This window comes from Quercus suber, unplaced genomic scaffold (assembly GCF_002906115.3).
Source record: "Quercus suber isolate HL8 unplaced genomic scaffold, Cork oak 2.0 scaffold_350, whole genome shotgun sequence".
In the NCBI taxonomy this organism is placed as follows: Eukaryota; Viridiplantae; Streptophyta; class Magnoliopsida; order Fagales; family Fagaceae; genus Quercus; species Quercus suber.
Window position 1 is genome coordinate 527090 of NW_027069802.1, and position 71624 is coordinate 598713.

A 71624-nucleotide genomic window follows, 5' to 3' on the forward strand; every position below is an offset into this window, starting at 1 on the left:
AAAAAAAACACTCACATCTATTTGGCCTTGGCACTTGAAGTTGTGGAAGATGCTACTAGAGTTAAACTCAAGTAATGTTTCACAATTCCATGCCAACTTTGATATCCCAAACACTGAGAATTATTATTATTATTGTTTTTTTACTAAAAGGGTATAATTTTTATTAAAGTAATGAAAAAAGGTACAAGAGTAAAAAGGGGGTCCTGAGACATTTTAGGGCTACTAACTAGCCTGACACTCAAGACAAAGATAGGTGCAAAAACATCAAATCATCTAACCTTTTAAACACATATTTTGCCCATTGGTATCCCACTAAACCTCTTGGTAACTCCATGCAGAGAAAAAACTTTTATGTAAGATAGCTCCAAGACTCACTTGAAAGCCAAAAAAAAGAAAAAAAAAAAGTCATATTGCAAGTCCTTCCTATTGCTCATGTCTAACATGTGAGCTTGCATCTTACAGGCCTATATCGTCCTTTGTTGAGCCACCAACTCCTAATATTCATGCAGGAAGGATAGCGCACCGCAAAGGATAGTTTCAAGCTGAGTTTGAAAGTTCTCGAAGCAGATTCCATATGGCCCATGCGATGACGGACCAACGCTCCATTTCCTCTTTTGGCAGTCTTTCCAACATATTTCGTGTCAAAACAAGGAAGTCCAAGGCTTGGGTTGCACTCTTCTGAATTTTCCCCTTGACCAGGGCCTACACATTATGTGCTAGGGGGCACTCCTACAAAGTATGACACGCTGACTCTCTAGGCTGATGACAGATTGCACAGTAAGGCTCTACCTGCAGGTTTTCCTACGCAAGTTATCTCAGGTTGGTAGGATATTAGAATATGTCATCCATAAGAAGAGTCTCACCTTAGGCAGAGTATTGAGTGTCTATATTGACTTCCAAACCCTCCTAAATACCCCAGCCATAGAATGATCCCCCTTAGTCGGGTTTAAGAGTCTCTACGCCACCCCATAAGCTGACTTGATAGTAAAGCTATTTGACTTGTTTTCTTTCCATATTAGCACGTCCCTGGCTGTCGTATTGGTCAAGTGTACATGTAGTATACCTTCACACGTGTGTCTTTCAAACCAAAATGATAATTTGGTTCTATCCCATTGCCTCGTGTCTATATCCACTAATTCCCTTACCTTTTTTGGCCAAGGCCCTTCCCTTCGAAAACATGGTGGTCGAGGCAGCCACTTGTGAGTAGCAATGTCTATCGATGAACCACTTCCAACCTTCCACATTAACCCTTCTAAGAGTACATCCCAAGCTTGAAGTAAGCTTCTCTACACGTATGACAAATTACTTCCTAGCTCAGCTTCCAAATAAGAGACTTTAGGGAAATACCTAGCTTTGTGTACTCTGAAAAACAGGGAGTTCTATTGGTGGACCAGTCTCCATGCTTGTTTGGCTAGCATGGCTAAGTTGAAGGCACTGATGTCCCTAAAGCCCATTTCCACCATTCTTCTTTGTCTTGCATTGCCGCCTCCAATTTATCCATTGTATCTTTTTCTTATTGCCCCTTTGACCCCACCAATATCTAGTGATTATGGGGTTGATATCATTACATAATCCTTTCAAAAGCTTGAACAGGCTCATAGAATGTGTTGGTATAGCTTGTGCGATCGTTTTAATCAGCACCTCTCTGCCCGCCTTGGAAATGAATTTTTCTTTCCACCCCGTGACTTGCTTTGCTATTTTTTTTCCCGAAGGTCCTTGAAGGTATTCATCTTATTCTTCCCCCCCACTATAGGCAAACCTAGGTATTTCTCAAATTCCATCACTATCGAGCATTCAGCATGCTACGTATGCTTTCCCTTATTGTCACGTCCGTGTTGGGGCTGAAGAATAGAGCTATTTTTTTGTTGGTTAATAACTTGGCCTGATGCTCGCTCATATGTATTCAATATCTGGATGAAGCTGCTGCATTCTGCTGGGGTGGTGGGACAAAACAAGAGGCTATCGTCCACGAAAAGTAGATGAGATATGCTTACCCCCCCCCCCCCAACGGCAAGACTTTAACCCCTGAATTTGCTGTGATTCAGTTGCTCTATGGATCAAGGCTGATAGTCCCTCAATGTAAAACAAGAATAAGTATGGCGATAGCGGGTCTCCCTGTCTTATGCCTCGTGATGGGGAGATGAAGCCCCTTGGTTCCCCATTGAGAAGGACTATATAACTAGCTAATGCCACACACTGCATGGCCAGGTTAACCCAATTCTTAGCGAGCCCCAACTTTAACATTATTTTACGTAGATACTCTCATTCCACTCGATCATATGCTTTACTGATGTCAAGTTTCATCGCCATATGACTAGTTTTTCCTTTTCTTCTATTACGCATTCTATGCAACATCTCATATGCGACCGTTGTATTATCGGAGATTAGCCTACTGGGTACAAAGGTGCTCTGCGAGTCAGATATGATGTTCGGTAGAAGAGGTTTAACTCTATTTGCCAGGACTTTAGGCACTATACGACTCACCACATTGCTTAGGCTGATAAGGCGGTAATCTGCCATTGTTTGCAGTTCCTTCATCTTTGGGATAAGTAAAATGTATGTGAAGTTCCTCTTATTCAGTTCATGGCCCGAGTTAAGGACTGAAAGCATTGTTTTTTTGACGTCGCCGCCGACTATGTGCCAATACTTCTGAAAGAAAAATGGCAACATTTTGTTTGGTCCCGGAGATTTTGATGGGTGCATTTGGAAGCAAGCTTTTCTCACCTCTTCCCCACTGAAGGGTCTTAACAGCTCCTGGTTCATCTCCTTTGAAACTGCTCTATCCACCGTGGTAAGTACCTCATCTACATTGGTCGAGTAGGACGTAGAGAAAATCCTTTGAAAGTACTCCTTTGCAATCCTACCCATCTGCTGCTCTTCGGTCCTTCAAACCCGATTCTCATCCATTAGACCATCAATTTGATTTTTTCAACGTCTTTGGCTTGCTCAATTATAGAAAAACTTGGTGTTTTTGTCCCCTGCAGGAAGCCAAATAGCCCTTGATCACTGCCTCCAAAAAACCTCCTCCGGGTGGAGTAACTCATTTATCTCGCTACGCACTGTATTAATCTATTCTATGTTTGCCCCATAACCCATGCTTGCCATCTCTTCAAGTACCTTTTACTCTTCTTCCAAACGATGTCTAGTGTTACCAAAAGCTTCCCGACTCCAAGCCATTAGCTTCATTCGGCAGAATTTGATTTTCTCAAATAGCCGAGACATAAGGCTACCATTAGGGGGTTGCTAGGACCATGCTTCCTTAATTTTTCCCTCACAGTCTTCGTGGATTGCCCACCTTTCTTCAAACCTTTGTTACCACTTTCACCGTGGTTGACCCTGTTGGTTAGCAAGCTGAATATGTAATAATATAGGGTCATGGTCCGAGTAGGATACCTGCTGGTGGATTACTTTGGCCGTGGGGAATATCTCTTGCCACTTAGTGTTGGCACATCCTTGGTTTATCCTCTCTTCAACAAAAGCTTCCCTTTGTCATCCATTCCGCCACGTAAATGGGTACCCTCAGTAGCCTAGGTCTCTCAACGCACACTGCAGTAGTGTTTCTTAAAAGCTAGCATAGGCACCAATGGTTTAGGAAGTCCACCTCACTTATCTGTGGAATGAAGTAATTCATTAAAGTCACCTACGCAGACCTATGGAAGCGAGGATCTTGCATGCAAGTGTCAAAGGAAGAACCACGATTCATGCTTTCGGTGTCCCTCCAGTCTGCCATAAAAGCCAATTAAATGCCATGGTTGCTGATTATCAGATAGAATACGTGCATCAATGTGGTTTAGGGAGAATGTCTGAATGTGCAGGTTACAATCTGCCTTCCAAAACAAACCGAACCCTCCTTTACACCCTTAACATGGAACGGCCAGGACAGATTAAAAGTTAAGATCATGACATAGGTTACGCATTTTTGCTATAGATCGCTTTGTTTTCATAAGAAATAAAACGGTGTGTCCTTTACTTCTCACTAGTTCAGTGAGTACTTCCACTGCACATTGGTTCCCAAGCCCCCAACAGTTCCAACTTATAATGATCATTATGCTCGGTGGGGCTGCACCGCAGCAGCTCCTTCCTAGTTTTCAGTCGTTTCCCATTTTTTGTGTCTTCGGTTTTGCTCTTTATAGACCTATGCACATGCCCTCTCTTTGAGCCTACTATCTCGGTCTCCCCGTCTTCATTTGTCCTCCCTTCTGTACTGTTCCCCACGTCCTTGTCCATCTCGGTGCATTTTGTTGAGGGTGAGGTAGGCTTTGATGGTTTACACTACATGGATCTTTAGTTGCCCCACTTTTAGGTTCCACGTGCATGGCCTTGTGTCCATTGTCCTCCTTAGTGTTACCTAGGTGTGGGCACATGGCTTTGTCTCCAAAATCCCTCTCTTCACTATTTTGTTAGGTTGTGGTCCCCGTTTTGTCGCCAAAAAATCCATTTGTTTGCTTTACAGTGCTATCAGAATCAGAGTTGTATGTTAAGTCTACTCCCATTAATTATGTACTGGGCCCACACGTACCTTCAGCCCCCTCCTGCGCAGAAAGTAGCATAATTTTCTCTGCCAAAATCGTTTCATGTGCCGAGTTGCCAAACTCCGCCACACTCTTATGGCTTACATGGAAAGGTGGCTTCCTAGTAGGCTCATCGTTGCCTTTTTCTTTTCGCAACTATGAGGTGTTTCTTCCTTGGTCTCTTGGCCCATCCATGCCTTGTCATCCCCTTGCCTTCAGTCATTCGCCATAAGGGTTATCAGTATGCTCACCCGTATTCGTGGACAAGCACCGGTGAGGGCACAACTTTATATCATGCCCTAGTCACCACAGGAATAGCATAATCCCACAATCCTTTCATACCTGAACGCAACCTATGATCTATCCCCTTCTAGGTTGACCACCAGCGCTCCCCTCCGTAGAGGTTTGTCTAGTGGTATGTCAATCCTTACCCGGAGGAAGCGTGCTTGCTCTGCTGCAATGGCTTTGCCATCCACTTCCACAACCTTACCCAATGCACTTCCAATCTCCTTCCCGGCTTCTTCATTCATTAGGTCGAATGACAGACCCAACATCTGAACCCATAAATGCATACTGGGGAAGGATATAATGAGTGCAGACATCCCTTTTTCCTACCTTTAGAGGACTAGGAGATGATTATCGAAGCACCACAGTCCGTTGTCATCCACCTACTTCAGTTGACTCTCCAATAAAAACTTAAACTGAAGAAGGCTTGCACCAACCTCCACAATCTTAAGGTCACTCCCCATGCGCCAGATTGATCGTAGCAAGCTCTTTGCTGCTCTAAGATTGAGAGGTTTTTCATAGAGGAAACAACCTATCATACTGAGGGAATATTCCTCTAGAGTTTCCCTATGGTGGTTCACTGTTACTGATATATCCATCTCTTCCTCTTCGATGAGGGAGATCTTCTGTAGTCTTTCAACAAAATCCGAGTCCATGGTCACCATTGCCGCTGAAAGAGGTGTAAGGAAGTCTCTCCCTCAGTGAGAAGGAATGCTCCTATCGAGAGGAGAAGAAAAAACGACCCAGAGGATTATTAACAATAGGTAAGGTTGTTATGGAACATTTACATCAATTCCCTTTTTTTTTTTTCCTTTTTGAGAAACGTTTAATCAATACTTATATGCTAATGAAAAGCAAGATAGCCTCTTTAAGTTCTAAAGATAGCTTCTTTAGTTTGGAAAGAGATTTACTCACGGTAACACGAAACCTTTTAATGTCAAATGAGCTGAGTTCTAAAATTGGTCGCATTATTGGCTAAACGTATCTAGGAATTGTTTATTTCTTTTTCTTTTTTTGGAGAGAAGGAATTGTTTATTTCTAGTAACTTAGTTGCATAGTGTTTATCAAAATATATAGTTTTTAGTAATTTTTATATGCACAAGTTTTGGTTTCAAATTTAGTTGAAGTCTAAGGCTACAACTATAAAAATTAACATGGTTACAAATTTTGAAAATCTAATTGTTGAATTGTATGTTCTTTATGTAATAAACACACATCAAATCTCGTCTCAATCGGATGTTATTTACTATTTAATTCATAAATTTATTTTTTAGGCAAAATTTTATACTATAAAAACTTGAAATTTAAACATTTGATTGATGACATTGTGGTAGTGGCTCCATAATTTCTTTTCAGGGGGTCATTAAGAAACTTAAATTAAACAAAATTTAATTAAAAAAAAGCTGAATATATTGAGTTATTGACCCAAAAAAAAAAAATCACACAAATACATGACATTTTATTATTTTTTTCTACAAGTTTAATATTTTTGACATCATTATGAGTTTTCATTATCTATTGTTAATGTGGGTAGATGTGACCATTTTATTTTGTAAAGTTTGTATAGAATTTTGTATTTTTATGCAATTTTCATTATCTATTAATTTTTCATTGTTTTATAAAAATATTTCCAACTGAATGACAAAATTCAAATCCCGTGCATTGTATTAATTATTGACCCAAAGAGCCAGACTCATCGGTAAATATATATATATATATATAATATAATATAATATGTGTTTATTTAACCAATAAAATGTTTGAAGAATCACTAACTTTACTATGTTTTTAATCACCAATTTTATAACAAAATGTTATTATAACATGATAATAATACACACACATGTGCCAAACCCTCTATATTTCTTAATTATTAAATAATATAAAGTTATATTATATTTATACTATATACACACACATTCACAAAAATAACATTATAAAAATAAATAAATAAATAAATAGCGCACAAAATTAGTATCAGACACACACTTATACAAATAATATATAAATTTATAATATATAAAAAGATACACTTATAATTCACAAACACTCACTATTTACTCTTTAAAGTTAGAGATATCAATAGCCAAATAGAGAAAAGAGATTCATGAGAGATAGATCTATGATTTATGTTATTGGTTTGTTTTGGGATATATTGATTTGTGTTGTTTAGTTTTGGGCTGAATTGATCTACGTCAAAGTTTGCAAGATTTAAGTCAGGGTGTGCAAAAATATTTTTAAAGGTAAATTAAATTAATAAAATAATATTTTAAATAATATTTTATACATATAATTTTTTTTTATCAAGTCAGGGGATTCATTTGAACCCTGGAAGCATTAGTAACGTCGCCCTTGTGACATAGTTATTGATATTTGATATTTTGGAAATTTTGCAATTATGGAGGATATAAAAAGAAAATGTGATCCAATAATAAATTTATTAAAATTTACATACCAAACCCTCTATATTTCTTAATTATTAAATAATATAAAGTTATATTATATTTATACTATATACACACACATTCACAAAAATAACATTATAAAAATAAATAAATAAATAAATAGCGCACAAAATTAGTATCAGACACACACTTATACAAATAATATATAAAAAGATACACTTATAATTCACAAACACTCACTATTTACTCTTTAAAGTTAGAGATATCAATAGCCAAATAGAGAAAAGAGATTCATGAGAGATAGATCTATGATTTATGTTATTGGTTTGTTTTGGGATATATTGATTTGTGTTGTTTAGTTTTGGGCTGAATTGATCTACGTCAAAGTTTGCAAGATTTAAGTCAGGGTGTGCAAAAATATTTTTAAAGGTAAATTAAATTAATAAAATAATATTTTAAATAATATTTTATACATATAATTTTTTTATCAAGTCAGGGGGTTCATTTGAACCCTGGAAGCATTAGTAACGTCGCCCTTGTGACATAGTTATTGATATTTGATATTTTGGAAATTTTGCAATTATGGAGGATATAAAAAGAAAATGTGATCCAATAATAAATTTATTAAAATTTACATATAATAAAAAGATATTGAGTGGTGGGATCCTATTAGTTCAACTGGTAAAATATTTGATGGTTAAATAAGAGATTTGAGGCTCAATCACCGCTTACATCAAAAATTGATTGGTGTCTTGGTATGATGATAAAGAGCTATCATTAACAGTGAACGTCATATGTTAAAAATTTCTAAAAAATAAAAACTAAAAATATATTGAGTGAAGTGGTAACTTTTAGGCTATAACCAAAATTTTAGCCAAACTTTGTCATTTTGTTAGTTTATTTTATTAAAAAAGAAGAAGCTAAAAGCTGCATTATTTGCATAAAAAAAAAAAATTAGACAAGTAACACATTTTTTTAACAATTCCCAAATGCATTTGTTTATCATTAAAATACTAGTATTTATTTTACTTTCAGCTAATGCACAATTTTTAAAAATATCTTTTTTTTTTTTTTAATAAAGATGATTGTATGATTACACCTCTTATTCTTTAAAACAAAACAAACCATTATAAAAATATAAGCACATCCTTTCCCTAAAAAAAAAAAGAAGCTTATCCAAAAAAAATAAGGAATTAGTGCATTTCCATTTTAGGTAACTCTGGGATAAAGTTTTTCCATTGTTTAGAAATTGCATGCTCTCAACAACTAGACAATATGTCAACATGTGGGTGAAAGAAAGTGCATGAATCCATGATCCCATTAATGTTGTTTCTTTGAGATCTAACAAAAACCAGTTACTAAAAATGTAAAATCCCTGTCATTTTTTTAAAATTTTCCTGTCCAAAAAAAAAAAAAAAAAATCGCAATCGCAATTAATGCTCATCAAACATACACACCATACCGTCGTAAAGACTAGGATCAATCGTAGCACCAACTCAATATGACAACTCAGTCCCTCCAAAAATCATGTCCACACCTAAGTTTTTGGATAATAAAGGAGGGCAAAACAGGGAAAACGAATTAGTTACACATACATAAAAATAAAAAAATTTGCAATGATCTTGGGTCTAAAATTTATTCTAATAAAGCACAAGAAGCAACAACAACGACAATAAACAGAGGTGAATGTATCATCGTCATCGTCATCAGCAACCCAACAAAAAAGCTTTAAGCGAGTCAAAGCCTCTCAAACCCCGATACTCTTCGACTCTTCTTCTCGCTTCTTCTTCTGTGTTTCTCTCTCTGAATCTATATCTTTCTCTCTCTCTCTCTCTACAAAGTTTGTGTTTTTTTCCTTCTTTCTTCCAATTCTCTCTCTCTCTCTCTTACTTCGATTCCCAAATCTCTCAGAGGTACGCCTATCCAATTCGCGATATTGTTTATTTTTATTTTATTTTTTTGTGTGTAATTTTTTTTTTTTTTGGTTTTTGTTTATTCCCATTCTGTCCCAAACATTTCCCCTCTTTTTACGATATTGCCATCAAAACCCTAGCTCTGCTATTTTCTCTCTCTACAAAGCCCCAATCTCCCCTTGTAGTTCACTACGCTTCGTGTTTCCCCAGAATAGGAATTGGAATTCTGTCAAAACCCTAGCTCTGGTTTCGCTGCTTCAAAATCATGGTGTGTTTTCTATTAGATTTGAATATTTTGTGCTGCGAACTTTAATTTTTTAATGGTTAATTTGATTAAGAAATTTAGATTGAGTTTGAAAAATTTTAGGGTATTTAGTAGATTGGTGTATTGTTGGGTTTTTATTTTTATTTTTTTGCAACGGTTATTAGTTGCTTTTTTTTTTGTGGGGGATTTTGAACTTGTTTGAGCTACTTGGGTGATTAGGTTTAGCTAGAAAAGTTCAAAATTCAAAGTAATTTTGTGGATGGGTGCTTAGATTTGATCTGTTAACGCAATTCTATTGCTGTGTTAGTATTGAGCTTGAAATTTGATTCACAGAAGCTCCAAACTCTAGGGCTGTGCTTAATTTTTAGTGCAAAGTTTTGAACTATAAAATTATGATTATTGACATTGGCAACTACTAGGACTGAATATTTTACTTGGTTTTATATGTTTTATCATTTTATTATTAGCAGCTCCAAACTATTATTAGTTAGCTTCTTGAAATTGTTGGGTGATGAAGGATTTTACATTTGGGCAGGACTGATTAGTTTCGAGAATGTTACTCTTTATAATTTGCTTGGGTTTCAAAATGTTCGTTCGTTTGCATGTTTGAAATCTTAAGTTTTGTCTACCCAAATATTGGGTTATGTTTTTCTTTTCTTATTTATTTGTTTTCCAGATGGGGGGTAAGGTGATCTAGAAGTTAGCAACTTTGACTGGTTAAGCCAGGAGTTCATTGTCTTTGTTGTTTATGGATAAAATTTTGAAGTGTTGCATCTCCAAAGGCAAAATTTCTGGTTCATGCTTATAAGAGAGTGCAATGCTTCATTTATATGTCTTTCCTGATATTTAAACCACCAGCCATATAGAGTTCAAAATTTTAAGTTTCCCTCCAAAACACCATTTGACATGCTATCTTAAATTTAGGCAACTTTAACAATAAACTGAAGTAACATATAGCAATCAAGAAAGTTCCTGCATTTATGGATATCTTGGTTATGCAACTATCTAGTTTTAGCTCAATGTTTTCTCATACATTCTTTTCCCCAGCTGTGTGATGTTTTACACACATATTCTAGCACTAATGCTAATAGGTCTGGTGGTACACATTCAATTTAACACATTTGTGTTACACAGACTGGGTTTCATAGATTCGGTGCTTAAGATCAATGCAGTTTTTGTGGTTGACTTGTATTCTGAAGCAGTTGATAAAGTTCATTATTCATTGATTATATGTTTGAGGTCATATGTTAGAACCCCTTTGTTTAGCATCTAATTTTATTCCCTAAATTGTTAATGATTTTGGTATATTATTTGACTATATGAATTATGTGGTAAATTCCTTTCGTTAGACATATTCTAGTGAACATGTTTTTGGAATGCAGTTTAGCTTTCACAACTTCTAATAGCGGCTTGATGCTGGGGGCAGTATGCCGGTGATAGTTGGGAGAAATGCAAAGGTATCATGCTGCCAGCTGCACTAGTGCAGTTAATAACAGTGCAATAGGTGGGCCATCAGCTAGGGAGACTGCCCGAGCTGATTCATCTTCATTGCCAACTAATTTTTCCCTGAATTCTAGGTAAATGGGTTCCATAAAAACCAGTCTTCTCATGCTCTTTTTTGCAGATAATGAACAACTGTACTGTCTACTTCCACCCCACTCATTGTTTATATTTAGTTTTCAATTTAGCATTATTATGACCATATCCTTTCTAGTGTATGCTATGATTAGATTCCAATTAAAAGCTTGCCGTTCAGATTCGGAGAGTAGGTTACTTAGTGTCCCATGCCTGCTCACTTTGTTATCATAATTAATTGTCTTTTGATACAATTTACCAATTGATTTTTCTAGAAATTATGGCATTCTTTATTGTTGTGCATTTCCATTTTTTTAATATCACATGGTAGTGGCAATTGCATGTATGCATTTCCTTTGTTTCTTACTGCACCATAAGTGATGAAGTATGGAAAGTAGTGGAATACTTTGAATCAGGAACTTGTTCTCTAATCTTTGTCTTTCTTTGCTATCAATACGTTGTATGACTATTTTTTTTTAGAAATCTTTGTGAGACTAGATTCTGCAAGTTAGAGCTTTGTTTGTTGATGGTGCTGCACTAGCTGTGTGGCAAATTTTGTACACTTGGTATCCTACTGTTCCTTTTGTAAGTGAGAAAATTAATTGAAAAGTGGAAATGAGAAAAGCTCTAATGGACTGGAAGTAAACAAGAGGAACCTATAGGACAAAACCAGAAAAAGAGGAAAAAAATAGAGGAAGAAAGGAATCAATTGCCTTATTTATCCCAAAAAAAGAAAAAAAGAAAAGAGAAAGGAATCAAGAGCCTTAGATGTAGCCATCATATCAAATAGCGGGTTCAAGAATAGAGGGTTTAATCCTATTAAGAGAAACTTGATACTATCAAAAGTTTGACTATTCCTGTCCTGCCATGGGTTCTCCATTAGGTATAATGACTCTGCACATCATATCCTATAAACTTTATGGTTTTCTAACCTTCCTTCCCGACTAGCCAAACAAGTAAAGAATTATCGAAAAGGTCTTTTATGTCTGACGCAATGCAGGGTCCTTTTTTCTCATCAGGAAAACCTTTCCCAATTGTTTTAATCATTCTTTACACTTTTGTAGAATATCTTTAATTCCTGATCTAACACAGACTAGATTATTCAAGTAGAGGTTTTTTTTTTTTTTTTTTTTGGTAATGGATTTATCGAATTATACTTTTAACAAATAGTTATGATATTATCATTTGACATTTTGTGTAGGCGGTCCTCTCAACTGACTGCATACAAGTTGAAGTGTGATAAAGAGCCTTTAAATTCTCGGTAATCTTTGCAACAGAATTGCATCTTCGTTTTGTTGTTTTTTCCTGTTTTTCCCTTTTCGTAAACTGTTTTGGATTGGAAAGTACACAGAGTAATGTTGTATTTCAATTTCTTATGCATTTTAGTCTCCTTTGTTTGCATTTCATTGAAACAGTGAACTAAAAAGTGTAGAACTTGCTGTTTGTTCTGATGTTTTGCATTTCGAGCTATTCTAATGGTGCTATAGTTCTTATCTCATGTTATAATTTTGTCACTCTTTTAATCTCAGACTTGGGCCTCCTGACTATCACCCTCAATTTCCAAATTGTCCCGAGGAGACTCTCACCAGAGAATATGTGCAAAATGGTTACAGGGAGACCATTGAGGGAATTGAGGTACATTATTATCTGATTAATACATTAAATTAATTCTCCAAGAGGGGGTATGTATACATGTGGAGGTTACTTCTATATGTTGAATTGTGAATGCATTACTTAAGTATCAATAGTTTGGTCATTATGAATTTAGAGTGTATGTGGATGAGTTTATTTTCATTACCCTTTTTCACTATTGAGTTTATTTTTATAAGCTGTGTAATATTATAGTTGTACTTGGTGAAAGTGAGGCTTTAAAAAAACTATACATAAGCTGGCAGTGAAAAAAAAGCTGGGATTTTAAGCTAAAAAAAACATTCCCTTAGAAAACCAACCAGCATTTATATTTTTGAATTTTTGGTTACATTATCAATGCAGTAGTCAGTTGACATATAATGATATAAGATTTTGAAATACTTATGGAGACATCCTGGGATCCCCTCCACTTCCAACTATTGAATTATTAAAATAAAAAAAGAATATAGAGATTATTTTAGTGATTAAAAAAAAAAATATTTTTGAAAATTTTTTGTAAGGTTAAAAGCCTTGGAATAGTATTGATAGGCAGGTATTGAGTGTTGAATAAACTTCCTTTAAGAAGTTTGCATTGAAGCATATCAGTGCAACAAACTCAACTCTTCTATATTCTCCTTTGGTGGTTATTATCTAACTTGGTTTAACTTGTTGAGTGTGTTAGGAAGCTAGAGAGATCTCATTGACTCAGGTTCAAGCTTTCTCTAAGCCTATTATCATCAAGTGCAAAGAGGTAGTAGTCTGTTTTGTTACTATTCTTCAAATTATCTCAAACTTCTTTTTCTTTATGTTTGTTTCCTTTCTCATACTTTCCCAAAAGTGGAAAAAAATAGAGATTCCTTTCTGGAAAAATGATCATGATGCTAAATGATTTGTGATTATTTGCTTTTCTTTGCAGGCAATCAGGAAACGCCTTAGGGCTATCAATGAATCTCGTGCACAAAAGCGGAAGGTGATGAACTATTTTCTCAACTATCATTGGCATTTAGTGAACAATAGATTTAAAACTTTTTGCTGTTTGTGTGCATTTAAACCCATGTGCATTTTTTAGTGGCTTCAGTCTTGCCTATTAGGGGTTTTCAGGTTTTGAAATCTTATTATGAAATTTGATGCTATATGTTTTTCTTACTACAACAGGCTGGTCAGGTTTATGACGTGCCTCTTTCTGGTTCACAATTAACTAAACCTGGTGTCTTTCCTGAACAAAGACCATGTGGTGAAGACTTCAAGAAGAAATGGATTGAGGTATGTCTTCTATTTTTCTTCAATACCATTGTGCCTGTACCATAATGATTGATGACATTTTAATTCCTTTTTTTCCCGGTTGATTAATTACATTTATTACCATTAGTTACCTACCCAAAAAAAAAGAAACATTTATTATCATTAGATGGAAAATGTATGTAAGATTTTTACTCCAATAGCCAAGAGAGACGCTAATAGTCCTTTGTTGTATTTACTAGCCTAGAAGCCTATGTGTTTTCCCAGTTGCCAACTTTTTGGTAAATAAGATACTTTTAGGGGAGCAGAAAAGGCTACCATATAGCACTTGTCAGTTTTTGGCCATTTGGTGATTCAGTGTAGTCTCTGTTATGTTAGTACTAATGGACATTACTAACAAATATAAATACTGCAGTGCTATGTTTCTTGATTAGATATGGTTAAGAAACTTTTTTTCTTTTGATAAGTGATATGGTTAAGAAACTCTTGACTTTATGGGAATTATAAGTTCTTATATAGGATGTTGAATGCTATTAGAAATTGTGAGATGAGATCTGTGTGTCGCATGTTAAGGGAATGGGTAGCACCATAAGGTTTAGATGCCCAGTCTCCTCACTTGATTGCTAGGATTCGACATTTGCTGTAGTTTTTTTTTTTATTTTTCTTCTTGAAAGTGATTTATATACTTAAAAAGCGACTACTCGTGAAGTGGCTACCTATGACTAGCATCTCATCTTTATTGTCTCTGTTGAGCATATCTGAGTGTGCTTAGATTTTTTACTGACACAAAATGTACATATCAGAATTTTAACTTAATAATTCTTTGACACTGACTTCCTTTTCATTTTCCTTCCAAATATATATATATATATATATATTGCAGGGTCTATCACAACCACACAAACGATTACGTTCTTTGGCTGATCATGTCCCTCATGGATATGGGAGGAGATCCCTCTTTGAAATTTTAATTAGAAATAATGTACCATTACTGAGAGCAACTTGGTTTATTAAAGTAACATATCTTAATCAGGTATGAATGTGTGAACATGTACCCACAGGTTAATCATCGTTTTTTTGGCTATTTTTAATATTGGAAGGTAGCAGATTATGGTTGTATTTTGCAGGTTCGGCCTGGTTCTACAGGTATCTCTTCGGGGGCGCCTGACAAAGCTCAGTTTAATCGCACTGAGATCTGGACAAAAGATGTTATTGATTATTTGCAATACCTCTTGGATGAATTTCTCTCAAGAAATAAATCTCATTCTAATCCACACAGCAGAGATCGATCGCCACAAGTGTCTTATGCTGGGTCTCTACAGCATAGGAGTGATCTGGCATCAGCAGGCCTTGATGGTGAGGAGCCTTCCCTACATTTTAAATGGTGGTATGTATCGCGTCTATTGCAATGGCACCATGCAGAAGGGATACTTCTTCCCTCTCTTATCATTGATTGGGTTCTATGTCAACTACAGGTACTGTTTTTTCTCTTACCTTTTCTTTCTTTCTTTCTTTCTTTTTTTTTTTTTTTTTTTTTTCAGATTAAAACAGAATTAATGTGCTCTTAATTTTTTTTTTTTTTTTTTTTTTTTTTTTTTTTTTCAGATTAAAACAGAATTAATGTGCTCTTAAAAAGATGGATAAAACCTTTTGGTATCCTTTGTGAGTACATCAGGTTCCATTCTCTATGGTTTTAATTTCATATTTTTTCTCTTCAGGAAAAAGAAACACTTGAGATTTTGCAGTTGCTGTTGCCTATTATATACGGCGCTTTAGAAACTGTTATTTTATCTCAAACTTATGTACGAAGTCTTGCTGGAGTAGCTCTTCGTTTCATTCAGGAGCCTTCTCCTGGTGGATCAGATCTAGTAGATAATTCGCGGAAGGCATATACAACCTCTGCACTGGTTGAGATGCTTCGGTATTTAATACTGGCTGTACCTGATACATTTGTTGCATTGGACTGCTTTCCCTTACCACCCTGTGTGAAATCTCATGCAGTAAATGATGGGAATCTCATATCAAAGATATGTGGGGATGTAGAAAAGATTAAAAATTGTTCTGCAGAAGCTGCTTCTATGTTCAAAAGCAAATTTCTTGATACTCAATATCAATCCTTGGCCTTTGATCATGTTGTTTCCTCAATTCAGAAACGTGCTGATGCTCTTGCAAAAGCTGCAAGTCCTGGCTATCCAGTTCATAGTCTAGCAAAAGCTGTACAGATCTTGGATAAATCTCTTGTGAATGGAGATGTCACAGGGGCTTGTAAGTTTCTGTTTGAAGATCATTTTGACAGTGGTATTGCTGAAGGTTGGATTGCAGAAGTAAGCCCATGCTTGAGATCATCATTGAAGTGGATTGGGAATGTGAATTTGTCATTTGTTTGTTCTGTATTTTTCCTTTGTGAGTGGGCAACATGTGATTTCAGGGATTTTCGGACTGCTCCGCCTTGTAACCTGAAGTTCACAGGTAGAAAAGATTTTTGTCAATTATATATTGCAATTCGAATTATAAAGCTGAAGATAGGAGATTTGCAAAGTTCATCTCGAGGCAAGAGTGAGAGCTCCCTTGGAGTTGGTAGCTTTGAAACTAAAAATAATTTAAAAAGTTTGGATGGAAGAAGTGTAAATTCAGATCTATTTGAGAGCCCTGGTCCATTACATGATATCTTAGTGTGTTGGATTGATCAGCATGATGTACGCTATGGAGAAGGTAGCAAGCGCCTTCAGCTACTCATAGTGGAACTCATACGTGCTGGCATATTTTACCCCCTGGCATATGTGAGGCAGCTGATTGTAAGTGGAGTTGTGGATATGAATGGACCTGTGGTTGAGCTTGAGAGGCGGAAGAGACATTATAGAATCTTGAAGCAGTTGCCTGGGCTCTTTTTGCGTGATGCTTTGGAAGAAGCGAGGATTGCTGAAGGGCCAAATCTCTTGGAGGCCATTCAAGTCTACTCAAACGAACGTCGCCTTGTACTTCGAGGGCTGTTCTGTGATCGACAGAAAAATTCAAATGCTGCAAATATATCAACTCAAAAGCCAATCGCTGGGAAAGATGTCACTTCCCCAGCTTCCATTGATCAGTGGAAAACTGCTCAGTCATTGTCCTATGTATTTCCTGTCAAGAATGCCAAAAATGATTTTGATGTTGAGGAACTGAAGATGGCAATCATGGTACTGTTGCAGCTCCCAAACAGTTCATCTTCATCCACAGATACAGGACTCGATGAATCTCAAGGGAGTGTCAAGAGGCCTTTTGGGTTGCTTAGCAACAAGGTGGATCTGGTGGAAGGTACACCTGGGTGTGAAGAATGTAGAAGGGCAAAGAGGCAAAAATTAAATGAGGAAAGGAGCTCTTACCTTCAAGTACATTCACCAATTCCTTCAGATGATGAGGATACTTGGTGGATGAGGAAGGGGCCTAAATCCTTGGAGTCCTTTAAAGTTGAACCTCCACTTAAGTCGAGCAAATCAGTCTCCAGGACCCGGCAGAAGACTGTTCGTAAAACTCAGAGTCTTGCTCAATTAGCAACTGCTAGGATTGAAGGTAGCCAGGGAGCATCTACAAGTCATGTATGTGATAATAGGGTAAATTGCCCTCACCATAAATCTGGAATGGAAGGAGAGACTCCTAAGTCAATTGATGGAATTAGATCAAACAATTGCAGAGATATTGTTGCTATTGGAAAAACATTAAAGAAACTGCGTTTTGGAGAGAAGAGGACTGTTATGGTTTGGTTGATGACTATTGTGAAGCAGCTTGTTGAAGAAACTGAAAAGACTGTAGGCAAGGCTGGCCAGTTTGGCAGGCCTTTCACTCCTGTTGATGATAGGAGCTCTATAAGGTGGAAGCTTGGCGAGGATGAACTGTCTGCTTTACTGTATTTGATGGATGCTACTAATGATTTAGTTTTGGCGGTCAAATTTCTCCTTTGGTTGTTTCCAAAGGTGCTCAGTAGCTCCAATTCTACCATCAGTTCTGGGAGGAATGTTGTGATGCTGACAAGGAATGTGGACAACCAAGCGTGTGAAGTAGGGGAGTCATTTTTGTTATCATCCCTCAGAAGGTGCAATCCCAATTTTTTTTTCAGTTAAATCTAATAGCTTTTACATTTCTGGCATTTTTATTTCTTTTCCTCTTTTTTATTATTATTTTATCTAATAAACTATATAACATTGTTACCTTGCTATTTTGTTTCTTTTATCTGCTGTGAATTTGATTAAATCTGCAATCTGCTGAGCATTTATTTCTTATGCATCGTTAACCTTTTCCTGTCTTTCTTTTCTTCGTACCAGTCATTGCCTCCTGGTTTCACACTTAATATCCAATGTCTTTGGTTACCTTTTCTTCCCTTTAGATCTGCTAGATGAAATAGAATGTTACATATGCCTGTCTGTCTGCGCTCAACTTTTTGTGGGCAACTAACTCTAGATTAAATGACACCTCACCCCCCAACCCCCTCTGGGGCAGTAAGATCAAGGTCGGTTCAACACCAACCTGGTGCTTGTGTAATTTACCAATTTTTGTCACAGTTAAATTATATCTTAAATCGCTGCTCTCATTGGATGCCTTTTTTTTTTTTTTTTTTTTGCAACCATCTGAATTTTACAACTTACGGCACTGGGAAGACATTTTTGGTGCCATTTTTGACAAAGTTTATGTACCTGTTATATATGTCACCAATCTGCAGGTCATGCTTTTCAAACTATCTCTTTTATTAGTTATCTGCAGATCAAGGCAACTTATTTATTTTCCAGGGAAAGCTGGTACTTCTACCATAATAATTTGTTGGAGGGTGAGGTCATGGGTTTAAGACCCATTAGGTGCATGTGTAGCTTACCAATAATAATAATAAAAAAAATCTCCAGGGAAAACATCTCTTATGAATTATGATCCAGAAAATTATTTTTTTGTTCTTAGCTTTATGAGGAACCTGTTTACCAAAGTTTGTCTTCCATGAATTTATCTAAAAAATTTTCTTCTATTCCAGTTTATTGTTGTACATGGCACACCTAGAGAGATTAATGATCCAGGTCTTATTGAGCCACTTGTGAATTTCTTCTAGAAACATGCGGTTCTCCTATGCATATTCTTTTCCTTTTCATCTGTGCATGTCTTCTCTATAGTATCTTGGTATTTTGCTGATTCAATTCCAATTTAGCTTGTCTTAAATGCCTAACACTTAGATTTGGTTCAGGTATGAGAATGTGCTTATTGCAATGGATCTTATTCCTGAAGCTTTGTCAGCCGCGATGCATCGTGCTGCAGCAGTAATGGCCTCAAATGGAAGAGTTTCAGGTTCAGCAGCCCTTGCTTATGCTCGATATCTGTTGAAGAAATATAGCATTGTGGGTAGTGTCAAAGAATGGGATAAAAATTTCAAAACGACATATGATAAGAGACTTATTTCTGAACTTGAACGATCAGTGGATGGAGATATAGGGTTTCCACTTGGTGTACCGGCAGGAGTTGAAGATCTTGATGATTTTTTCCGTCAGAAGATAGGTGGGGGCCGATTTTCAAGAGTGGGTATGAGCATGAGAGATATAGTGCAACGACATATTGATGAAACTTTAAACTATTTTTTGGGTAAAGAGAGAAAACATTTTGCTACTGTTACAGCAAAAGTTCCTGCTGTTGAAAAATGGGATGACGGAAATCAGGTGGCTCAACAAATAATTATGGGAATAATGGACTGCATTAGGCAGACTGGAGGTGCTGCTCAAGAAGGAGACCCCTCATTGGTCTCTTCTGCGGTTCATGCCATTGTTAATAATATTGGGCCAACTATTGCGAAAATGCCAGATTTTACAGGCAGTAATTATACAAATTTTTCATCTGCAACATTTTCATCAAATTTTGCTAGACACATTTTACGCATCCATATAACTTGCCTATGCCTGCTTAAGGAAGCCCTTGGAGAGCGACAAAGCCGTGTATTTGAGATTGCTCTTGCAACAGAAGCTTCTTCTGCTCTTGCTGGAGCTTTTGCTCCTGGAAAGGCATCTCGCACTCAGTTTCAGTTCTCTTCTGAAGCTTCTGAATCCAATACGAATATGTCTAATGACGGTTTGAACAATTCTGCAAAGGTCGTTATTGGAAGAGCAACAAAAGTTGCAGCTGCTGTTTCTGCACTTGTGGTTGGGGCGGTTATTCATGGGGTTACTAGCCTGGAGAGAATGGTTACAGTGTTCCGTTTAAAGGAAGGATTGGATGTAATTCAATTTGTAAGGAATACAAGATCCAATTCAAATGGAAATGCCCGTTCAATGGGCGCTTTGAAGGTGGATAACTTGGTTGAAGTTTATGTGCATTGGTTTAGGCTGCTTGTCGGAAACTGTAGAACTGTTTCTGACGGATTGATTGTGGAACTCTTGGGTGAACCATCCATAGTGGCACTTTCAAGGATGCAGCGAATGCTCCCTCTTAGTTTGGTCTTTCCACCTGCCTATTCAATATTCGCCTTTGTTTTGTGGCGGCCACTCATTCTGAACACAAACCTTGCAGCCCGTGAAGAAATTAACCAATTATATCAATCTTTAACAATGGCCATAGGTGATGCCATAAAACACTTGCCTTTTCGAGATATATGTTTCAGAGATAGTCAGGGTTTCTATGATCTTGTTGCCACGGATGTTTGTGATGCTGAATTTGCAGCCATGCTAGAGTTGAATGGTTCAGATATGCTTTTGAAATCAATGGCTTTTGTTCCTCTCCGTGCAAGGCTTTTTCTAAATGCCATTATTGACTGTAAAATGCCACAATCTGTATTTACACCGGATGATGGGAGTCGAATTTCTGGGCAGGGTGAAGCTAGAGTCCAATATCTGGAGAATGAAAAGCTTATGGATAAGCTCGTACATGTTTTGGATACCCTGCAACCAGCAAAATTTCATTGGCAGTGGGTGGAGCTCAGGCTTCTTTTGAAAGAACAGGCCCTCATTGAAAATCTTGAGAACCATGAGTCCTTGGTGGATGCTATACGGTTGTCCTGGCCTACTTCTCAAAAAGCTAATGCTTCTGATAATGAGAACAATTTTATTCAAATCATTCTCACAAGATTACTGGTCAGACCTGATGCTGCGCCCCTTTATTCAGAGGTTGTTCATCTTTTTGGACAATCACTGGATGATTCAATGTTGCTACAGGCTAAATGGTTCCTGAAAGGTTCGGATGTTCTTTTTGGTCGCAAAACAATCAGACAAAGGCTTTTTAATTTTGCTGAGAGTAAAGGTCTTTCAACAAAGGCCCAGTTTTGGAAGCCTTGGGGCTGGTGTAATTTTGGTTCTGATCCAGTACCAAAGAGGGGAGGGGACAAGAAGAAATCTGATGTCACCTCTCTTGAAGAAGGGGAAGTTGTTGAAGAGGGGATGGACTCGAAAAAGTATGTGAAAGGGTCTACTCAAACATTGGACACTGAATGTTCCAATGTCAGTCAGCAACAAGTTACTGAGAGGGCTCTCATCGAATTGCTTCTTCCTTGCATAGATCGCAGCTCTGATGAATCACGGAATTCCTTTGCAAGTGAGATGATTAAGCAGTTGAATACTATTGAACAACAAATAAATGCTGTTACTCGTGGGGCAAGTAAGCAGGCAGGAACAACTCCTGGAATTGAAGGACCATCAAACAAAGGAAATAATCGCAAAGCTGTGAGAGGTGGCAGTCCTGGATTAGCTAGACGTTCTACAAGCACAGCTGATTCTGCTCCACCCTCTCCTGCAGCTCTGCGAGCTTCTATGACATTGCGCTTGCAGTTACTCCTGAGATTTCTTCCTATCATTTGTGGAGATGGGTAATTATACAAGGACTTCTTAATCTATTTTTTAGAGACTTCTTGCATTGCCTGTGTAGTTTGTTGCTACCCCTAATCTTTTTCAGTATAACTTGTTCACATAAACCTCACTTGTTATATAAGTTATTTTTTTTTATCATTCTTCTCTCATCAGTTGTGTTCGTATTATTCTATTTGGCTAAGTACTTTTAAGTTAATTTTCTATTTACCCATGTATTTTGTCTCACTTAGTACGAGAATTTAGCCAATACCATTTATTGATCTCTACCAAATGGCCATTTTTCTTTGTTATCCTCGTATTCCTTCAAGCAATTCTGTTTTTCCTTATGTACATCTAACCTCCTCCTTCATGTTCCCATTCTCATTCATTTAGTGATCCAATGAGGTTGATTTTTACCTTTAAATTTCAGGAGTAATTATTATGTTCCCTCATTTCTAATATAGGACCTCTTGTAAATGTTGGTGGTTATGGTTTCATTATGTCCTGATTGCCAAATGAGTTTCATTTTTATGATGTTGGCAATTATGCCAATGAGGTCTAGCTCAAGTAGGCACTTCCTCCCTCCATAAAGAATGGGGTGGAGGATGAGGTTGTGGGGTTAAGACCCATTGGGCTTTGTGTAACTTTCACCAATAGAAGAAAAAGCAGTGGGCAATTATGTGTGTTTGAAACTCTTCTTTTCTTAATGTTGTGTGTTTGTTGTCAAACAAATGCCACCCCTTCAAATTTCATAACCCAGAAGAAAGAAGGAAAGATGTGTTTGCTTATTTTATATTAGTTTAGTGCACTGCTTGCAAAATGATGAGGTTGCATGATCCAATCTGTATAGTATCATAAGAGAATGAAAGAGCACATACATAATTTAAGCTAAGTTTCATATATTGGACTTGTCAGGGAACCTTCCGGGCGGGGTAATAGGCAGTTGCTTGCTTCCATAATACTTCGCCTCCTTGGAAATCGGGTTGTTTATGAAGATGCCGACCTTTCGCTATATCCCCTTCAGGGTTATCCATCTATGAGGGAGATGGAGTCTCCTGCAGAAGCTTCTTTTTCTGCCTTTGCAGATTTGTCAGGCGAAAGTCTCTTTGATCGTTTATTGTTGGTTTTGCATGGGTTGTTGAGTAGTTGCCGGCCGACTTGGCTTAGGTCAAAGCCTGCTTCCAAGTCGAGCAGCGAATTTACCAAAGAATCTTCTGGATTTGATCGAGAAGTAGCAGAGAGTCTGCAGGTTTGACCTCTATCTGCTTGCTATTCAAGTTTAATGTGCTTGCTTTAATGTATAACTTTGCATTAACCCTACTTCTAGTTTCATCCCCTAAAACTATATCATCTGCAAAAATCATACACCAAAGGAGCTTTTGGTTCGATTTTGTGAGCTCATCCATCACTAGTGCAAATAGATATGGACTTAATGCTGATCCTTGATGCATACCTATAGTAATAGGAAACTCACTTGTGATTCCTTTAAAGTTATAATTTTTATGACAATTTTCTATTGAAATTCATACAATCTTATATGAAGCAAATTGACAGACGATTAAAGCCATAATTTTCTGTTAGTAAATTGAAGGATTTTTAACACCATAATTTACCATTGCAATAACACCATAATTCATTGTTAGCAAATTGACTGATTTTCAACAGAAGGGGTTCTATCTGTTACAGTATCAAATTCTTTGTGCCAAATTGGAGGGGAGAAAAAAGGTTAAGGGTGTCTTATTGCAACAACATAAAAGTTCTATCTTTTAGTGCATTATACCAAAAGGAGAATATACAATTAAGAAGTTCAATATATATTTACACATTTATGTATTGATATTTTTTCACTCACATTTAAGCAAGCCTATGTGTGTCCATATATGCATGTGTGTGTGCAGATGTAATTGTATTTTTCATATTAAAATCCCCATCCCCCCCCCTCCCCCCCCAAAAAAAAAACATGCACATGCACAAAAGAGTGAAAATTCCTGGTTCTGCTCGCAGTACTAGCAGCCGGGGTTTGAAATCCACCTCCATGCTGGTAACATCTAAAGATTGATCCCTCCAAATTAAATATATAAACATAAAATGAATAAAATGTAAAAGACAAGTAATAAAATGCCCAAATGTATTAATAAATTTTTTTATATATACTTTATTACTTGAAATCCTGTGAAAATTACAAATTCATTGTTACAAAAAATTAAAGCCTTAAAAGCCCATGGATCATCTGTCACACTTTAACATGATAATGAATATTATTGCACTTATTAATAAAATCTCTAATTTACTCAAAAAGGAATCCTTAATGCCTAATTGGGAGGTTGAGCTAGAAATAGTGGGTATATATATGTGCAGAAGTTCAATTCTTTCTTTCTTTCTTTTTTTCCTTTTCTTCTCTCCTTATCTTCAAAGTTCTTACACTTAATTTCTCAGACCTTAATGCTCATATATTATAATGATGAAATTGTTAATGGAGAAATAGTTGCCTTACTGTGTAATTATTATCAACTTATGCAGAATGACTTATGTCGGATGCAACTGCCTGACACAATTCGGTTGCGAATTCAAACTGCAATGCCCATTCTTCTTCCTTCTGTCCGATGCTTTGTTTCTTGTCAGCTACCATCTGTTCCAGTTGCTGCTCTTGCTTCTCTTCAACCCAGCATCTCCATTCCTGGGGTTTACTCAGGACATTTAAGCCCACCTCAGAGGAATACGGTTCCTTTGACACGAACTGCAACTAATGCATCAGCGAAGTCCAAGTTATTGCCATCACAGCTGGATCATGATATGGAAATTGACCCATGGACTCTCCTGGAAGATGGCGCAGGATCTGGGCCATCTTCGAGTAATACTGCCGTGATAGGCAGCGGTGACCATGCTAATCTTCGAGCATCCAGCTGGCTTAAGGGTGCTGTAAGAGTGAGGCGGACCGACCTCACCTACATTGGTGCAGTGGATGAGGATAGCTGATATAAGTTAACGTCATTCTTGATTTGGCTCCTGAGTGGACCCCTCCGCAGGTAATTTGAGGTCTCATTTATTATTCATAATGGGCATCAAGATTACAGTTGCCCTTCTTGCCTTAATGGTGAAGGGAGCTGTTGAGAGGGATATTTTTTTGGGGTTGGTGGGGTCCTTGTTACATAAATGTGAAGATAATGTTCTCATGCGGCCCATCCGACTGAGTCTTGGGCTCGCTTGACTACTAACCCTTTTGTCACCCCTATCTGGACTGTGCACTTCTGGATGCAGTTCGGAGGGTTGTTGTATATATAGAGATAATTGTTCACATTACCAATTGATCTGAGTAAAATATCGCAAGAATGATTTGTAGCTGTTCCATGCTTATCAATTTCTGGTTGCCTCTATCTCTCTCTCTCTCTCTCTCTCTCTCTCTCTCTAAAATATATGTATGTACATAGTCATGTACGGCCACACATGTTATGTATATGTACGTACATATGCTTATTACATATTCACACACATGAACCATGCAAACCTATATATAAAAAAATATTGTGTGAATGCATGCATGCTGGTGTGCATATGCTTGGGTTTGCATTTTCTCTCCTTCCCATAAGGATAGTCCCCCCTTTCCTTCTGTGGACATCCCAAAATGTTTTTCCTATTGTCAAAATTGAAGTTAATTTGTTTACTCCCTCAAAATGCCCTGGCTTCACATTAATTATGTTGAGGTAATGAAAGCATCAAATATATGTAAAAAAAAGAAAAAGTAGATGCTTGTTTCTTAATATCTGGGCCTTTTCAAAGTGGATAATATTTTATGGGACAAATTCTTCATATGCTTGCTTTTGTTCAAAACAAATTTTGATGGGAGTATTCAAAGAAGTGAAATGCCAATCTGTGGATGCATCTAGGAGACTTGAAAACACTAAGGATGAACATGCTGAATTTTCTTTTTTGGAACATGTATTGCTGTAATTTCTGACATCTGGATTCAAACTTGATTTCATTGTTCCAGTAGTTCTTGATGTGACCTCATTATTGCTGTTGTCTCAGGCTATTGTCTGGGCTTTACGTTTATTTGGCCTTCCTAAAGCAATCATGTAAAATTACTTTTATTATTTGTTTTAAGCATTATTTCTCCTTGGTGGTGGTGGTGGTGGTTGGAGGGGAAAGTGGCGCATGCCTATGGGTTAGGTGTATTTATCATATCCTGGAACTTGTGTGCTGTGATGTTCTTTTGAACTAGCTATAGTTCGAATTCATAATTGACTCTACGGAGTATCAACTTTGGTGGATGATGCACATGTTGGTGGATGATGGAAGTAATGAATCACTTTGTAGAGGAATACACTAGTGAATTTCTTCGTTAAGAATGACTTGTGGTAAGACAATATCATTGTTATTTACTGTCCAGTATCATCAGGCATCTGTAGAGTTGTTCAATTCTGCTTTTCAACTATAAGGGTCTGTGGCGGGTTGGGCTGAGCTTTACATTTCTTTTGGCCTTCATAAAGCAATCATGTAAAATAACTTTTTTTTTTTTTTTAGCATTATATCTCCTTGGTGGTGGTGGTTGGAGGGGAAAGTGGTGCATGCCTGTGGGTTTGGTGTATTTAACATATCCTAGAACTTGTGTGCTGTGATGTGCTTTTGAACTAGCTATAGTTCGAATTCATAATTAAATCTACAGAGTATCAACTTTGGTAAATGATGCACATGTTGTTACTGTGTATGTATTGTTTTTGATGAAGCAATGAATCACTTTGTAGAGGAATACACTGTGTGTTGTCAATTTCTTCTGTAAGAATGACTTGTGGTAAGACAATATCATTGTTATTTTCTGTCCATTATTATCAGGCATCTATAGACTTGTTCAATTTCTGCTTTTCAACTATAAGGGTCTGCAGAGGGTTGGGCTGGGCTGGAAGTCAGTTTTAGGCTGTTAATTTAAAGAGAGAGCTCAAAATGCTGCATTATTTAATTATTTTAGAGATTCCAGGTATGTTGAACTTCTCCAGTTGTCTGAAGTGAATAATCTTGAAATGATACTGGCAAGGTATTAGTTGTCATTTATTTTGGATTCAATGTTTTGGCAATACTTACCAAGAAATTCTTTTGTAATAAAGTTCCTGAGGTGAAATTGTCTTTATTCCTCATTTTTGGTATGTAATCTCTTTTCTATTTGATTCTGTTTGTTTTTGGAGCAATATATCTATGTTAATGTAGTGCTTAGAATGATAGAACTCATGGCTCCACAGCCATACTGCTCTAAACTTTCATCCCTGAAACTTGGGAGCTGTTTCTTCTCTGAACTTCAGTCTGACCGGGTTCTGATGACACACGCAGTTATCTAGTCTATAATTCTGTAGTAGAGTACATAATTAAACCAGTGCTTTTGCTTGGAGATTGTTGTTGGGTACTTTAGTGTGTTTGTGTGTGTGTGTGTGTGTGTGTATTTTATTTTATTTATTTTATTTTATTTTATTTTTTATTCTATTCTTGCACATGAATCTGCAGCGAATAATTTGTTGCCTTTCGTTTTAGGAAAATGCTTCACTTAATAGGAATATATATATATATATATATATTTATGAGTCCAATTGAAGTGCTTAAGACATTTCTAATCGGTGGGTTGATTTCTTCTGGGTTTAAAGGTGGAAATATGCCGTGGTAGTTTCATTTTAATTATTGTAATATGATGCTATGCATTTTTGATTGCACAGGAAAGAGCAATAGGTTGTATTGCATTTGAAATTTTTTAGCCTTTTCTTTAAAGAATGTTCTTGTGACCATCGTTCACTGTCACTGCAGTTGGTTGACACTGACAAATGAATAGTGTGTATGATTATGAAAGTTTTGTATGCCTTGTTGAATAAGTGATCTTATCAGAAAGAACTGAGAACAGTGTAAAATTTTTGTATGCAGGGTAAATTACTTAAGCAAGCTTTCCAGACTCCTATTTTTTCAGCAGCCTTTTTGCTCCTTAGACTACTTATGGTTTGTTTGTTTGTTTGTTTTGTCATACGAGAATATTTGCTTGCCTGATCACAAATGTGTGCACTGTGCTCCAGCATTGAGGCACTCAATTCTTTTTAAGGTCTCGTTTGGGAGGAGAAAATGGAATGAAAAGAATAATTTTAAAATATTCTTCCATTCCCTTGTTTGGGAGTTTTAATGGAGGGAATGGAAAGTCAATTCCCTTATTTGAGAGTTTAAGTGGGAAGGAATAGAATAAGTAGGAGAGAAAACTCATTCCTTTATTTCCTTTAAACCTCAAATTTTCATGCCCCCTAAAATTAGGAGGAATGGGAGAGAATTGAATTAGATTTAATGATTTTTTTACTAAAACTTTCAAAATACCCCTATATATTCAACAATTTATTTTAAAATAGGAGTCTAATAGTAATATTATTATAAAATAATTTCATTCAATTCCTTCTATGTTACTCCTAAACAAGATTACTTACATTTCATTCATTTTCATTTCTTTCCATTCCTTAATTTCAAAACATCCAATCAAGGTTACTTAATTACATTCCATTCTTTTCCATTCATTTCCCTTACTTAAATACATTCCATTATATTCCTTTCCATTCCCTTATGATCATTTCATTTTATTTCATTCCCTTCCCTTATGAACTCCCAAACGAAGCCTAAAGTTGCATAGTAGAAAATTTTAATTGTGAAAAGAATTGGAAAATAACTTTGCAGGATACAACCAATTATATGAGATATATATCCTTTTCCTCCTCTCCCTCCCTGCGGGCATGTGCAGCCTTTGTCTCACATGTATCTTAAGATTAACCTACGTGTGGGTTATAGAGAGAAGACAGACCAATCCAATTCTTCGTGATGAGTCCATGTTGAAGAGTCACTTCCCACTCTAGTCTAGGCCTCTTAAGTCCCTTTGGATTGACTTGCATTTCACAAAAGGTGTATTCACTACATTGGTAGCATTGTATCTTTCGTGTGTAATATGCCTTCCACTGGATGTGGAGTAAAATCTGATGATAACAGTTCATTTGGATGCAAACTATATAAGGTGCCTTCTAGTGCAAGAAAGCAGAAAATATTTCAAATTGGTAACTAGGCAGAGTTTTATCTGAAGTGATCTGATCAGTTGGAACTAGAGTATAACAAGAGCCTTGTACCTCATGATTCATTTATCCTAAAATATGTAAGATGTGAATACTTGCCCCATAATTTTTATACTTGGTTATTTTAGCAGGGTAAGCTAATACGAGTGATAGAAATAGTATGGTATTATTTTTCAATACCATTTTCCCAACCAGGTTGGGTGAGACAAGGCAGGAGGATGGAATTCTCTACTTGATGTGAATTATTCACTCGTGATTCCATAAAAATCAAATGTTCAATACTTCAATTATTGAATCCATTGGCAGATTTTCTAAATGATAGTATTGTGTTCATTCTAATTACATCCAGTCTGCATAATCCTAAATGTAACATCTGTTTAAGCATGCATCGAATGATGTCCTTGAACTTTCTTAGCGAGAGCTCAAAAGATGGGTTTGGCGTCCATAAGCTCTGGATTCTGGAGTGATTCATTGATTGATGTTTGAGAAAAGTAGTGGTAACCCACTTCCATATTTCTGTGTGTAATGTGAAGATAAGGTGCAATATTCTATTAGCTATTATAAGATACTATATTTCAAAAGTTGACTTCCAGTTGTTGTTTCTCCTTTAGAAATGTCAAATTTGATCGTGAAGATCTCTCCAAAAAAAATGAGTGAACGTGAAGAGTTGAGAAGCCTTAATTAGTTGTCATGGATTGCTAATATACAAAGTGCTTAAACTTATAATTGGTGCTGTTTTCCTGTTTTCATTTGTTTGGACAAGTGGATTAGCAGAGAATTTTCAATGTTTCTATTTTATTATATGCTTCTGGTTATCGTATACTCTGGATTAGCAGGATATTTCAATGAAATGTCCTACTTGAGAAGCTTGGGAATAAATCAATCTATCATGCAATTTTCAGTTAGATTCGGAGATTTTATATCATTTCACGTGAAGATTTTTGACAAAATTTCTGAGCTCCCTCTAGAGCATCAGGATTTATATGTACTGCTTTGGATGTAAATGAACCTGATGTGAAAATAAGGTGGGAAAAAAAAAAAAAAAAAGGAAAAAAGAAGAGGTAATTATGTAATAAACCCCAGAAATCTGTCCTTGTATTAAATCCTGGAGTTTTAATTGCGGCAATTTCAATTTCAATTTTAATATATTGTTGAAATCTGAACCCTTGTCAAGTCTTTGTTAACCAATTATTGTAAAAATTCATGTAAATTGTACTTCCACCTATTCGGGCACTAAAAGTCCATAATATATATAATTTTAATGCTAAAATACCACTTGGTGTTTTCAAAAAATTATTAAGTACTCTCGGAGTACCAAAAATGCGTATTCCTTCTTTTTACATGAATGGTGAGTCCCATTATGAATTTAATGTGAAATGGGAGAGTATGCATTTATGGTATTCTGGGAGTACACAATAATTTTCCGGTGGTGTTTTCTTGATAGGTTATTTAGTGCCAAGATATTAAAAAAAAAATGGTCTCAAATGTACAATTTAATTGAGTTTTCATTATTTTTAATTAATTAATTAATACAGGCATGCTAGGGACTAGAGGATCTAGCAGATTGCAAAAGAAAAGAAAAAATTGAAATTATGGCATGGCCATGGATGCTATTGTAATTAAATATTCGGGATTTAATTTGAAAATACCTTAAAATTAAAAATCTCTAAAGGGATCTATATTATTCGGCCATATTTTTATTTAGGATCTATAGCTTCGGATTTATGGACCTGCTAAATTTCTTGTTTGTTTTACAGGCGATAATGTACAAGTTAAGCTAAAATTCATTTAATGAATGTAAAAAAAAAATGTTTTACGTATCACAGCTAACGATTCAAGTTCATGCACATACAAGCAAACTTCCTAGGATCATACACTGTCTCTTCCTTCTTGCAAAGTTTGTAGCAAAAATAGTTGAGATGAACTGCCAGAGAAAAGCATGTATGTCTTCCACTTTGATGTTGGACCCATTTCTTCTGGCTTTATTGTTCATTTCTCATAGTTCTGTCTACATAAAGAACATCTTCAATCCAAGCCACAATGTTGAAAGCAAGACCTTCCAACACCCTTGAGTAGCTCTCTAGTATTGCTTTCCCCACGTCCTGCAAAAAGTAAATGCCTCTTTAAGCCTTTAATAATTGCTTGTGGTCCAATTCCTCAGGTGGTGTAACTTATGTTTTCTGATGAAATTCAGTCATGTTGTGGTCCAATTCCTTAGGTGGTGTAACTTATGTTTTCCGACAAAATTCAATCATGTGGTTGCATTAGCCAATAAACTACATGGTTGAATTAAATCATACTTAGAAAATATAATACTGTTTATGCTGCATTAGTCAAATGTAACCACGTGTTCGAATTTCATCAAGGAGCATAGGCTACAACACTTAACTATGTGGCTGTGCCTAAGTTTTGCCCTAATCCAACTTCCAAGAAGCATGCAAAATATGAACAAATGAGCATCGGATGGTTTGCTGTGATTCAAGGCTACTTTCATATGAATTTATAGATGGCCAATAACTTACCTGATTGCACTGAATCTTGCTTGTGTCCAAGGTTGTCTGTGACAGTTCAGGGTACCTTTGCTTCAGGCAGAACAATAAACTGTCGGCCCTCTCTGCTAGGACATGATTTTTGTCACTCCGGTCTGTTTCAGCCATGAGATCCTTTACCAGGTCCCAAGATGATTTTGAATTGCTTAGACATGCTTTACGCCTCCATGTGTACATGGACGCTTCAACCCTGTCTGCAAGCTCTAGTGCTTCATGTTCGGATGTCATATTGAGACAGTCAAGAAGATCGTCGGGTGAGAATTGGTCTGCGGTACACATATAGCGGTAAATTGAATCTCCTAGACACGCTTTTCCACTCTGTGTACAAATTGTTGTAGAAAATATTGTCAGAAAAAGAAATAGGCAATTTGTTATCAATATATAGAATGAACTTCTGTTCCAATATTCATTCTTGCACTTAACATGTTATTACTTCTATTTTCTGTCTCATATTTTTTTTTTAAATCTAAATTAGACACTTAGAAAGTTCTATAAAATAATTTAAGAAATAATTCCCAAATCAATTAACCAATTACTTCCCAATATGTAGGATCAGCTAAGAGGGCTAACCTTTGGAAGAGTTGCCATGTATGTGTCTGGGATTTCCATCTCTGCAAGAATATTACTATTGATGGCCATGGCAGCTTTGTGAATTTGATTAGTACAGTCACGTTTGTGCTGCAAGTGCTTCCTTGCCTTCTCAGAGAGGCCACGTGGATCTACACATGGAACAGGCAACCACCATTTCTCTTCTTTCCTCTGAGTAAACTTTCGAAATGAGCCTGTAAGAATTGAATTCCCTGACATGCTCCCTTGTTTAGCATACCGGAATTCTGTGTCTTCGAAACTATCCAATATTTCCTGTCAAAAAAAATTTATGTTTTTGTAATCTACCCCTAAGAGAAAACAGTGTTTCTCTGAGAAAAGAGTGCAGCTTTTAGCAAATAAAGGTTGTCTTACTATGAGCATCATGTCAAGCTTTTGCAATGCAGGAAGATTAATATAAATATCTGATCTTGGTGTACTCGCCATCACCTAAAAGACAACATAAACTTACATTACAAAGAAGCAAAAAAAGAAAAAGAACCGAAGGATCAGATATGTATCTAAAGAGTTTCACCTCCACAGTTGTCCCATCATCTAAATCTTGCAAGATTGGGCTAAATTCTACTATGAAATCACACACGGATAAAAGACAATCCATTTCTCTTTTCCACAAAGCCTTCTTCTCAGGATTCAGAGGTTCTAGCCTCAAATTTTGTCCAAATACAGTTGCTGTAGAAGATCACAAAGATGTGTGATTATATTGAAATATAAAGCATATTCACTCTACATTAGTATTATAAATTCGTTACAAAAGAATTACCATAAAGGTTGGTTATGGAATTTGAGATGGTAACTGCAGTTGAGACACCTTTCCCACTTCCAGACATGTCTTCCCCCAACAAAAGCTTTGCAAATCTTTCCTTCATCATTTCAAGCTCTGCCAAGAATTTCACAAAGATTTAGCAAACAAGGATTGCTTTTGCATTTATGGCATGTATAAAGAATCAAATATCTAAAATGAGACTATGCCAACTCACCTAAATCAGTAGATTCATGATCATCAAGTTTATCGTCGACAGTTTTCTTCTTGGGTTTCATGCCTAGTCTGGTAAGGGATCTGGATTTGACTACCGGCCATCGAGAAGGAGAAGGTTCACTTGAAAAGCTATTGTTGTCATCTGTTTGCTCTGAGAAGGCTGAGGTCTCAGAATTAGTTCTGCAATATGCATAAGGACTGCCACTCAGTGTCGAACGCCCTGGAGTTTCTGAGGTTGAATGATCATTTTGATCCACTGAAGAAAGTGAAGGTTGATAACCCAAATCATAATCATCTGAATTAGACAGTGTATCCATTGGAGCTTTTACAACTTATGGTCTAATTACTCAAACCTGCACTGCACACAATCATGAGAGTGTCACAAATTGGGTTGGTGGGCTCTAAATTTCAGAACTCCATCACCACTATCAGAAAGAAATAGCAATTTGGTGGGACTCTGATTAAAAAGATGGACCCGGGAATGGACTTAAATTGTACAGCTTATAGAGTTAAAAAGTACGAATCTTTTTCTTTTTTTTTTTTCTTTCTTTCTTGGAACAAAAAGCAAAAGAGGTTTATGAGCTGTTGTTATTGTTGTCAGAAAGGGAAAATAATTTACTGAATATATGCACTAAAAGCTTTAGCTAGAAAGCAATGTTATGGCAAAATTTTCAAGAGGTTATAAACTGGAATTTAAAAATTGAGAGGCAACGGTTAGCTAAAGAACAACGGTCTAATATTCTTTCATGTTACCTTTATTAGCAAGATTTGAATTTAAACTGTTGAGAAGCAAGCTGAGTAACGTTTGAAACAGTTCCCTCCTAAGTATTTGCAATCTTTATGCCATGAAAACCTTTTCTTTCCTAAAGAATAGCTTTCTTTGAGAAAAAGAAATCCCATATCACCATGATCATAGAAGATGATGAACAAGAATATTTGGCACTGAAATCTTCCAGTTGACCTTACTTTGATAGTAGTATGAGAGACCCAGTTGCGAGAATGGCTAAATTTTAGCAATAGATTTAGAGAAAGAATGGCTTAGTGATTGCAAAAATATAGTAGTACATGCAATATGTGACTTATTAGTTGGACACCAATATTATATATATGGTTTTTTTTTTCCTCTTTTATTTTTTGGGTGAAAGAAGAAATAAGAATATATAATGGGTCGGTTGGGCTCTCTTGGGTGGTGGTGAAAACGTGAGCAATAATATTATGAAAAAAAAATTCAACATATAAATTATTTAATTGCAATTATTAATGGAAAATTATGAAAAATAAAATAAAATCCATTTGTTGATGTGACCTGTGGAGGAACTAGACACATCAGTCTTGAATTCATCAATTTAAGAATTAGTATGCCTTTGTGCAAAAATTATCAGTCAATTGTGGCCATCCTATCTGGTATTAAAGGACGTGAAATTTTTGGTGACTAGAGTTATTGTATTTTTATTGATTTGTTGGATTTAAAAATTAAAGTACAGTTGTAATTTGAATGTACAATTTTAAAAAACAGTACATAAGTATTCGCAAACGAAGCCTTAAGATAAACTAATATACATATTATACTCACTTTAGTTGTTTTTTTTTATTTCTTTCTTAAAAAAAAAGTTGTTTTTTATTTTTATTTTTATAAATTATAGAAATGATAGGATTCAAATATATAGAATTGCTTTATGATGATTGTTTATTACTTATCAAACTAAGACAAGTAGACAACAATGGCGTTAAGGGTTTTTTTTTTTTTTTTTTTTTTTCTAAGCCGAAAATAAGTTTTTGAAAAAAAATATTTTTTGAAAAAAAAGAAAAAATCACTCCCGAATATTATGGCCTTTATGGGGAGTCATGTCATATTACTGTGAATGACAATATGGCAAATGAATACCTGCGAAAGTAACACCAATTTTGTGATGTCTCAACCACTTCACTTAATTAGAAGTTGAAAATTGAAATCTTTATTAGTTTTTAAAGCGGACTCAATTACATTAGTGATGTCAAGAGCACTATAGTTAAATTGAGACTCTTCTTTAGTATTTTTAACGAGATGTTCAAGGTTTAACGGTTGATTTAGTGGTTCTTAAGATCTCGTGATATCCATGAGATCTTAAATTTGAAACTTTTTGCCAGTATCTTAGGGCCACCTTTATAGAATTTTACTCTGTAATAATCCGATACGTATGAAATGAGAGAACTGCATACACCCGAGGGAAATTCCAAACACCCTCATTTGTTAAAAAAAAAAAAAAATTATCTAAAAATAATGTTGAGATTCGGAGTAAATCACAGTGTAATGGATCATCCATATTTATTATAATTACATGACTCCTAATCTGCATGTGAACCACACGAACCTAAAAATCAGATGATGACAGAGACGCTAATTGAAACACTTTCCTTTTAACAAGTTAATAATTACATTTAATTTGTTTTCTGATTCCCAGTGTTTGTTGGCCCACAATGAGTCAACTTGGAATTAAACATGGCAACATTATTATAATTTATAAATACAATAGCAATTTAGGACTTAGAATATCATGAATTATTAATACCTAAAAGTAAAACAACCCTTTCTTTTTTTGAGGGAAACTTAAAACTCATTTGAGTTGTCAAAAATCTCAAATTTTAATTGATCCTAAAACTAGGGGGGGAAAAAAAGAATCAGGATCAAAATATCATGTTTAGTATTTTTTTTTTTTTTGGTTTTTGAGAGAATCATGTTTAGGAAATTTAATATGATGCAATAGCTAGCAGCTTGGTCGGAGGTTGGTTTAGAAAGCATTTCATCCTTTAAAAATGAAATTTAGACAAATTCTTAGCTTAATTTGTTTGAGATACAAATAAATTAGTGATTATTTAGAAACAAATTAATGTTATCTAGCTGTTGAACAATTTTTTATTTTTTTATTTTTTTTATTTTATCGAATTAGGCCGTGAAATAGACGTGCATCCCATTTCTCAGGCTTCTGACTCCTTGTCGGCTGGCTCCTAAAATGTGATAAGGGTACACGGAATTAAGGACTTTCTTATACTAATTAATAAGTAGAGGTCAAAGTTTCTTTATAAACAAATGCATGTACCTCTTCTCCTCAAAATAAATAAATAAATTTCCATTACAAAATCAAATAAACAAATATGCATGTACCTCTTGAGTCTCTTATTCTAAGCCTCTACAAGAACAATATGCCAGTCATTAAAAGAAGTTGTCAACTAGCCTATGGCCTGATTGGCCAAATAAGAATTTAAAATAGAATTCATTTATCTTGCCGAATTTCAATTAATCCAACTACTAAAATCTTATATACAATAAGTTGCTTCTCCAATTGATGTCATCATTGTCCTTGTCCATGCGTGTTTTGATTCTAGGAGTTCCAAATTTCTTTTAAAATTTGTGCAAATCCTTAATAATGGCATGCAGTTGATTAGCTACAGATATAAAATTTTTTTGACATGAAACAAACATTTGTTGATAGATTTTTCAAAATATTATTAACGGAAAATGCTTTTAGGGAAAATGTTTTTAGGGTGGAAGTGTAAGAAATAATTTTTTTTTGATATATTAATTAATGGGAGTAGGGATTTGAACCCTAGATGTCCTCATTAAAAATATCAGAAGATGCCAAAGATTTTATTTTATTTTTTTGAAAAAGGTGATGCTAATTAGTTGAACTACAAGACTCTTTGCTTAAGAAATAATTTTTTTAAATAAGTTGAGTGTTCTAACTTCTAAGAGCACCAAAAAATACCACTCAATTAAATTACAAGACTTTTGAGACAACTTTATAATTATTTTGAAAACATAAAAGAAATGATATTGGGATTTATGAAGAAAAAAAATAGGAAATATAAAAGTAAAATTGCCAGAGCAGGACTGACTAAAATAAAGAAAGGATAAGCAAAGGCCAAGACAATCTAAGAAGAAAATAAAGAAAATATTAAGAAATTTTTCATATGAAAAATAAAATAAAATAAAACTAAGACAGTAGAAATAATGGAGCAGCTAAATAAGATAAATAACCAAAAAAAAAAAAGTAAAAAGCTTAAGAAAGATTCAATCATCTTATACCCAAAATAATTCTAAGACTTTAATGTAGGATACTGATTAATATCATAAATAGATTCATAACTAGAATGAAGTTCCCAATTGTTTTTTTGATAGGAAAAAAAAAAAGCAAAAATAATAATAATAACTCCATAATTTTGGTTCCACCAGAAATTAAAGTCCCTATTCCACCTAATTTTCCTTCTGCTTATTTTCGGAGTGATCACTTTGTTTACAGGAAAATAAGGAACTCCACCATAATTTCACAAACGCACTACATATTGATTTTCTTGGTTCCTTCTCCTCTGCAATGTACTCTCTTGTCTTTATTACATGCCCTTCTTTCTGCAAAGTAGTAATTTTATACTGTTTAGCATTTTAATAAACCACTAGTGTTAAAACATAAAGAATTTTGATATTATAGATTTGAAATAACATCTTACACCTAATCATTTCAAATCTATATGAATAAAATTCTAACCCAACTATAACTTTATCAATAGAAAAAATTAGGGTAAAAAATTATTTTTGTCACTAAATTTCATCAAAATTTTGTATTTTATCTCTAAACTTAAAAAAAAAAAAAAATCATTTCTAAACTATTGAAAAGTTCATTTTTTGTCCCTTAACTATTGAAAATGTTTTACTTTATGTATTTGAACTTTGAAAAATATCTTTTTTTTAATCCGTAAACTGCTTATTTATTTTTTTATTTTTTAAGTTTAGGGGCAAAAAACAAACTTTTAGTAAAGTTTAGGAACCAAAATAATATTTTAGCCAAAAAACAAAATCATTTCATACGCTATTTAAGTTATATAAATCTAAAAGGTGAAATTCAAATTCTCATCTTTAAATACATCCATCCAAAATGAACCATAGAATTATCAAAAAAAAATTTTTCCACAATATTTTCATAACACTTTCAAAACAAATTTTAGGTGATAAGTTGTTACTGACTGTTATTGGCAGACAAAAAAATAATTTTAGTGGTAAGTTCAAATTAGAACCCGTAACAACTTTTCACTTGAAATTTGTTGTGAAAGTGTTGTAAAATGTGACTTTTCTCTAGAATTATACTCGACTTTCTCTCTAACCATTATTACATTTGCAATAAACTTAAACCCAATTTTTATTTGGCCTCTGTAGGTGTCATCTTCAAGCACCACATTATATGGAGCCGGTTTTACTTCTAGGAAAGCTCTGTCACTTCCCTCTGTAATTATTCCACCAAGGTGAATTCTGCATTTCAAAATTGATTAGTTTAAATAAGGCAAAACAATATTAATAAATAAAGTATTTATTAGTAATAAATTTGAGAGATTTAGTACTCTGTTAGTTATGTTATATATCATGCCTATGCACATATTTGCAACACATTCTAAATGTATGTGCCATTTGGGAGCAAAAAGAAGTCAGAAAATATAGTAGAACAAAAATTTCTATATTAGTTAGGCTGATAAAAGGTTTAATGCATTAGAATAATTTCTAATATAAATCTCACAAGCCTAAAGGAAAAGGGCATTACATGGTTTCACCAACAAAGCCACCATCACTGAGGAATTCTGTGTTCATAATTTTGAACTTCAGATGGGTCAATCTTTTCCAATCAGACAATGGGCGTTCAAATGTGAATTTCTCATTCCACCAAGCCTTATCATCTTCACCTGCACAGCAAAACTTGGTCACTAGGTCATCATATTAGCATTGGGAGTCCTTGATTTAGCAAACGTAACAACTTTTCACTTGAAATTTGTTGTGAAAGTGTTGTAAAATGTGACTTTTCTCTAGAATTATACTCGACTTTCTCTCTAACCATTATTACATTTGCAATAAACTTAAACCCAATTTTTATTTGGCCTCTGTAGGTGTCATCTTCAAGCACCACATTATATGGAGCCGGTTTTACTTCTAGGAAAGCTCTGTCACTTCCCTCTGTAATTATTCCACCAAGGTGAATTCTGCATTTCAAAATTGATTAGTTTAAATAAGGCAAAACAATATTAATAAATAAAGTATTTATTAGTAATAAATTTGAGAGATTTAGTACTCTGTTAATTATGTTATATATCATGCCTATGCACATATTTGCAACACATTCTAAATGTATGTGCCATTTGGGAGCAAAAAGAAGTCAGAAAATATAGTAGAACAAAAATTTCTATATTAGTTAGGCTGATAAAAGGTTTAATGCATTAGAATAATTTCTAATATAAATCTCACAAGCCTAAAGGAAAAGGGCATTACATGGTTTCACCAACAAAGCCACCATCACTGAGGAATTCTGTGTTCATAATTTTGAACTTCAGATGGGTCAATCTTTTCCAATCAGACAATGGGCGTTCAAATGTGAATTTCTCATTCCACCAAGCCTTATCATCTTCACCTGCACAGCAAAACTTGGTCACTAGGTCATCATATTAGCATTGGGAGTCCTTGATTTAGCAATTGGAAAAGAGCAGCATGAGATAAAACCTGATGACACTTTGCTTCTATGTACATGAGTTCCACACTCTATGATAACGTAATAGGCTGGTGTTCCTATCACAGTATAATCCAATTCACTATGTTAAACGGGTCCAATTGGTTCAACATATGAAAATTCATGAGAATATAAAAACACAACTTTTTTCACAGAAAATAAAAAGAAAGTATACCAACAAGATTTGTGTGTGTAATGCCTTCAGCATTAACAAGAATTATTTCAAGGATCGCTCCTTCCATGTGTGTTTGGAGGCATGTGACACTCGCAAACAGAGCATGAGGTTCCACGAAAAAGAGTTTATGATGTTATATTTTGAAAAGAAAATTGATGGTGGCAGTTTCATAAGTTCATTTACTACATTAATTACTTCACTAGATGGGTGTTTTGGATATCATACGTAAAAAAAAAAATACCATAAACGTTTAAAGAAATCTGTAATCAATGTAATTGTGAAGTGTAACTGCAGAATCAATGCATCGTAGAGTTACATACTTGAAATTTAAACTTGAATAAGTTTCAACTTATAACCTTCAATCAATTCAAATCACTAGGAATGTCAATTTGAATTAAATACAATTATTATCATTAAAGAATTACAAATACAATTGCTCTCAACAATGGATGCGAGTGCATCATCTGAAAAAGCAATTAGCCACAATTTTTTAACAAGAATTTGTGAATTATGCGTTATGGTCAAGGCAACTATCACAAATATGATCTACAGTCTGAAACAACTAGGACATTATTCTTTATATAATTCAACATTGTCACAACTTAGCAAGTGTTAGGTATACATATGTGAGTGAAGTCTCACATTGAATAATGATGAAAAGAATAAATAGTTAATATAACATAATTGAGCACATATCAATTGGGTTTAAATCTTTTTGGGTTAAAGTATGTTTCTATATATTATATTAATCATTTAAGGAAGCTCCTTAAAGTGTTTATCTCTTTTATCTACAATAAGTGTAACTAGTGACTTTATGCCTCTTGTATCAACATGTGGAAGAACCCAAGAAAACCTTGCTTTGGATTCTCATGACTAGATAGCAACAATTAATTGTCTTTGAAGGTTTGTACATAATTTATGATGATCAATTTCATTTTTACTTTTTGTAAAAAAAAAAAAAAAAAAAAAACTATAATTATTCAGAGATAAATGGACTAATGGTAGAAAAAGGACATATAGAAATGAAAAGGATCCTTTAACAGAGGATTATTTCAAATAAATGATTTTCACCAATTTATCTTTGATGTTATTAAAAAAATTGCAATAATTGTGGATAAATTGGCTGCTATCTTGCAATGTTGCCCTTCAGTTCAACGTTTATTGAATGTGGTCGATTGAATTTTAAATGTTTATTGCCAACATTGTACAAGATCTAACTAAGCTCAATACATTTGTTTGCATTTGCAGGTAGCATTGAATATGATAAGTAAACGGCAACGTTGTCACGTTGTGGACATAGCCAAAAAGGCTGTGAAAATAACTCCATCCTTAAATATCCTGCTTGTAGGAAATAATCGATCTAAACATTTGTTCATCTACTGAATTTGAAGCAATCATGGTACTCCTAAAGTTGTCCTTGACCCTTCTCATAAGTCATATCCACTAATTTAGCCAGGCTCTCCACATCTTCCCATCTACCCTGCCCTGCATACAAGTCTGATAAATACACATAATGGCTAGTATTATGTGGGTCCAATGCAACAATTTGTTCAATCACAAACTCTGCAATCTCAATAGACCTGTGTGTTAATCTACAACACCCAAGAAGAGCTCCCCAAATTCTTTTGTCGGGCTTCACCGGCATTTTTCTTACAAATTCAAGTGCTTCTTCTATTTTTCCATGTCGACTCAGCAAATCCACCATGCAAGCATAGTGTGGAAGTTTGGGAGTAATGCCATACTTAGGTTCCATAGAATGAAACCAGCTCCAACCTTCATATTCTAGCCCACATTGACTACAAGCAGATAATACAGAAATAAAGACAATGTCATTGGGTTTTACCCCACAATTCAACATGTTCAAGAATGTTTTTAGTGCCTCAGCTCCACGCCCATTCATCCTGTACCCATTGATCATTGAACTCCAACATATTAAATCTTTGGTGGGAATTTCATCAAAAAGAGCCTTTCCTTGCTTTATCCTTCCCAATTTGCAGTATAAGTCTATGAGGGCTGAAGTTAAATATGCATTCGATGTGTACCCAGCTTTTATAACGTGAGCATGGATGCTTTCTACAGGCTCTTGAGAACCAATTGGTGAGCATGCTTGTAATAAACTGACAATAGTAATCTCGTTGGGCTTCTCGTTCATTGATTGCATCTGGTTAAGTGTATTGAAAGCATTATGGGGATTCCTGCCTTGAGCATAAGCTGAAATCATTGCACTCCAAGCTATAAGGTCTTTGTGATTGAGCTGATCAAATATAGTCCTAGCTGACTCCTCCTCACCAAATTTACTGTACATTTTTATAAGTACAGTTCCAACTGAAACAAAAGCCAAGAAACCCCGTTTTAGAATGTAACAATGAAATGCCAGCCCAAATTTATGTTCTTCTGCCTGTGAGGATGCAACAACTATATCCCTGACAATGGGTTCATTCGGTTCAAAGCAAGATAATTGCATCTTTAAGAAAATAGACAATGCCTTTTTTGGGCGCTCATTCTCAATACACCCACGAATTATAGTCCTCCATGATATCATGTCCCTCTTCCATATATCCTTAAAAACTCGAATTGATGCCTCAAGATTCCTACATTTTGCATACATATCTACAAGTGAATTCTGTACATTTCTAAGACAATAAAACAAACTTTTTATTGAAAACCCATGTATCTCTTTGCCTAAAGACAAGACACCAAGATCAGCACAAGCAGGTAGAATGCTTACAATGCTCACATGGTTTGGCTGCACACCATGACATTGCATATCCCTGAAAAACTCTAATGCCTCAAAGTACTGCTCATTTCTCACACATGCTGAAACCATTGCACTCCATAAAACTACATCCTTACTAGGTATCTGATCAAATAACTTCGACACAATTCCCATATCATACAAGGAATAACAACCAAGAAGAGCTGTTAGCACTGACACTTCTGATTCAAACCCCATTTTGATCACCAAAGCATGAACTACCCACATCATACCCTCCCAATCCAATGCACCAACAGCCTGTATTACGCTTAACACTGTCACATAATTCGGCCTTTCATCATTCTCAAGCATCTTTTTGAACAGCTCTACAGCTTCATTTGGCTGGTTTTTCCTCACCAAACCAGATATCTTAGATGTCCAAGATACTACATTCTCTCTTTGAGCAAAAAAACCAACAGGGTCTTCATAATTATTGTGCAAAGAACTATAGTTTACACAATGTATGGAGTTTCTCAAACAAATGTGCCTGTGGGTAATTTTTTCAAACAGTTTGAGTGCATTCCGAGGATGAGTAAACATTAGATAGAGAACTAACGAGTTTTAGGGTGTGAATTTTTGTTATCTATGAGGAAAATGAGGGTCTATGCTTGTGGGAACGAAAGAGTAACTGAGTGAGTAAGCTGTGTGTGTGTGTGTGTGTGAGAGAGAGAGAGAGAGAGAGTCCCTCTGTTTTTCAAACTATAGTTTACACAATTGCACCAAGATCTTAAAGCGGAGTGTCGTATTACACAAAAATTATACGACGTGTCGTATACTTATGCCTGAGGGGGAGTTAAGAACGGTGTGTCGTATTCCTAATGCAAAAACTACAAGATCCGAGGTAGTAGAATTTTAAACGATGGTGATAGAATCATAGTAGTGGTGGGCTAAAGAGTACAGTGATAATGTCAATTTGTGTGCTAATGTTTGCCACTTTTGGACAAGCAAGAAACAAAATAGGTTTTGCCCATTTCCTTAGATGACTTTATAAATAGTCATTATTCATTAGATTAATGGAAGATCATGAAGTTTCTTTTGCCCCACAGCCTGGCTTTTGATAGAAGAGGGTTCATTGTTTTTGTTTTTTTGTTTACTTTTAAGTGCAAATTCCACGACAATGTAGCCAAAGGGTTTGCATTTGTGGTGTATGTGCTATTGTTCAAGGCATTACATTGAAGCCACCTTTTGACATTCAAAGGGAAATGATGTTCCTTTGGATGGCCCACTTGGAAAGTGAGCAATCTTGTGACTAGAAATCAATTTTTTTGTATAAATTTGATTATCAAAGTATTCCCTAGTCTTCTAATATAATTATGGTTCAATAGACAACATGACCACCTTAGTTCAATGGGTTTTAGCACTCAGTTATCATTAATTTTGCTTTTGTAAATTGTGTCTAGATTGCAGCCATGGGTTGCTTTCACTTGCTCCATCTGTTACTAGAAAAGTGAAACATTTTGTTACCTATAATTCTTCTTTCTTTCTCTTTTTCACCCACTAGATGAACCACGCACGCACCATTGGCCCTCATAATACAAGATCATTGTAACTTGCTTATGTAGTTGGACCTACAATTTCAAGATTCATGGATGGGGACGAGACACCCATGATCAGTTTATATTATATATTTTTGAAGCCCACATGACTTCATGTCATCATTCTAATATATTTTTTAATTTAGTTTTTAGAGTGACAATTCATGCTAAACTATGTAAATTTAAATTAATTAGATCTCACACTCTTTTTGATGAAAGCAACGCAACACCAAATAAATCCTCATTTAAATCAAGTTTGATCTTCTCTAAATATTCTAATTAAATTAGGGATGTTGCTTTTTTTTTTTTTAATAAATTCTTTAATTTGAATATATTTTTACTGATTAATTAAATATGTATCATGAAATTAGAGAGAAACAATGGAAGAAGAATGGAGCCAAAGTAGATTTAGGGATGCCATGAATATTTACCCTTACTCATCAAAGAGTTTTCTAACGATTAAAGGCAATCATCTCCACGATACAACTAGGTAGTATTTTATAGATTACAATTCTAGAGAGTTTTGTGAATTTCTTTCAAATGTGTGTAATTCTATTTATTAGGGGAAAAAAAAAAACTTAATATGATTGAATATATATGGGTTAATTGAACTTTACCCCATGTGGTTTCACCCGTTAGTGCTACTCATACTTTAAAAAGTGTTATTTTACTCACATAAGGTCACTTCTGTTAGATTTTTGTAACCCATCTTATCACTTTTACCAATTAAAACAGAAAAAAGATAAATAAATAAATAAAAATAAATGAATATTCAACTTCGGCAACATAACCCTAAGGGATTGGCTTAGTGGTTCCTAAGGCCTCATAATATCCATGAAATCCTGAGTTCAAAACAACTTATTAGCATCTTGGAGCCACCCTCAAGGGATTCCTCCTTGTAATAACCTAGTATGCATGGGACGGGGGAATTGCATACACTTGAGGAAATAGCCAAATACTTGAAGAGGTCTTAATACTCTCATTTCTAAAGAAATTTCCAACAACATTATTGTTAGGGATAGAGAAAGAGAGAAGGCAAGCCATAGGTTGGATCTATGGTAGTACACACGATATACTACAATTAGTGGAGCATAAAATCGAACACAAAAATTGTATAGAAGATTTGCATTCCTTGGTGTGGTAGGTTTGATATTGCTACCACACATGACTTCAAAAGTTATGATGATATTGATGAAATGACAAGGAGTGTTCATGTTAGAAATATTATAACCAAAAAAATAAAAAATAAAAGAGTTTTTTTTTTTTTTTTTAAAGAATGTAAAAACTAGTTATTGCTACAAATTCAAGATATTATTAAGAGGGATGAACAAAAATCTTTTCTCTTCTATTGATTTCTTGAGACTTACCAATGAAAAAAAATCATTGAAAAGTCACTCATGAAGTGACATAATTTTTAAAACTCTTAAAATTTGGATCGCTTTTTGCATTATTCTCTTAATCTTGCTGGTTCAAGCAATCTATTTAGTAAACCTAAAAAACTTCAAACAAAAAAGTTGTTCATATCCTTTCGTTCATAATTTCTTTTCAGCAATCACATTTATATATTCTTAATTTATTCTTCATTCTACTATTTTCAATGGGTTACATATATTTTCGTTGAACTATTTTGTGTATTGCATGGGTTAATGACTAGTAAAAATTGAATATTTAGAGTTATTGGTTTAAGCTCTCTCTCTCTCTCTGGGATTACTCTTTTCACCAAAAACTCCCCAAGCCTACATCCTTGGTGACCAAGAAAGAAGCATGGCTGGTCAAAACTTTTTTCCAAAGAATCCAAGCATAACAGAATATGCAGAAATCTTAATGCTCACCCTACCTCCTTAACAGCCTGTCTTGGCTCCATATCACTGCAAATTAAATTAAAATAATTTTATGCTACCATTGACTTGCTTAACTAAATAATCTAAAATCTAAGTAAACATAGTCAAATCTTATCAGTAGCCTTTCGTTCATTACATTTAAGTTTCAATATAAACCCTTTTTAAATGGTTGTGTTTCCTGGTGAATCACTTGCATAATTGTCATTTTGGCATAGCTATATAATTTATATCTGCACACCAGCAAATACACACTATAATTTATGCTACTTGCACTGATTTATATGTTGATCTGCATTACTTAATTACTTGGTGTGAATTCTATGATCTTCATTTTAATGTTAACTTTGTATACAAGTTGTAAACTTGTTCTCTCAACTCTCTCTTGTCATCAATGATGTGTGCGCGTGCATCTCTCTTCTAGTCTTGTTAGGCTCTAGCTAACCATCTATCTATATAATAGCCCCAACCTAGGTGGACAAACCATACCTTTTAGCTATATTCTACTTCTATACATAATGTCTGAATCCCAAACTTCTATAGAGCTTCCCATCTTAGACATTTCTCAGCCATTAAACCCATCTTTCCTGTCCTCCCTAGCGGAAGCCTGCAAAAAGTGGGGCTTCTTCCACATCATTAATCATGGGATCTCCAAAGATCTTTTTAGCAAACTCTATTTGCTCTCAAATGACTTGTTCAACCTCCCTTCTGACACTAAACTTAAAGTTGGTCCTTTCTCTTCCATCAAAACATATACTCCTCATTTCATTGCCTCCCCATACTTCGAGAGCCTTAGAGTTTCAGGACCAAACTTCCTTGACTCTGCTCAAAGTTCTGCAAATGCCCTCTTTGTCCAACAGAATTCTGAGTTCAGGTAATATATATGTATGGCCAACCCTGAATAGTCTGTTTAGGATCCGTAATGGACTCCAAAATTTTGAGACTAATGCTTCTTGTTGTTGTTGTTGTTGTTGTTGTTGTTGTTGTTGTTGTTGTATATTTTATAGGAAGACAACCAACCCCTTATATTATATGCTTGTTTCTTTTCTTTTGTGCTAGTTTCTTTGCATACTAGCTTGACCATGAATAGTCCTTAACTATATGTTCTTTTTGTTAGTGAGATATTACAGGAATATGGAAGGAAGATGGAAGAATTGTCAAAGAACATTATAAAGGTATTACTGATGAGCTTGAAGGATGGTTTTGGGAAGAAAGATTATGAATCTGAATTCAAGAATTGTCACGGGTATATGAGAATAAATAACTACTCACCCCCAGAGAGTTTGGAAGTTGAGGTTGAGGGGCTTGGCATGCACACTGATATGAGTTGTGTAACAATAGTCTATCAAGATGAAATAGGAGGACTTCAAGTGAAATCAAAGGAGGGGAAGTGGATGGACATAAGGCCATGTGAAGGGACATTGGTGGTGAACATAGGGGACATGTTACAAGCTTGGAGCAATGAGAAGTTCAGGTCATCTGAACATCGTGTAGTATTAAAGCAACCGGCAAACCGGTTTTCTCTTGCTTTCTTTTGGTGCTTTGAGGATGAGAAGGTGATCATAGCACCGGATGAAGTGGTAGGAGAAGGAAATGTGAGGCTTTACAACCCCTTTGTTTGCTTAGATTACCTGAAATTCAGGGAGAGCAATGAGAGGGGCAAGTTTGAAAAGGTTGGGTTTACAGTTAGAGATTTTGCTGGGATTGGACACTAGATTTGATGGTTGAATATATATAAAGTTTCTTTTAATGTATGTACGTATATTTGATCACTTCTTTCATTAATAATTTATGAAGATATTAAAGCTGCGACTCATTGTGTAAAATGTTCCAGGCAAGATTCTTTTGATATTACATATTAGTGATCACTGAATTTGTATGTTCCACTTTTTCCTGTTCTTTTCTTTTATGAGATTGCAGTATTTAAGGAAGGTTGTGTGGAGGAGATCAAATTGGGATTTAGTTGAGTTTGGACTTTGGAGAGCTTTGGCATGTAGTTTATAGGTCCAAAGGTTGCACAGTTGGAATTCCAAATTTCCTATCCCCCCAACTTATGTATTATTTTATATTATTGTTGTATTTATGTACGTAACACTGAATGGAGAGATGTACTAAAAGCTATAGCTAAAAGGCATCCAATGTTTATTTATTAATTTTTGGGAATTTGTAGATTAAAAAAAAAAAAAAAAAAAAAAGATCAGGAACATAAACTCTTGGTTCAGACCATTGGATTTGGACTGGAAGTTTTAGAATTGGAGAGGATCTCAAGCCCATTTTATCCAACCTTTGCCAATTAATACAGCTCACATCATGGAATGAACAGAAAATTTTAGATCAGGGACTCATGAGCATCCCTTAACTCTACAAAAAAAACAAGATCCTATAGAATAGTGATGATTCTTGTATAATTCTAGGTTTTTTTTTTTTTTTTTTTTTTTTATTTTTTAATTTCCATTATTTTAGTTTCTAGTTGAAAAGTAATGCGTGTTGTTGTAACATCCATTATTTGAGGAGGAAGTTGAAGTCAAATACATTACTTTTTCTTTTTGGGTTGGTTGTCTGTCATCCCCTAGGTTATTTAATTAGAAGTACCTGGGTTCCTCACAATTGGTCTCCCTCAGATTAAATCTGATTCAAATGTGTTGGTAAGACTGAAATAGCCAGCATTAAGCTGCCATGTGATGGGATGGATGATGTATCATGTATGTAGAGCCTGAAACAAAAATTGGTGTTTGTATAATTATTCAGGATACTTACTCTTAGGGTATGTTTGGTTGGTGGATTTTAGGAAGGATAGAAAAAAAAAAAAAAAAAAAAAGTGGAAATATGAGAGAAAATGAGTGGAAAGGGTGTTTGATTGAGAAGAGGAGAGGGAGAGAAAAGTGGTTGGGTCCAGCTGTTTTCTTTATGAGCCTCCTAAAATTCAATTTCTTCAAAATGAAGAGAAATGAGAGAGGAAAAGAGGAAGATGTGAATTGGACAAAATTCCCCTTCTCCATCCAATAGCCAACTTTTTGTCTTTTTCTACTCTTTTTTTTTTTTTTTTTTTGGCCTGGATAAAATTTCTTCTGCTTTGCACAGTACATTTACGTTGGTTTAGTTTTGGTTTTGGTTTTTGTCTTTTTTTTTTTTTTTTCGGTTTTTGGATAAAATTTTGCACAGTACATGTTGGTTCTTTTTGTTTGTTTTTATCTTCTTCTCTTTTTTTTTTAATATCCTTTTAGCATTTGCTTATTTTATACATAAATAAAAACATTAAAGTGTCCATACAAAAACTTTTTTAATAATAAATGTGTTACTTTTTGTTTATATATTTAGTAAGGACATAATAGTAAATTTATATCAATTTTATTTTTCATCCTCTCATTTTTTATCTCAACCAAACAAAAAAGTTTTTCATCCCTCCACTTTTCCACCCCTCCAACCAAACACAAATGAGAGAAAACTAAATATTTTCTATCCTCTTACTTTTCCATCATTTCACAATTTTTTATCCTCTCACTTTTCCATCTTTCCAACCAAATGAACCCTTAAGTGTTTTAGCACACTATAGATATCTTGATGCCTTTGGTATAACTAGTCAGAGACTCCTGTGATATGTGGGAATAGATGATTATTTTGTAATTATGGTATAATGTATAATTTGTTCTCTATATTTGTCGAAAATAAATTGTTCTCCCTAAAAATTAAACAATTTCTAAAATTATTTTTCACTTTTCTATCTCTACCAATATATTGTTATATTATTTTGGATGTGTTTGACTAATATTATTCCTTTATGAAGTGGTTTATATTCTTTGAAATTATGTTATAGTGTACTTTTTTTTTTTGTACAGTTAGAATTTTCAAATTTCAAATAAATTATTCAAATTTCTCATTCTTTTAAAGGTGATTATCATGATAATCAAAACTCATAACAAAATTATTTTTTAATGTTATTCAAATAATTGATAGGCACATTCAAATGCATAGCCAAGATTGTGTTTTGCTATAAATTCAAATTCTCACTTGTAAAATAACTATGTATTATCTCAAACAAAAATCAAACAAAAACTATAAGAGGGAGAGGGAATACTTGTAATGAAGAACTAAAAATTACAACAACAAAATGTATTAACTTAAAATAGACTTATAAAAAAATTTGATTCATCAACCCTAAAGTGGAGAGAGAGAGAGAGAGAGAGAGAGAGAGTAATCATTTTTATCAGGAGAGAATGTGAGAGAGAATAACAAATTTATAGAAAATAAGATAAGAAGAAAAAGAGTTAAAATAAAAAGATATGGTAATAAACACCAAATTATCTAAGTCATGCTATGTAATAAAATAACATTATATTTTTATAAACTATCTTTATAATGTAATAAAATAATATTTATGAAATCAAAGAAAAGGAAAAGATAATAACTTAAAAAAAAAAAAAAAAACTAAATCACATCAACCCAAATTAGAGTTCTAAAGAACACAAAAACTAATCAACCTAAAGTAGAGATGCAAGAAAAAAATTCACCAAAAAATGAAAAAAATTTGAGAGAAAGAACCTTTTTTGTGTGGGAAAACTATAGATAGAATCAGAAAAAATTGCAAATTAATAGTAAAAAGATAAGAATAAGAAGAGCAAAAAATAAAGGAAGATAAAGGGATAGAGGAAGGGTGATATTAAGGTAGATAGTAGTGGGGAGATGAAAAGATAGAAGGGAGGGGAAATGTTGGAGCAAGTGTAACAATAAGTTGAGAATTAATATATATATATATATAGTAGAAGTATAAAATTAAATAAATGTTACACTTTAGCTTTTAGATATATATAGATATAGATTTCCTTGTTGTATGTAGCCCAAGTAATTGAGTGGTGTATATATATATATGCTAAAGATCCATGTAACTCTTGTCACAACTATCACAATAAAATTTTAACAACATTGTAGACATGGGGAATGGGAACATGAACGTAACCCTAGTTTTGAATAAACCACATAAATTTGCGTGTTTGTGTGTGAGGATTGATCTTTTCTGCTCTAAGTTTGTGTCTTTTGCATCTCATAGATCTAAATTAGGTTTACTATTTCTTAATTCCAGGGATTGACTTAGTGTTTCCTAAAACCTTATAATATCCATGATATCCTTGGTTCAAAATCTCTTGCCACTATCTTAAGGCCACCTCAAAGGGATTCCTCCCTATAATAACTTGGTGTATGTGGGACGGGGGGTTACATATACTCGAGGAAATAATTAGATACCTGAAAATGTTTGAATACTCTTGTTTGTCAAAATAAATAAATAAATAATCTTAACACATGTATTAATGTATACCTCTGCCTATATGGTCGCCAACTACAAATAGGAAGGGGATAAAAGTTAATACTTTTAATCTTAGCCTTCTTATCATCCGGTAAACTTGGGCTTTTGGTCAGCAAGAAAACAAAAGCTCCATTCAATTGAAATTTTCAAGTCTTTGCTTCTCTAACTAAGATACATATTAATGAAGAGGAAGTAAGAATAACACAATGATCAGTTGAAGCCGCAATAGAGGGCTGCCAATATTACATTCCATTTCTGTATAACGTGCAAAATGCAGTATACACTTGGCTCATCATAGAACCTAAAGAATTCATGACATGCAGGTCACATGCTTATATTATAATGTAGCTTGGAATATCGAAGTAACAAGAATGAATGCAAGTGTGGGGTCTAAAGGATGAAATTTAGTGTTGCTTCCTCGACGTTTTAATCTTTTATTGTTTCTTTAAGATTTAATCAACAGGTTGTTTGTTTGTGAATGCTTGAAGTTGGCACTTGGCATTGGACAACTTGCCACTGTTTTGCAGACCCATATGACATAAAAATAATTCAAATTCAATGGTCAATCATCCATGTAGTCAATGATATACAATAAAGTATGGTCTAATCATGTCCTCATTTACAGCAATGTGAGCATAGATAACCTGGCTGTTTTGATCGAGATGGTCTGCCAAATATTAATTCTAGAACAGGTCCCTAGCTAGCAAGTCTCTTCTTTCCATTAACATATTTGGTTAAGCCAACAAGATTACTTACACTCTGTTTAGATACCGCTTATTACTGAAAACTGAAAAATTAAAATTTAAAATATCATAGTAAAATAATTTTTAAATATATGAATAGTGCCATAAGGCCCAGTTTTTATTTATTTTTTTTTTTTTTGGTTGAAAAAAATACACGCAGGTCCCGTAAACAATACATAGAACCTACTAAAAACGCTGAAAACTGACGCAGTATCCAGATGTGCACTTAATAATTCAAATCAAGGTTTTGAATTCATCTGCTTGCCATCTAGTAGTGGATACCCAAATTGGGATTTACATTTGTTGGACTCCAGAAATACAAATGCTTATAGGTTAATACCAACTTTCAAGCAAAAGATTAGTAACCATGTAAGCATGAGAGTAAAAAAGAAGAGCACTAAAAAGTTTTCGGATAAAATAATTTGTGCCTTTTCTAAATTTTCGGTGTTAAGATCATTATCAAAAATGTTTTCCTTTTTTTAATTAGTAGCCAGTTACATTCCTTAAAAGACAATCAGTCACACACACCAAATGGCAGGGTGGATAGGAGTTCCTGTGAGCACAAACTTAATAGTCTCACAGTTGCTTAAAAGCTTTGCAAGCATTCTATTGTTCTCCCTCACTCTGCAGTTGAATGAACCATGGTAAATGTTAAGAACAAAGGGACTTCAACTTTAGTAGCAGTTGTGAGTTGTAACTGGAAACTATCAGTTGTATGCCATAATAAAAGCAAACAAACTACATCATACAAATGAGAGCCCTTTATAGAGAGGTCCATACATTAGCTTGTGGTACATAAAGTACATCAAGGATTTTGTTTCTCCATCATTTAGACAAGCCATTGGTCAAGCTTATTGGCTACACTTAAGGTTGAGAAGTTGCTCCGGAATGCATGTTAGGAAGTAGATTAAATTTCTCCAATTACAACTATGCATAAAACTACACCTTACACAACAAATCAAGAAACAAAGACTACTGATATGAGAAATCCTACAATACAAGGTGATAATAACCAGCTTCAACATTTCTTCTCAACACTTGAAGGCAATTTTCCAGAGTGCTTGTTTGATCATTCCCACCGATGCAATTGCTGCACCTCGAAACTGAAACCAAGTTAAAAGAATCAGCATTTATAAACATTGACAGTGTGGACTTGGAAGCAACTTAAAGGAAAATTAGTCCTGATGGCCACTATGGTTCTGATATCTCCCTTATAGGACAACTTTTTAGAGTGCAGCTATAGTGGGTATCATTTTGAAGTCATGCCAAAATGAAATGGATACTAGTACTTGAAGGCAAAGTTAACTAGTACCTTATCACCTTTGCTTTATTTTTTATCATGGAGTATGCCTTTAGAAACTAAAGTACCATCAGAAGTCATCATTCCATGAAATTAAAATTCAACAACATCCTGATTGCACTAATGGCCTGTTTGGATGTTTAAAAATGGAGGGAGAGTAGAGTAGAGGGAGGGAGAGTAATCCAATTACCTTATTTGGAAGTTTTTTAAGAAATGAGGAGGAGGAGTTTGGAGGGGTTTCAACTCCCTCTAGCCCCCCATTTTTAATTCCCCCAAATTAGAGAGATTTGGAAGGAGAGTAGAGTACATAAACTATTGACTAAGTAAATTACCTAATTTACCCTTATTATATTAACAAAATTACACAAGGGGAAGGGCTAATTACTCCCTTCCCCCTTACTAATTTTAAAAACATCCAAACAAAGTGGATGGAAATCATTCTCCTCTACTCTCCTCCTCACTACTCCCCTCCCCTCTACTCCCCTCTACTCTCCTCCCTCTCTAAACTTCCAAACAAGCTATAAGTTATGGAGGTGAATAAAAATGAACCAAAAGAGAGGGGGTGGGGGGAAGTCACTGGAGTCTGCCTAAAACAGCATGAAGGACAAACCTTTGATTTTAAGGTCAATGTCAGAATGTCATCAAGAGCAGATGATTGTACTGAATGCACATCCAAGTGCAGATTATTTATCACATCCATGACGTCGAGCAAAATATATTCCCTATAAGGACATCTCATCTCAATCAGAACCTCCTGTTCTTTTATGCTTACTTTCACATCTAATGGCAAGCCATCTTCAGGAACAACTCTATTGAGCTCTGGGTCAGTCTCATCAATGTCACAAGCCTTCCTCTTGTTAATCCAATGCTTCTTGCCATTATCAATCTTTTTGATATCATAATTATCTGATGTATGCTCTATAATATCCTGGTTCCTTCTGGCTCTTCCTTCAAAATCTACTGAATCCATGCAGGATTCCAACTCTTCTACCCTTGCCTCTAGCTCTTTCAAGTATTTAATTGTGTCAGTGAGAATTGATGCTTTGTCAATCTGCATAAACATGAGGAAGTGAATAAGTATAAAACAGAGTAAGAAACTCAATTTGAAATCCAGGAAATGATTTGAGTAAATACTGCATAGCAGGTACAAGTGACTAAAATAGATAATATCAGTGCATGCTAACTTTCTTTCTTTCTTAAGAATAATAACACGTGCCTTTTCTTATATTTAAAACTGTTGTGAAAACTTCAAGAACTGATTGAATATCTGAGATTATATTTGTCTTAAGCACTCACTTTAAAGCTGTGAACACTTGAGACTTCTACAAAAATGAAGAGAATTTTATTAGAGTGAAAGAATGCTTAATTACCTCACTGATAGAAGGAACCATTGATCTGAGAACCAGAAACTTTTCATTCTCTCTTCTATTATCTGACAGAACATTTCCTATGCAGATATCATCACTTTCCAGTTTACGAAGCCAATCTTTTCCACCATTTTCTTTCTGGGACCTAATCAAGTCACCACCATACATCAAAGGGACTGTAAATAAAACCTTCTTTAGCATTCCCTGATGTACCTGTGGCCTATGAGCATCATCAATTGATTCTCTCTTCCAACTCAGAAAACTGGATTTGCAATCACCATAGTGAAAACATCGGTTTTCAATCGACTGAGCCGAACTTCCTAGAATAGCAGAAATAATTCTTTTGTAGTGCAAATCATCATCTGCTCCAAGATCCAAGGAACTTAGTTTTGTGTGATTGGAGTTTTGAAGTTCTTGCAAATGACTGTGGTTTACATTTTCTTGCTTGGGAGTAGAAATGGCCTTTTCTTGATTCACAAAAGCTTCAGAGATACAGTCACTGGAATGCATGGAATCTTGAACACCATTGCTGAAGTCATCATCCATTAAATGCCAGCTCTGAACTTGAGAAGCCCCACCATTCATGCCTTCAAGCATGAAGGAGTCTTCTGTCCAGTAATTGTGCTCGCAACCATTGGAACATTCATCAGGAGAATCCATGTTGATTTCTTCGTGGATATTTCCTCCTAATTTGTTGATTCCTTCCTGATCAAACTTGATTTCTTCTGAGGGGGAATATAGATTCTCCAAGCCCAAAGTATCCACTATCTCATGGTTTACCTTGGCGCACATTTGATCTCTATCGTCATCTCCTTTGTGAGGAGCAGAAGAAGATTTATCGGAACACACGGGCTTTGACAATTCTAATAAGGAGGTTTTGATGTGTTGAAGGAGACTAGGGTCCTCTGAGACCTTAAGAAAGCACAGAAAAGAGTAGAATACTTAATGTGTGGATAAGTTGTACTGCTGAATTAATTTGTATATAGTAAACCAAAATTCAGAAGTCTAGTTCCACAAAACAAATTACCAATTCAGTCACACCTAGCTCAATCACACCCCCCAGATAGGGAAAACATATTACAGTCTGCAAAATAGAAAAAAATAAATGGTGAAAATGATGCCCAAACCAAAGAAGAATACATTGTTTCCAGGGTAGAATTATTACAGGTGAACAAGGAATTTGGTAAGTGGTAACCCCAAACATTTCTGGACTGGATTATCCATTTAAGTTTTACATATTGCATTAAAGATGTTTAAATTTAATGCATATAGAACAAGTCAGATAGGGAGAACTCCAATAGAAAGTAAGTACACACGTTTCTTTTCAACTTGAAGTACTCTATATTTATGTAAATATGCATATATTACTTTGTTCAAACCTAATAGCTGATGTTTAAAGTGCAGGCAGAGGGAACAAATAAAGCATGAACATTTATAGAAATTTGAATTACACAGCTAAAATGCGTCTTAAGGTCACAGGATGACAGTTCCCTTCATCTCTAGAAAAGAAGGTGTTTATTTTTTAAATTTCTGGATTCCTTTGCAACATTAGAGATGCTGCATGAAGACATTCACTCTACAACAGATAACAAGTCAAAGTCCAAAAGGCTGTATTTTTGCCAAAATAGTAAATGCAAATGTATATACTTATATAATGCATCTAAAAAAATGAGATTATCATACCTGAATAGATGCACTCTGAAAGCAGTCATCGTAGTTGTAGGAATGCAAAGTTCACAGAGAAATAGAGAGAGTCAGTTTGTTTAGCTGCTTGTGATACAATTTGGCTACATTACTAGTTGAAACTGTCACAATTATGAAACAGATATCTGCCAAAAAAAACCAACCTTAGCTAGCAAAGATCGAGAGAATATTTTACTATCGGCATATTGAGCATTGGATAACCAGATGGTTTGACCACTTGCTAATGCTCTTCCAGGCAAACTGTGCAAAAATAGGAGGAAGGATGATCAAAATATTTAAGTATGAAGCATATACATACTAACAGAACCAATAACCAAAACCATTACATATTGGGAAATATTAGTAAGTCAAAGCATAAAAATAGATCTGCAGAAGAGATTAGTACCCTTGGCCTGGATTGAATACAAAGGACATGCAAACCAAGTAATACCACTCTGCATCAGTGAGATCCTCTGGTGACAATGCTGCAGAAGGCCTCTTGGCTTGTTGTTGTTGGTCGGTTTCATCTTCTAAGAGAGACAGGTAAAGTTCTCTCAATTGCTCACTCCTCTGTAAGCCTATTTTATCAGCCTTAAGTTCCGTGGTTTGGACTGTCTTCATGGTCTTGATATCTCCATTATAGTACCCATCACCCCAATTCAGTACCCTGAAAAATATTTATCACAGCATATCTTCTCAAAGTAAGCTATAAGAAATGTGCAGGAAAACTCATGTAACTCGACTTTTTTTTATGCCATTAAGTTATAGTTTAAGTGAAACAATGTAGCCAGAGTTATGGATTGCAGTAGCCAAGCATTTACTCAAATTATCATTTCCAAATTCCATCTTTCATTATCAACTTTCCCTTCCATCAATTATTATTCTAAAAGGAGAAAATAACTTATCAAGTGTATTTAAGCTCAAGTGGATGCCTTGCAATCTCACATCCTTTTCTACATACCAGTTTAAATTACATACCCATGACTGATTTCACCAACGAGACAGTGGCTAAGCTAGAATCCAATGACTTAGTACAGACACAAGCATCAGTTTTAAGAAATTTAAGTGGAAAAAAAAAAAATAGTCTCCATTCACTACATTTATCAATTTCCTCTGCAGAAGATTTTTTGTAGAAAAATAGTAATTTTTTTACAAGGACTAATCTGAGTTTGAGTTGAACTAAAGCTCCCATTTTGGAAAAACTTTTTCCATGGAGGTTAAAGACAGAAGCTGTTCATTATACTGGATTCCTTCTTTTTATACTAAACCTGATATGGAAGTAAAGAAACAAGAACACAATTGCACCAAAGAAATATTAGTGAAAGAAAATGAAACATCATGGCAAAGGACATGATACATCTAAATCACTAAAGAGTAAAGAGGCAGCAAGTACCCTTGTTGTGTGGGGGACAGTGACCAGAAAATTGCATAGCTCCACTGAATACTCCTTACAGCAACAGCAAGCTGTTTCCTTAGGTTCTCTGGTACCCCTTCATGTGATTGACAGCCATTAGCCATTTCCAAACAAATAACTTCAGATTGATCTTACACAATTCAGAAGAAGGTCATCAACTTTTCAAAGTCCACAAAAGTAGTGGCTTCTACTTTTCCAGCTAACCCAGCTGATGGTTATTTTCTTGCAGTAGAGTGAAATATGGAAACTGCACTGGCTTTCCGTTAAGAACTCATGGTTGTAACAGACAATCAACAATATCTCAGACCAACTTGGGGTTGGTGAGTTTTACCTTTATGGTTTGGGACAGAAACCCAGAAGGGTAGGGAGAGTTGAACTTTATATTGGCTTGGTTCATTGCTAGGGAGTAGCAGGGACTAGACTGTGGCCTTTGAGATTTGAGGTTGACAAACCATGACCCAATTAAAATATTAAAAACCCAATTGAAGAACTTTTTTTTTTTTTTTTCTAATATAATGAATGTAATTTTTGAAGTTTGAGCATTTTATTCATTCACATTCCCTCTGCTTTGATGCCATTGATGAGTGCAATTTTTGAAGTTTGAGCATTAATGTTTCTAAAAACTTGAATTTTTTAAAACCTTTTTTTCAGTTAATTTCTCAGCATAATGAAATGCCATGTGCATTGTGTATCAACTTAAAACTAGGTGTGCTGTTTTTTCCTATACAGGCGTACTAGGTGTACTTAAAAGAGCATGGAACGATACAGTGATGATGTTTTCTAATAGGTACTAACAAGTATTTTAATCCTATTTAAGTGTTTGTTTAGTTCCAAATTAAAAAACCAACTTATTTTATTATTCAGTTTATTTTTTCTGTTATTCACGGGTCTCACAACACTTTTTAGTATTATTTATGGGTCTTACTATACTATTTCAGCTAACTTTTACTTTTATCTATAATATTTTCGGTAAAAAAAAATTTCAGTTTCAGCAAAATAAACGAATCTCAAACAGATCCTAAAAAATTAAATTTTAAGTATTTTTATTATTAAATAATTTATTCAAAGAGAGAATTAAATAAAAAATTTGGCTTAAATCTAATATTCCAATGCTTTAATTACCATACAAACATCACCCGTATAAAATAATAATTACATGTTAATCTTGTGTCTTATCCTGTATATTAGAATAGTTACAAAAACCTTGCCCTTAAATAAAGCATACTTAAAAATCTAAAAATAATTTACTTCTAAAATAATTCTGCAGGTCACAAAGAAACCATCTTTCTTAAGAAAGTTATATTCAAAACAAGAGAATATGTATATAAAACAAGAAAAGCAGAGACAAAGCAGGAGCCAAAAAACATACATAGTTACAACATAGGGTGGTGGGCCACCGCAACAGGACGGGAAGCAGCTTTATTCTAATAACTTTTCTTGTCTGGGCCCTCTTAAAGCCTAATCTATACTCTCTTTTTTTATATTTATAATCTCAAGCCAAATCTATACTCAAACTAGCTGATATTTGGTACAGAAACCTATATGATTCCCCTATAAATTTTACAGATTAAAATCAGAAAAGAAAAATATTTTGCTGTCTTTATCCCTTCTCTGCTCTGGAAACACACATGTTTTAGCAGTATTGGAAATGGAATCAATCAAACATTTTAATTTTATTCAAGAAAACATAAGAAAAGTCAAAAGGAAAGAGTTTATGCCTTTTTAATTATAGCTCACGTGAGCTTGCCAGCTCCATCCCTCAGCTTCTCTTAATCAAACAATCATTTTGCTCACATAATTGTCCAACAAAAAATATTTCCAACTTTTTTTTTTAATAATAATAAAATTTTACTAACGTGTGCCATTAGGCCACACAATAATTAATTATTTTTAAAATTTTTTTTGAAAATTAAAAAGATGTTGACAATTTTTTTAATTTTAAAAAAAATATTTTCAAAAATAAATAGTTTAACGTATGCACCCTTAATATAGCCACTAGCTTGAATTCAAAAATAACTAAGCAAACTTAACAGTATTTCAGAGCCCATTTTCCTAGCCAGTGCCTAGTGGACTGACTGGCCTGTCTTTCAAGTTTTAACCCAGCTAAAATGACAAGAGAACTTGTACAAGTTTCCTTCAATAAGAGAGAGAATCTCCAAATGGGCAAATACTCATCCTCTGCCAACTGCAAAACAAAACAATAGTGGTCGATGGTTTTTGGCCTCTGCAGCCTGTGATTTACATCTTGGAATAATTCTTGGCTTCTTACTTTCTTTCTTTTTTTAATTTTTTTGCTAAACTCTTACTTATTGTTCTTGTCTTTTTGATGGAGATGTATTTCATATATTTTAGTGAGTACACAATTCATCATATTTTATAAATTTGACACAAGATGGAAAACATGAAAGTATAAAATTACATGGTGTCATTTTATAATTTTGTTTTGCAAAACCATAAATTCATGATGCGTTGGTTGAATTCAATAAGGAAAAACTCTAGAATTCACTACACTACAAAATAAAAAAATTCACAATTTAATTAAAAATACAAGATTTATTTCATTTTACAAATTGTGGGCTTATTTATAGAAATAGGATATATGAAACTTAGGGCCGTTTGTTACCATTGTTTAAATAACAGTTTTCAGTGTTTAAACAGCATTATACATATTTTCACACACTTTTTTACCCTCACATATTTCCAAAAATTACAAACAACATTACTAAAAATCTCTTACTAAACGAGCCCTTATTTTCCAAGTAAGTCTACTCTCAAAATGTATCCTAATTAACATTATTATTCTTTTTTTTTGACTGATCATCACTCTATTTTGACCGAGTAAACTTTGAAAAAGAAAATGGTAAGATACTATTTTGGTCCCTAAAAAATTTCACTGACATTTTGTTTTTTTATCTAAACTTTAAAAAGTTCTTCTTTATCCTTAAACTTTGCAAAAAGTTTTTTCAATAGTTTAAAACAAGAATAGGGGAAAAAAAAATCTTCAATAATTTAGAGATGAAAAAAATATTTTTAAAATTTAAGGACATAAATAAAATATTTTGAATATTGAACGAAATATGAACTTTTCAATAGTTTAGAGGTGAAAAATGAAGTTCTTAAAGTTTAAGGATGAATTTTTTTTTTTTTTAAAGTTTAGGAACCAAAATAATATTTTACCAAAAATAAATAAATAAAAGCTTAAAAATCCAAAATTTACACAAAATATAGATTTTAAAAAAAATGATAGGAATAGACCCCATATAGTATAACATGTCAACTCTTTCATTTGAAAGAAACTCATCCATAAATATTCAACTAGAAATTAAAATCTTCCTCTCCAAATAAATAGAAATTTGGGTAGAAATTTTTCATTCTTTTATGCCCAGTCCAAACCATGCAATTTAAATGAGGATTTTTAAGGAGTATGGGTTGGACTGGTAACATTAGGCCTATTTGGGATTTTTTTTTTTTTTTTTTTTTTTTTTTTTTTTTTTCATGATCTTAAAGCATAGATTTTGGTAAATGGAGTGGGGCCACTTGCAAAATCTGAGGATCAATGAAAAGAATCACATGCTAGCCGGCCACTTTCATGCAAATAACATCTTGCTTAGTTTTTTCTATGTGATTGAAGGCGTCGTTTAGCCCACTTTGATCTAAAGAAACATGCTGCTTCATTTAATGAATTTTGATGAGGTTTGTCACATTTAGAAGGTCCCCTAGGTGCCAATTTGGCCCATAGGGTTTAGCTAATCAGGTTTAGTTAAAGAATTTTCTAAATTGTGACTAAATCAGCTCATTCCGTTATCTAAACTAAAACAAATCTAAAGCTTACCTTCTATGTAGAAACACAACAGCTAGAAGCTACGATCCATAAGCAATTTCTTCTAATTTACTGAGCCTTTGCCTTTCCACAAACCAACCCTGCATCCATGAATGCAATTTGTCTTTACTTCTTCAATCCATAAGCAACTTCTAATTTATTGAGCCTTTCCACAAATCAACCCTGCACCCATAAATGCAATTTGTCTTTACTTTTGTCGAATTGTATGATATAGTGTTCATTACCACCAATCTAATGCACAATAACTAAATTTTCACATAGAACATTTAAACTTTCTCTTATCAAAAATATTGACAATGCAGAGAAAAATTCTCTAAACCAAGTAACAAATCAAGAGAATCTCTCTCTTTCTTTTCCTTTTTTTTTTTCTTTCTTTCTTTTGTGGTTGGTAAAAACAACCATCAATTTTGCATTTCCTTCATAAAATTTATAATCCTTACAAATAATAAGGAATTATACGTGAGCTACATCTCCACAACAATTATCCTTTATTATGCATCGATTTTGATTGTGATTTAATGTGCATTTGGTAAAAATTATTTTTACCAACTTATTTTACTATTCAACTTATTTTTGCTATTATTTATGGGTCTTACTGCATTTTTTGGTACTATTTATGGGTCCCACTATAATATTTCAACTAACTTTTACTTTCATCTACAGTAGAATTTGTTTGGAATCCGCTTATTTTGCTGAAATTAAAAATTTTTTATTGAAAGTATTGTAAATAAAGGTAAAAGTTAGCTGAAATAGTACAATGAGGCTGATGAATAGTACCAAAAAGTGCAGTTGGGTGCATAAATAATGACAAGAATAAGCTGAATAGTAAAATAAATTAATTGTTTAAACTGGAGCCAAACGCACACTTAATTTAATCAAACCTAGTTGATGAGCATATCACAATTTACAAGTCTCATGTAGTCCATGGGTTATCCTCCAACTATTAGCTTCGATTGCTATCCCTACAGCCTACACACCATGATCATTGTCAATAGACTAGTTACCTTCATCTTCATCTTTCATCACATCATGATACTTTAGAGTCTGTTTGAGATCTACTTTTTTTGCTAAAACTGAAAACTTTTTACTGAAAATATTGTAGATAAATGTAAATGTTAGTTGAAATAGTACAGTGTGACCCATGAATAGTACCAAAATGTGCAGTGAGACCCATGAATAGTAGCAAAAATAAGCTAAATAATAGCAAAAATAAGCTAAATAGTAAAATAAGTTAACAAAAAATAAGCTAGCTAAACAGACATTAAAGGTCTATTTGGATACAACTTATTTTGCTGAAAACTGAAAACACTATAGCAAAATAATTTTTAAATGTGTAAATAGTGCCGTGAGACTCATTTTTATTTTTTATTTTTTTAATAAAGTACTTGTAGGTCCGTGAACAATGCACGGGACCCACTGAACAATGCTCTATGTCTCCTAAAACGCGTGCATAAAAAAAAAAAAGAAACGCCAAACGTAAAACGCGCAGGCGCAATCAGCTGAATCCAAACATATACTAACTAAATCAATACCAATTAATCGTAACAAATCATATAAAAGGGTTGGCTCTTGCTCTAATTAGAAACAAGTCCTTAAATTGATAGAGATTTCTTGAAATCAACCCAAAAAAAAAAACTTTGGAATCCTCTAGAAAGATCAAGAAATTCTCAATTATACTAAAATAAGAATTATAATTTTTATTTTGCAGATTGTAGGATTTTTGTAGCCTCCAAAAAATACTCATTTTTCAAGTAAGAATATTCGAGTCCAGTCTAATTTTCTAAATAAAAGTACTATTTTTCATAGAAAGTGTTACGTAAGAAATATACCAAGGCAAGAGATGTGGATAGGTGGGATATAATAGGAGTATCATAGTGATAAAACCAGGATAAATGCTTAAAATATGAGTTATTTGGTACCATTACTAGAAATTGGTAGTTTTGATTAATTAAGAATCTTATTCACATTATGTTCTGTCCATCCAATTTGGGGCGAATTCCAAGTTTCTGTTTGCAAGGATCTTTGGATAATATGTTCTTTTGCATTAACATCCTTTACTAGTGCATGATATATTTGTAAATGCCTCAGGTACAAAGATGATGTTTATGATCGAATGTGGTTTCCTTATAACACTCCCCAGTCGATACCATTCAACACCTCCTTTGCTATTGATAGCATGACTCAATTTCAATATAAACTGCCATCAATTGTCATGGCCACGGCAGTTAAACCCATGAATAATGTTTCCCTTGATTTTGAAGTGGATATTGTTGATCCTACTTTACAGTGTTACATATACCTGCATTTTTCCGAACTTGATACACTCCAAGAGAATGAATACAGACAATTCAACATTAATCTAAATGGTAACCCCTGGCTGGAAGCCAGTGTTGTTCCTAATTACCTGTCTTCAACTACTACATATAGCACCGTGCCAGTGAGGGGACCTAAGCTCAAATTTTCTATTAACAAGACGGAAAATTCCACCCTTCCTCCTATTCTCAATGCAATGGAAGTTTACATAGTGAAAGACTTCTTACAAGCACCAACAGACCAAGAAGATGGTATGCTGTTCTTACACAATTTGTTGTCGATCCGCTGAGATGCAGCTTTACTATGTCTCCTCTTTTTGTTGTTCTTATATTTTTATTGGGTTGAGATACAACTTCGATTCAAATTGTGAATAATGTTGGTGTATATTAGTTATTGCTATCATGGACATCAAAGTGAGCAATGGGGTAACTAAAATCTGGCAAGGAGATCCATGTCTGCCACGACCTGCATGGGATGGCCTGAATTGCAAAGACAATGGTTACAAGCCCCCTATAATCATCTCCTAGTGTCTGTTAAACCCAATTAATATGTCATCTAGATATCTAATGATATACATTACTAGCCTAATTGAGCCTTTTAAATTTAGTTGCAGGAATCTAGGCTCAAGTGGATTGACAGGAAAGATATCTCCTTCAATGGGTAGGTTTAAATCATTAGAGTACCTGTGAGTATTATTCAATAGCAACTTTCAATCTTCACACAAATGATGGCATTTGCCATTTGAGCATTTTTGACACAATTAGCAAACTATTTTGTCAACTCAATGTCACTCCATGAGAATCAATACTTCTCAATCATTCATAGATATAAAGTTTTATAAAGCATTTCTTAACTTAGTGTTCAAAATATCTAATCAAACAAATCCAATGCATCATTTCTCAGGGACTTATCAAACAATAGCTTAACAGGACCACTACCAGAATTTTTGTCACAAATGCCAAAATTAACAACCCTGTAAGTGGTTTTGCCCTTAATGTTAATGTCCCATACTTAAATTTGANCATATTTTGGTAAATGGAGTGGGGCCACTTGCAAAATCTGAGGATCAATGAAAAGAATCACATGCTAGCCGGCCACTTTCATGCAAATAACATCTTGCTTAGTTTTTTCTATGTGATTGAAGGCGTCGTTTAGCCCACTTTGATCTAAAGAAACATGCTGCTTCATTTAATGAATTTTGATGAGGTTTGTCACATTTAGAAGGTCCCCTAGGTGCCAATTTGGCCCATAGGGTTTAGCTAATCAGGTTTAGTTAAAGAATTTTCTAAATTGTGACTAAATCAGCTCATTCCGTTATCTAAACTAAAACAAATCTAAAGCTTACCTTCTATGTAGAAACACAACAGCTAGAAGCTACGATCCATAAGCAATTTCTTCTAATTTACTGAGCCTTTGCCTTTCCACAAACCAACCCTGCATCCATGAATGCAATTTGTCTTTACTTCTTCAATCCATAAGCAACTTCTAATTTATTGAGCCTTTCCACAAATCAACCCTGCACCCATAAATGCAATTTGTCTTTACTTTTGTCGAATTGTATGATATAGTGTTCATTACCACCAATCTAATGCACAATAACTAAATTTTCACATAGAACATTTAAACTTTCTCTTATCAAAAATATTGACAATGCAGAGAAAAATTCTCTAAACCAAGTAACAAATCAAGAGAATCTCTCTCTTTCTTTTCCTTTTTTTTTTTCTTTCTTTCTTTTGTGGTTGGTAAAAACAACCATCAATTTTGCATTTCCTTCATAAAATTTATAATCCTTACAAATAATAAGGAATTATACGTGAGCTACATCTCCACAACAATTATCCTTTATTATGCATCGATTTTGATTGTGATTTAATGTGCATTTGGTAAAAATTATTTTTACCAACTTATTTTACTATTCAACTTATTTTTGCTATTATTTATGGGTCTTACTGCATTTTTTGGTACTATTTATGGGTCCCACTATAATATTTCAACTAACTTTTACTTTCATCTACAGTAGAATTTGTTTGGAATCCGCTTATTTTGCTGAAATTAAAAATTTTTTATTGAAAGTATTGTAAATAAAGGTAAAAGTTAGCTGAAATAGTACAATGAGGCTGATGAATAGTACCAAAAAGTGCAGTTGGGTGCATAAATAATGACAAGAATAAGCTGAATAGTAAAATAAATTAATTGTTTAAACTGGAGCCAAACGCACACTTAATTTAATCAAACCTAGTTGATGAGCATATCACAATTTACAAGTCTCATGTAGTCCATGGGTTATCCTCCAACTATTAGCTTCGATTGCTATCCCTACAGCCTACACACCATGATCATTGTCAATAGACTAGTTACCTTCATCTTCATCTTTCATCACATCATGATACTTTAGAGTCTGTTTGAGATCTACTTTTTTTGCTAAAACTGAAAACTTTTTACTGAAAATATTGTAGATAAATGTAAATGTTAGTTGAAATAGTACAGTGTGACCCATGAATAGTACCAAAATGTGCAGTGAGACCCATGAATAGTAGCAAAAATAAGCTAAATAATAGCAAAAATAAGCTAAATAGTAAAATAAGTTAACAAAAAATAAGCTAGCTAAACAGACATTAAAGGTCTATTTGGATACAACTTATTTTGCTGAAAACTGAAAACACTATAGCAAAATAATTTTTAAATGTGTAAATAGTGCCGTGAGACTCATTTTTATTTTTTATTTTTTTAATAAAGTACTTGTAGGTCCGTGAACAATGCACGGGACCCACTGAACAATGCTCTATGTCTCCTAAAACGCGTGCATAAAAAAAAAAAGAAACGCCAAACGTAAAACGCGCAGGCGCAATCAGCTGAATCCAAACATATACTAACTAAATCAATACCAATTAATCGTAACAAATCATATAAAAGGGTTGGCTCTTGCTCTAATTAGAAACAAGTCCTTAAATTGATAGAGATTTCTTGAAATCAACCCAAAAAAAAAAACTTTGGAATCCTCTAGAAAGATCAAGAAATTCTCAATTATACTAAAATAAGAATTATAATTTTTATTTTGCAGATTGTAGGATTTTTGTAGCCTCCAAAAAATACTCATTTTTCAAGTAAGAATATTCCGGAATATACCCGAATTAACATACCACCATATAAGAACAAAATTTTGATGAAGAAAACTCTAAAAACAACTGAAAATAAAGAAATAAAACCCAAAAAATCTGAAAATTATACAAAATATTTATTTAAAAAAATTAGCAAACAACAAAAATAGACACATGCATTCACTCCTACATCAAATTTGTACTTTTTATTGTCTCTACACATTGTTATATGAGTTACAAAATGAATGGTCCGAACTCCAAATTGCATTGTATGAGGCACCGTCCCTTTCAATTTTTCTGCAACCACTTTGCTTATTTCCTTCCTTACTTGAAATTGCCGACACAGCCATCTTTGAATAACTCTAGACATCGTATATAGGTGATAAGATTAGGCTTTTACTCACAATTTTAGGCTTTTTTGAAACATGGGATGGTATGGGTGAACTGAAAATGATTATTAATAATTATTATTATGTCACACAATTCTAAGTTCAAGATGTTGGGGTAGGTGGTCACTGGTCAGGTCGTGAAAAGTGAGAGACAAGAGTTGTGTAGATACAGACTTTTAACGAGGGAGCAGCATGGATTTCTCTCTCAAGCAGTGTGAGTGTTTATTAGCAAGGAGGTGGAGTTCATTATTGAAGGGGGCCGAGTGAAGAAGATGTGTGTGTGCGTGCGTGCCATCAATGAATAATTGCCCATTTGTACATCTATACATGATATACACCCACTCCGTCTGTCTTTTTACACCTTGTTTGGACCCCTCCAATAGTTAATACTAGCTCCGTAATACTCAAAACAGATCTTATAGGAAGAGAATGAAAATGACTGAATTTTGCTTCAGTGTTCACATGAAGAATTTATGGCCATACACTGCCTTGAATCTTGATTGAGCTCTCTTCTTATATTATAGTTAGAAACCCATGTTGAACTTTGGGAAAGTTGGACATGTCACTAAAAAAGAGTCGTAAAAAGGTAGTAAACAATACACAAAGCTCTCGTTTTTTTTTTGTTAAACTGGGCAATGAGTCCAAAATGCAAGTACACAAAAACTAGGAATGCTAATAGTGCGCACTAATTTGTTGAACATTGGCTTTATTGCATTGAAAGTCACATGAGAACAAATGGTAATACAGCACCTTAATTACCATGAGGTGCAAGGACGGACCCAGGACTTTAAACCGGGGTGCCCCGGGGGGTCCGTCCCTGCATTGAGGTGCACGTTTGTTGCTTTTTTTTTTTTTTTTTTTTTTTTTTGCTAGGTAAGTGTTTATGCAGGAGATTGAATTTCTGAGTTGATAAGTCTCATACAGACCGGGTACCACTAGGCCAGCAGGCCCGGTGGTGAGGTGCACGTTTGTTGCTTAATTAATAATTGTTGATGCAACATATATATATATATATATATTATTCACTGGCTTGTGGGAGGAAAACAAGACATCAAATATGTATCAAATCAATCAATCCAAAAAGTTTATTAATTAGGATTCTTTGCTTTTGTGACTATATTTCATTATGGGGCCACTGTTTTTGGACTCCTTATTTTCGTCTTCACTCTAAGCTTTTGTTTCTAGTTTTGATCTGTTCTTATTGTTCAAAGAACAAAACATTGGAGAGGACAACTCTCTCAGAGCCTATCACGGGCCATGTAAAGAGGTGAGTGATTGGTCTATGAGGAATATGAGGTCCTTCAAATTTATAAATATATATATTATTATTATTATTATTATTGTTAAATTATCGATTGTTCTAAAAGTTTAAGCTGTTAAGAAATTGATCAAACTTAGGATCTTCTGCTCTGATACCATGTTAAATTACCGATTGTCCCAAGCTTAAATTACCGATTGTCCCAAGTTTAAGCTTTTGGGACAATCGGTAATTTAACAATTATATAGTATTAATAATATATATATATATAATTTACTGTATTGGCATAAGGTTTCTGGTTCGGTTCTGCATGTGGCTTACGGCATCGTATTTTGCATCGAAATAGGCATTGGCATTACGTAAAAATAGTGGCTCATTGGGATAGTTGCATAAATTCTCGCTCCGAATGTCGTTTTGAGAATAATTGTCCCTTAATTAAGCATTGACGAAAGTACCGTATCATGCGGAAATGGTGTTAATTAAATGAATTAATTAAACTTAAATAATTTATAGATTCACTTGGGTACTCTAACACATTTGTCTTATATATATATATATAGTATATATACATGTTCTTAATCTCTCCCTTCGACAAAATTTGTTATATTGTGCACTTTAATAATACTTTCTATCAGTTTTTATCCAAATCAAAAATTAAATTAATTAAATAATAAATAAAAAGAGAGTAATAGCTAATTGTATAAATAATTTGCATGGTTCTCCTCGATGCAGTTGAAAATTAAACTTGAAACCATAATCAACTTTAACACCACGTTATACTTAATCACTAACATTCTTTGTCGTTTTATTCTTTCTTTAAATATTCATTCAATTAAAAGATTCTCAAAAAAAAATTAAAAAATCATTCAAAAATATATATTAAGTTATGAACTACACATATATAAGGGTAAAACGATTGATCCGTACACCCACAGCATTGTCTTTTAAATTTATCCACTCGTTCCCAAAGGGATGTGTGCTCCAAATTTTGAAGCAGTCTTGAATCTTGATTATATGATATTTAATATTGTAATAAGAGTATGCGACAACTACATTTTTTGAGGGGTTCGTTTTAAACGACCTCGTTTTTTTTTTTTTTTTCATAATAAAAAACGCTACTTATTTATTTTAGTAAACTATACCTAAATAAACTGATCAACAAGCCATTGATAAGATTGTATCTAAACAAAGTTGGGATTTAAAAGGTTGTACATAAGCCAATAAATTAAAAAGTTACATGAAAAAATTGATGGCGAACAGACTTAATTGAAAAAAAAAAAGAAAAAAAAAAAACTAATCCAACTAATAAAGAACGCACAATTGCTCAAAGGATTGTCGCTTTAATAAATTACGATAAGGCAAATATGAAGTTCTTAAAATTCTATTCACTTATAAAATGGGTGAATAAATTTTGTCACGTCATTAAATTTTTTTTTTTTGTGAGAACGTCATTAAATTTTTAACAAATAATGATTCTCACTAATTTAATAATCTATTTAAATTATTGGATAATATGGTTTATGGCAAGTTATAGCGATAGGAAATGGTGGTGACAATAATGACGCATGATCACGGTGATGGCATGATAATGATGGCAATGGATGTGTTGGTGTCACCAATGCAACTCCAGTGGGTAATGGTAATGACAACGGTAAAGGTGATATAGCTATAACCCATTCATCTATAAATTTTCACCTTAGGATCCCAATCCCTGTATATCCTAAATTCAAAAATTTCCAGAAATTTTAACTATACTCTTATCAATCCAAACAAAGAAAATAAATATTAGTTTCTAAATTAAAATGTTGAGTAAAATTTCATCCCAAAGTTTGTTTGAATACTGATTATTTGTTAAAAATTAAAAATTTATTATTAAAAATACTGTAATAATTTTTTTTTAAAAGATAAAATACTGTTCACAAGTTCACTCGTTTCTGTACTTTGCCTGGTTTATGAATAGTGACATGGGACCAACCAAAAAAACGTAGACGCCAGCTTTAACCATATAATCCGAAATTCCCGGAGTAACCTTTTCTACTCATTCCAAGTTCATCTTGATGTGATTTGAAGAGGAAATTGCCACAAGACGCGTTGCACAAATGCACACTCAAAAAGTGTCCCATCAAAAATACATGAATTCTTGAAAGTTGAAAACTCATGAATAGTGAGTTTACATTTCGTTTTGATTATGATTTTTTTTTACTTTTTTCTTTTTAAAATAGTGCTCCTTCAAAATGTTGATACATATTGCCATTTTTTTTAATAATGATAATAACAGGATAGCGGTGGCAAGGACAATGTTGGTGCCACCAGCATAACGGCAATAGATGATGGTAATGCTAGTGGCGGAGATACTAGCCACGATAGTGACACAATGGAAACGGGTGGTGATGATGGAGGAGGAGGTGGTGGAAGTGTGATGAATATGTTGGTAGAATTTAATTGGATATCCTAAAGTAAAATACCTAAAATCCTATATACAATAGTTTTATACAATAAAGAAATTTAAAAAAAAAAAAAGTATATCCATACAACACTCAATAAACATAACCCTAAGGGCCAGTTTAATAACGTTGTTTTAGTAAAATTGTTTAGTTTTTTGAAAATACGTGCGGTGAAAAAGTATTATAGAAATACATATTGTGTTGTTTAAATTAACAAAAATTGTTGTTTAAATACCCTTACCAAACACCCTTTAAGTTTTCTTATAGGAACATCTAGTTAGGGGTGGCAAAATTTGACACGACCCGCGAACCCGACACGACTAACCTGTTTATAAACAGGTCATGGGTTGAGGCTAAATGAGTTCGGGTCATATTCGGGTCGACACGGCTGACCCGTTTAATAAACGGGTCGTGTTCGTGTTTAACATGTGAACCCGTTTAACCTGTTTGACCCGTTTAGGTAATAAAGATATTAAATTTTGTCATTATTGCTTAATTTTTGTTGTTTTAATTATATGTTTATTATTATATTTATGGTTGTAATTGTATTTTAATTTTAAATATATAGAAATTAATAATAGATTATTTAGATTATGTATGACCTATTAATCAAACAGGTTGTTAGTATTAATTTTTACATGACTTATTAATTAAACAGGTTAAACGTGTCGGGTTGGGTCAACCTGTTTAATAAACAGGTCGGGTTAGGGTTGAGGATTCTTGACACGTTTACTAAACAGGTCGGGTTCGGGTCAACCCATATAGCAGAGTACTTATTGCTCGACACGACACGAACCCGACCCGCGAACACGAATTGACACCCCTACATCTAGTGATAGTTCCAATGAATTTG

General features: G+C 34.2%; 5 protein-coding genes across 8 annotated transcripts; 2 read left to right on the top strand and 3 right to left on the bottom strand.

Annotated features, from left to right (window-relative positions):
• The first annotated feature begins 8828 nt into the window (after nucleotides 1-8828).
• On the top strand, nucleotides 8829-24942 carry LOC111986536 (mediator of RNA polymerase II transcription subunit 12). 4 transcript variants are annotated; one of them, XM_065760012.1, is made up of 14 exons: nucleotides 8829-9114; nucleotides 9255-9382; nucleotides 10762-10956; nucleotides 12156-12215; nucleotides 12484-12589; nucleotides 13266-13334; nucleotides 13500-13553; nucleotides 13739-13846; nucleotides 14706-14855; nucleotides 14950-15297; nucleotides 15541-17891; nucleotides 19023-21620; nucleotides 22516-22849; nucleotides 24121-24942. In XM_065760012.1, the coding sequence occupies exons 3-14, from the start codon at nucleotides 10829-10831 to the stop codon at nucleotides 24574-24576; spliced, it is 6762 nt and encodes a 2253-aa protein (XP_065616084.1). In that variant the 5' UTR covers nucleotides 8829-9114; nucleotides 9255-9382; nucleotides 10762-10828; the 3' UTR covers nucleotides 24577-24942. The 4 variants fall into 4 exon arrangements, with proteins under 4 accessions (XP_065616084.1, XP_065616086.1, XP_065616083.1 ...); XM_065760014.1 differs by having other exon boundaries at nucleotides 9325-9382; XM_065760011.1 differs by having other exon boundaries at nucleotides 8829-9382.
• A 5489-nt stretch (nucleotides 24943-30431) lies between these two features.
• On the bottom strand, nucleotides 30432-33481 carry LOC111986548 (rop guanine nucleotide exchange factor 3). The gene is made up of 7 exons (XM_024018211.2): nucleotides 32803-33481; nucleotides 32586-32702; nucleotides 32340-32494; nucleotides 32180-32254; nucleotides 31790-32080; nucleotides 31193-31537; nucleotides 30432-30772 (listed from the first exon to the last, which is right to left on the bottom strand). The coding sequence occupies exons 1-7, from the start codon at nucleotides 33116-33118 to the stop codon at nucleotides 30653-30655; spliced, it is 1419 nt and encodes a 472-aa protein (XP_023873979.1). The 5' UTR covers nucleotides 33119-33481; the 3' UTR covers nucleotides 30432-30652.
• Nucleotides 33482-40631: 7150 nt separating this feature from the next.
• Nucleotides 40632-43151, bottom strand: LOC111986561 (putative pentatricopeptide repeat-containing protein At3g01580). The gene has a single exon (XM_024018227.2). The coding sequence runs from the start codon at nucleotides 42787-42789 to the stop codon at nucleotides 40900-40902; it is 1890 nt and encodes a 629-aa protein (XP_023873995.2). The 5' UTR covers nucleotides 42790-43151; the 3' UTR covers nucleotides 40632-40899.
• Nucleotides 43152-45852: 2701 nt separating this feature from the next.
• Nucleotides 45853-47501, top strand: LOC111986534 (gibberellin 20-oxidase-like protein). The gene is made up of 2 exons (XM_024018178.2): nucleotides 45853-46496; nucleotides 46740-47501. The coding sequence occupies exons 1-2, from the start codon at nucleotides 46141-46143 to the stop codon at nucleotides 47335-47337; spliced, it is 954 nt and encodes a 317-aa protein (XP_023873946.1). The 5' UTR covers nucleotides 45853-46140; the 3' UTR covers nucleotides 47338-47501.
• A 4906-nt stretch (nucleotides 47502-52407) lies between these two features.
• LOC111986568 (transcription factor MYC1) lies at nucleotides 52408-58122 on the bottom strand. The gene is made up of 8 exons (XM_024018235.2): nucleotides 57408-58122; nucleotides 56421-56681; nucleotides 56179-56275; nucleotides 56015-56029; nucleotides 55359-55415; nucleotides 54335-55243; nucleotides 53575-54015; nucleotides 52408-52767 (listed from the first exon to the last, which is right to left on the bottom strand). The coding sequence occupies exons 1-8, from the start codon at nucleotides 57530-57532 to the stop codon at nucleotides 52696-52698; spliced, it is 1977 nt and encodes a 658-aa protein (XP_023874003.1). The 5' UTR covers nucleotides 57533-58122; the 3' UTR covers nucleotides 52408-52695.
• Between the last annotated feature and the right edge of the window lie 13502 nt (nucleotides 58123-71624).

What these genes read in the sequence shown, in the direction of transcription:
- LOC111986568 (XM_024018235.2), bottom strand. Translation starts at nt 57,532, where the DNA reads ATGGCTAATGGCTGTCAATCACATGAAGGGGTACCAGAGAACCTAAGG. An exon ending in TGGTTCCTTCTATCAGTGAG is followed by an intron (nt 54,016 to 54,334) that starts GTAATTAAGCAT and finishes ATGTTTATGCAG; the next exon opens with ATTGACAAAGCATCAATTCT. An exon ending in CATTGACCTTAAAATCAAAG is followed by an intron (nt 52,768 to 53,574) that starts GTTTGTCCTTCA and finishes ACTTGGTTTCAG; the next exon opens with TTTCGAGGTGCAGCAATTGC.
- LOC111986534 (XM_024018178.2), top strand. Translation starts at nt 46,141, where the DNA reads ATGTCTGAATCCCAAACTTCTATAGAGCTTCCCATCTTAGACATTTCT. An exon ending in CAACAGAATTCTGAGTTCAG is followed by an intron (nt 46,497 to 46,739) that starts GTAATATATATG and finishes TCTTTTTGTTAG; the next exon opens with TGAGATATTACAGGAATATG.
- LOC111986536 (XM_065760011.1), top strand. Translation starts at nt 10,829, where the DNA reads ATGCAAAGGTATCATGCTGCCAGCTGCACTAGTGCAGTTAATAACAGT. An exon ending in CTCGTGCACAAAAGCGGAAG is followed by an intron (nt 13,554 to 13,738) that starts GTGATGAACTAT and finishes TTACTACAACAG; the next exon opens with GCTGGTCAGGTTTATGACGT. An exon ending in TTGTTATCATCCCTCAGAAG is followed by an intron (nt 17,892 to 19,022) that starts GTGCAATCCCAA and finishes GATTTGGTTCAG; the next exon opens with GTATGAGAATGTGCTTATTG.
- LOC111986561 (XM_024018227.2), bottom strand. Translation starts at nt 42,789, where the DNA reads ATGTTTACTCATCCTCGGAATGCACTCAAACTGTTTGAAAAAATTACC.
- LOC111986548 (XM_024018211.2), bottom strand. Translation starts at nt 33,118, where the DNA reads ATGGATACACTGTCTAATTCAGATGATTATGATTTGGGTTATCAACCT. An exon ending in ACATGGCAACTCTTCCAAAG is followed by an intron (nt 31,538 to 31,789) that starts GTTAGCCCTCTT and finishes ATTTGTACACAG; the next exon opens with AGTGGAAAAGCGTGTCTAGG. An exon ending in GCAAGATTCAGTGCAATCAG is followed by an intron (nt 30,773 to 31,192) that starts GTAAGTTATTGG and finishes TACTTTTTGCAG; the next exon opens with GACGTGGGGAAAGCAATACT.